Source organism: Neovison vison, chromosome 2 (assembly GCF_020171115.1).
Source record: "Neovison vison isolate M4711 chromosome 2, ASM_NN_V1, whole genome shotgun sequence".
Taxonomy (NCBI): domain Eukaryota; kingdom Metazoa; phylum Chordata; class Mammalia; order Carnivora; family Mustelidae; genus Neogale; species Neogale vison.
The window spans coordinates 8,740,799-8,795,120 of NC_058092.1; the positions used below are offsets into that span (position 1 = coordinate 8,740,799).

At 54.2% G+C, this 54,322-nt stretch overlaps 2 protein-coding genes across 2 annotated transcripts; one reads left to right on the forward strand and one right to left on the reverse strand.

Annotated features, from left to right (window-relative positions):
* Window positions 1-6,906: 6,906 nt before the first annotated feature.
* Window positions 6,907-12,544, reverse strand: KIAA2013 (KIAA2013 ortholog). Its single transcript, XM_044237175.1, has 3 exons — window positions 11,483-12,544; window positions 9,125-9,978; window positions 6,907-7,587 (listed from the first exon to the last, which is right to left on the reverse strand). Exons 1-3 carry the CDS (start codon window positions 12,513-12,515, stop codon window positions 7,570-7,572), a joined length of 1,905 nt encoding a protein of 634 aa, XP_044093110.1. The 5' UTR covers window positions 12,516-12,544; the 3' UTR covers window positions 6,907-7,569.
* A 4,970-nt stretch (window positions 12,545-17,514) lies between these two features.
* PLOD1 (procollagen-lysine,2-oxoglutarate 5-dioxygenase 1) lies at window positions 17,515-43,020 on the forward strand. Its single transcript, XM_044237176.1, has 19 exons — window positions 17,515-17,667; window positions 26,201-26,292; window positions 27,344-27,477; window positions 27,815-27,978; window positions 28,998-29,110; window positions 29,594-29,657; window positions 31,292-31,389; window positions 31,951-32,052; window positions 32,636-32,767; window positions 34,216-34,337; window positions 35,328-35,432; window positions 35,853-35,978; window positions 36,254-36,395; window positions 37,012-37,125; window positions 37,706-37,771; window positions 38,276-38,380; window positions 39,921-40,067; window positions 40,746-40,871; window positions 42,176-43,020. Exons 1-19 carry the CDS (start codon window positions 17,592-17,594, stop codon window positions 42,329-42,331), a joined length of 2,184 nt encoding a protein of 727 aa, XP_044093111.1. The 5' UTR covers window positions 17,515-17,591; the 3' UTR covers window positions 42,332-43,020.
* The last annotated feature ends 11,302 nt before the right edge of the window (window positions 43,021-54,322 follow it).

Sequence of the window (54,322 nt, forward strand, 5' to 3'; positions counted from 1 at the left end):
CCAGGTGAGTCAGCAAGTGCCCACAGGTACCTCAGCTCCCTTATATTACAATCCCTCTCTAAATATTTACCCCAAACCCCAATAGAAGGAGCCTGCTTCCCCCTGCTGGAAGAGTCACAGCTTTGGAAACTATTCCTCGAGGTCTCCTTATTTGTACAAATAAAGTGACCTTGGGAGGCAGGCACCTGCACTGGGTGTGCTCTCGGTCCACAGCTCCCCAAGGAACGGGTTCAGTGTCCGGTGACATATTCAAGCCTAGGAGGGTCACTCTCCTTTCTTTGTCCCCAGCGAAGTGCTTCTCACTTGCCTAGGTCGGGTCAATCAGAATTACATGCTGGCGGCCAGTGCTATCTCTGGGCTCTGAGGGCTGGCTGTGTATCCAAAGCAGGGGCTTTAAACTTGTTTCTTGTTCACCTTTGGCAAAAACAACCCAGGGTAATGAGCACCTAGTCTCTAAATGCCGTGACTTGGTCAAAGGAGGCCGGTTCCTTGGAGAAACGGAGATTACAGGTGTGAGCCAGGACATATACCATCTTGCAGAGGCTCCCAAAAGCCAAAGATGCTGACAGACCATCGAGAAGATTCATACATTCAAAGGATCAAGGCATCTCCAATCTATTTAAGTCTATGAGTTCATAAAAATACTAAATCTGAACTAACTGGCCACTATGCTGAGTGACTTTTGCTTGACTGGGCTAAGAGATGTCCCCCTAGAAACGTTATTTCTAGGTATGTCTGCAGGGGGTGTTTCTGGAAGAGGTTAGCGTCTGAATCAATGGACTGAGTAGATGGTCCTTCCCAAGTAGGTGGGCCTCACCAAACCCGGTGAGGGCCTGAAGGGCGCACAAAGGTAGAGGAAGGGCAAATTGGCTCTTTTTTTGCTAGAGCTGGGACATATCTTCAGCACCTGGTTCTTGGCCCTAATTTCCGCTCACACCACCACCAGCTTTCCTGGATCTTCACGGGCAGATGGCAGATTGTGGGGCTTCTCAGCCTCCATAATTTCATGAGCCAATTCCCATCATAAACCTCCTCTTGTATGTATCTATTTATCTCCCATCTGGCCTATTTGTGTGTGTTAAACATGAGCCATATTAAAGGTTTATATATTTTTAAAAATTTTTAAAAAGATTTTATTTTATTTTTTTAAAGATTTTATTTATTTATTTGACAGAGAGATCGCAGGTAGGCAGAGAGGGAGGCAGAGAGAGAGAGGAGGAAGCAGGCTCCCTGCAGAGCAGAGAGCCAGATGCGGGGCTCGATCCCAGGACCCTGGGATCATGACCTGAGCCGAAGGCAGAGGCTTCAACCCACTGAGCCACTCAGGTGCCCCAAAAGATTTTATTTTTAAGTAATCTCTACACCCAGCATGGGGCTCAAACTTACAACCCTGAGATCAAGAGTCCCATGCTCCACTGGCTGAGCCAGGAGCCCCTAAAAAAGTATATATATTTATATATATTTTAAAATAATTTAATGATATATTTTAATAATTTGTAATTTAATAAATTTATTTAATAAATATAAATAAGATTTTATTTATTTAAGAGAGACCTCGTGCACGAGTAGGGGGAGGGGCACAGGGAGAAGCAGACTCCCCACTGAGCAGGGAGCCCGACATCGGGGGATCCCAGGACCCTAATATCATGATCTGAGCAGAAGGCAGATGCTTAACCGACTGAGCCATCCAGGCGCCCTGCCCCTAAACATATTTTTAAAACAAATTTGCTAGTGGTAACCTGTGCTTCCTCATTAATAGATTAAATACAAGGGTCCAGTGGCAAGTCTAAGACTACCATAATTTCAAGGTCATGATGACCATGAGCAGTATTTGGAGAGCCCTGCAACAATTCTAATGGGATGTGAACACTGTGATTTTTATTTGTGACAATGACCTAAATGCCAAAGTTAATCATGGGAGGAGATACTGAAATTTCAGTTAGAGGTTAGTGAAAATAAAGATTCATTTCTGATCCACGTTTGCAGCCCCTCTGGATTCTGACCATGGGTTTAGGAGCTCCGGGCTACCTTCTTTTACCTCCAGGTATCAGTACAAACCATCCCCTGTGTGGGTAGAAGTTTTCGAATTTATCAAAGCACATTCCCGCACAGTCATTTATTTAGTGGGACTCCCTGACTGTCTCTTGAAGTTGGAAGGTGCTATTAGACCCATTTTACAGGTGGGAACCTGGAGTATAAAAGCTTAATACACTTGTTTGAGGTTTCATGATGATAATGACCAATGATAATGACTAAAGCTGGAAATGGAACCAGGTCCCCTAACTCCTGGCCCACGGCCAACTCTTTTATACCCAGCTGCCAAAAATGCTGTTTAATTACCTTTTCACAAAGTTTTTGTTTTCATTTTTAAATTTTTTGAAGCTTTTATTTGTTTATTTGACAGAGAGAGAGAGAGACCACAGCAGAGGGAGAGACAGAAGCAGATTCCCTGCTGAGCAGGGAGGCCGATGCGGGCAGGGCTCAATCCCAGGATCCCTGGATCATGACCTGAGCCGAAGGCAGATGCTTAACCAATTTAGCCACCCAGGTGCTCCATTGCAAAGTTTTATTTTGAGAGAACCCACAGCCTTTCTCCTGAGCTCACCATCCTGTTTTGTCATTTCTCAGGACACCCACAGAGGGGTCACGTTGATTCATGTGGCGGCTGGGCATCTGGGAGCTTTGATTTACCTGTGAGCAGAGGTAGTCATTACCCTGTCCGTGGGGGAGCATCAGTCCTGCAAGGCGCTGGTGACCTCCCTTTGACCTTTGACAAGTCATTCTCTCTCACCTGGTCTCAGTTTCTTCTTTTGTAAAACAGGGTGATAAACTGTCCTCCCTTGGTTTAGGGGAACCTGTAAAGATCAGCTAAAATTATAACAGTAAGAAGAGAAGAGGACATGCCATGTCCATGGGAGGAATTGTCACCTGTGATCTTGTCATTGCCGTGAGTTAGGACTGAGCCTACCCACCCCTTGCCTTTAGAAGTCAAAGATCTAGACTGCAAGGGCTGGGGGAGAAAAAGAAGTCAAAGATCAATAACCCCCATAAAGATCAATAAAAAGAAAGATCCATAGACCCCCCCAAGTCTCTAACCTGATCACCCGCTTTGCTCCTTTTGAGGAGTCTACACTCGGGACAATCTGATGTTTACTGTGCCCGTGCGTCCCTAAACATCCCCCACTCTGTACCTTTACTCATGCTCTGCCCACTGCCTGGACAGCCCTCTCCCATGCCTTACCTGGGGGACGCCCGTTAGCCATCAGGTTTCAGCTTGCAGATTTCTGCTTCTCTAGGGAGCCCTCCCGGACCCTCCGGTGGAGGTTCAGTGTGCCGGCCCCATGCTCATCCCAATCTGACCTCTTATCTGTCTGTCTCCACTTCATACTGTGCAGTCCCTGAGGTCGGAGACTCTATCTATGTTGTTCCCCCCTTTTCCAGGGCTTAGTGCCTTACGGTCTGAGCCTCACTTGCCCCATCTGCAAAATGGGAATGAAACTTACCTTGCAGGGTGTGCTGGCCACGCGTGCTTTGCCGCCAAGAAACTATTCCTCCTCCTTCCTGATGAGAGTGCCCCAAACTTCCTTTGGGAAACTACTTCTTTCCTATTATTCCCTGTTCAGTGGTTGGAGACTGACCCCAGGCTCAGCTCTGAGGAGGTTATAATTAAGGTTTTCTGTCACTTGCAACCCCAAGCACAAGGATTAAATGACATAACGCTTACAAATGTAATTCAATCAACATTCCCCGGACATCTAGTTTCTGGCCAGCCAGAGATGAAAAGACAGAGTCACCGCCTTTGCCAAACGTAAGTGCCAAGCACACAGTAGCTGTTCATCCAGTGTAATCTCCCCCCCTTCGTTACCCATGGGCCAGGTGCATGGCCAACTAGAAGAGTCACAATAAATGTTTATTGAATCAAATGATTTATTCAAAGCTTCCATTGGCCAAAGTCCAGAGGAGAGGCCCCCAGGAACCAGGAATGTCAGACGGCAGTTGCTGGTTTAGAGTGAAGCTGTTTGCCCAGCCAGTGCCACCCCCGGGGGCAGACTCCTTTCTGCAGGGAGGGTATCTGCCCCACAGCAAATGGTATGAACCTCCCAACCTCCAGGCCCCGAGCCAGGCTTCAGGAACTCAGACCATAGCTGCTTTCCAAGATGGGTGGGGGAGGGTAAAAGCCAGACCCCAAAGCGCAGGTTGTCTTGTTTATTTTGAAGTCAGGCATCCTTTGGGAATCTGAGGAAAGCTACAGGACTTCTTGTGGGGGGGGGAGTGCATACAGTTGACCATTCTGGGGTCCATGATCTCATGTATCCTGGTTACAGACTCCTGAACAGGAACATCTACAAGGTTTCTTCTCCACCCAAGATCCTGGGAATCTCTGTTCCTTGCTTTGTTTTCACCTTCGGAAAGTTCCACTGCTCCGCTGCAGGAATATGGCTGAACATATCGGGGTTTGAGCTAACAGGGGGGCCAGGGACTGGGCTTAGGAAAAACAGGAAGGTATTTCCCACAGTTCTGGGTGCTGGAAGCCTGAGATCGGGAGCCAGCACATGGGTTCTGGTGAGCACCCCGTCTGAGTTACAGGGGAGAGGACGAGGGTGCTCGCTGGGATCCCTCTGATTAGGGCACTAATCCCACTCAGGAGGCTCCCACCCTTGTGACCTAGTCACCTCCCACAGGGCATCGTCTGAACACTACCACATCGGGGGGTTAGCATTTCAACATGGGAATCTGGGGGACATATTCAGCCCATACCAATGCCTTTGGGAGAGTCCAACTCCCTTCAGAAAAATCCTCCCCCAGGAGCTGCGGGCCTCATGGTTAGTGTCCTAATCTCCTAATCTGAGGCAGGAGCTCGGGTGCGGGTAGCTGATTTGGAATGAGGCCCCAGGGGCCAGGAGCGGGAGACTGAGGCAGGGTAAAAACGAACGGAGGGAAAGCCAGTCAAGGGTGCTTATGGGGTTCCCCACCCCCGTGAGCAGTGGGGCCAGCCCCCTGCTGGGCCAGTCTGCGGAGCTGCTGCACAGCACAAGTCCCAGAACGTTCCACCCAGGGACAGAGAGAAGCGTTTGTCCCCCTTAGGTCTGTCTCCCCTGGATGTAGGGCTACCAGAGAAATGTTAGCCTTCGCCTGCGTGGAGGCCCCGCACACACCCATGGGAGCAGTTTCCTGAAGGGAAGGGGGAAGCTACTCGAGGTCAAGGTCAGGTACCCACATCTCTATAGAGCTGCAGCTGACAGAAGAAAGTGGGCTGAGAGGAGGGGAGGGGGGCTGGGGGTGCTTGAGGAGAGGGTGTGACCACCAGTGACCGCAGAGGCTCCTTACCCCTCCCCGTCCCTGGAGGTGGGATCTGAGCGCCTTTCCTGCTCCCAGAGGCTGCCCCAGGGGCCCCGTGATGGTGACAGAGCTCATGTCTGAGGCCAGGTGAGGCCTCTGGAGAAGTTTTAATGTGTAGGTGGGCAAGTGTGGGGACCCACTCGTCTGACAGTGCCCCCCAAAATCCTCACAGGCAAGTTTCTTTCTTTTTTTTTAAAGATTTTTAAATTTTATTTATTTGTTAGAGCGAGCACACAAGCTGGGGGCGTGGCAGGTGGAGGGGGAAGCAGGCTGCCCGCGGAGCTGGGAGCCCGAGACGCAGGGCTCGATCCCAGGACCCTGGCATCATGACCTGAGTGAAGACAGATCCTGAACGGACGGAGCCACCCAGGCGCCCCAAGTTTCCTTCTTATTCCACCCGCCACCCACCCACCTGTAGTGGCCTGCCTCGTCTTCGGTCCCTCCCGCCCTCTGGGAACAGGGACCAGGTTCAGAGGACACCTGGGAAGCTCCCGAAGGGCTTGCACACCCGCAGGGGCCTCCGGGGCAGGTCAGGTTTACTGGAAGCCTCAGCATGTCCCTCCGAGAGGCGTTACTGGACAGCGCAGGGCGACCCGCTAGGCCGAGGCTGCCTACATTCCTTCCCTGTGCGGGGTGGCCCCTGCTCCCGGGACGCACCTGTCATTCTTGGGGCTCCTGATGCCATGGCCAAGGGGAGCGAGGTTGCTCTGGGGAGGAAGCCCCCAGAGGTGGGGGTAGGGGGAAGGAGCCGCACTGCAGCCCGGCACCCCCGGCCTAGACGGCCTGGCGGCCTCCGCACCCCAAGTGGCCTCCTCTGCTCTCAAACCCCCATCCTCACCTCCTCTGGGGGACGCCTGCCGTGGACGGTCCCCAGCACGCGGGGAGCGCCCGATGCCGTCCCTCACAAGTCGTTTACTGAGACTCGGGGCGTTCAGGCTGAATTTCTCGGCCCCGGGTACGTGCGGTTCTCTTCACCTCCAGCAGGCCGGGTCCGAGCTAAAGAGCGGGGGTGGGTGTGCTCGAAGTGGCAGTCTCGTCCGGCGTCTTCCAGCTTCACGGGACCACTGCCGGGCATGCCACACCCCAAGCCACACACCCGCTGGCGCCCCACTAGTTTCCTGCTCCCCTAAACAGGCAGGCCCACCGATGACTCATGGGGGACAAGGAGGGCACAGCTGTCCGGTGTGGAATGGGGCGGCACGTGGGGCCCGGGCGACTCCCGGTGGGGCTGGAGATGCCTGTTTGTTCTCTCTCCCGGCCCGCAGTTGTGAGCGCCAACATTCAGCTGGTGACAAGGAGACCAGGCTTCCAGGGGGAGTCGGGCTGTGGCACCTGACATGAGGACCATGGCCTAGGTCCTGAGCCCCCCCACCCCCGCCCCGGGGGCGGACAGCAAGGAGGCGACCTCCCATCTCCTGAAGAGAGTTAGACGCCGGGAGACAATCTGTCATTAGGGCAGGGCCACGTGGCTGGCCCCTCTGCCTCGGACACCAGCCCACCCCAAAAGCCTGGTGATGGAGGAAGACCCCACGGCTCCGAGTTTCAACCACACACAAACCGGTCATGGAAGTTTGAAAGAGATTTATTTAAAAACAGAACAAAAAAGAAGCTTTGGTATTTCAAAACCCAACAATCATCGGTCACTAGAAAGTTAGACACCTCCCGTCAAGCCCAGAAGTACAAAAAGCACAGATCTCCACAGGCTCCTGAAGAGAGACAATGTGCCAACCCAGGGTGAGCCGGGACCCGCCCTCCGCACAGGCCGGGTGGGCCGGCCCGGGTCACAGGTCACCTCCGCCACTCACTGTCTCAAGTGGACGCCAAAGCCGCCCCGCCAGACCCCAACAATAATAAATTAAAAATTCAGTCGAGAAAGAACACGTTAAATGAGGAAGAGAACACAGTTTTTCCTAGACATGTCTTTTCAAAAGGGGGTCTATGTCCTGGGACAGAAGAAAGGGGGTGGGGAAGCGGAAGGAGTGAGTTCAATTTCAAGTATTTTCCATCTAGGTTCATTTTATTGAGTCGAGAGCTTACAAAAAGTCCACTGGGCCTCCCCTCCCGCTCCCCGAGGCCGACTCCTGAACATCCACACGCGCTCTGCGTCACCGGTGTCCCCAACAAGGCACAAAAGGGTGGGTGCTCTCCAAGGCTCCCTGTTGGCGCGGCAGGACTGTCAGCGCCGGGCGTCTGGTGCAGACGGGGCTGAAAGCGGGGCTGTGGGCGCGCTCAGACACTGGGGTCCTCCTGTTCAATGAGCAAAACAGGTTGTTACTCTTCACCACCAACCTGGGGAGGCGACACGATTACCAGGGGGAGCAGGGGACGGAGATGACCCTGGTGGCCCCCCTGCCCAGGCTCCGATCGGGCTCTGCAGCCACTCCTGGCCCAGGGCCGTGCCACAGCTGCCGTGGAGTCCATGGCCTGGACCCCTCCGCGGGCCCGCGCCGTGTTTGCCGGGCTCTGGTCTGCCGTGGCCCAGCTCGAGCCCGAGGAAACGGAGGGCCGGGCGGGTAGCACCCCCAAATTAGGGGTTTGGCTTGCCCCCATCCTGGATCAGGTGGGGAACCCGAGGCAGATGGCTGTAGCCAGAGGCCCACCAAGCAGCAGTGGAAAGCAGCCTGCCTCCCTCAGAGGCTGTCAGCCCCTGTTCTCATCCGGCTCGGAAAGATTTTTCATGTGACTTTCCGTGTGTTCTTCAGGTCAGAGGTCAGACCTGCCGCCCACCCCTCCCCCACTCCTGCAGGCCGACTGCTGCCGCTTCTCAGTCTGGCCTCGGGCCAGAAACCAGAAACCAGAAGGCGCGGAGCCCTCGGTGGAGGTAATGAGGCATTTCTCCCGAGCTGGCGCAGGCTCCTTCACCACTGAGAGCACAGATCGAGAGCTCGGGTATCTCTCCGCTCACCAGTCGGACAAGAGGGGAAAGAAAGGGAAGAAAGCCCAGCTCCCTCTGAGGGACTTTCTCCTGTGACTGCTAAGAATGGACACCCTTCTGTTCCCTCTCCCGGGAAATCCTGGCAGCGAGAAAGCACAGGGGGCCTCCCCGAGGCTGAGCCTGATCCCCAAGACACATTTCAGCCGAGAGTCCCACAGTGGCTGAGCTCAAAGTCACGGCTTCCTGGGGGCAAAGATGTTTCAGGAAACAGGGTGGGGAAGGATCGTGCCCTGCACTGACGAGATGACCCCCTTAGCTGATGCACAGCGAGGGCAGTGAACGGGGCCCTCGGGGTGAAGACAGGGCTCCCCCCAACTGCAGCTTACATGGAGGCTTGGGTCAACGTAGGGGCTTGTTGCAATTCGTAAATGCTGCGATTTACTGGGGCCGGGAAGGGTCTGTCCCTGGGAGGCCAGCAGACAGCTACCCACCCCTGGCCTTCCCAGGGTCTCCTCTTAGAAGTCACTTTCTGACATCCTCTCTAAACATACTCCTCTCTGTGTTGCCGGCGGAGGGTACTGGCTTAGAAGGGGACCCCAGGGACGCCTGAATGGCTCAGTTGGTTAAGCGTCTGCCTTTGGTTCAGGTCACAATCCTGGGGTCCTGGGACTGAGCCCCGCGTCAGGCTCCCTGCTCAGCGGAGAGCCTGCTTCTCCCTCTGCCAGCTGCTCCCCGGCTTGTGCGCTGGCTCTCTCTCTCACTCTTGCGCTATCTCAAATAAATAAAGTCTTCAAAAAGATAAAAAGGAGGAGACCCAGTACGGCCCGGGCCCGGGCCCTCCCCTGCGCTGAGCTCCGGACAGAACACAAGACCAGGGCCCCGGGCTCTGAGGACACAGGGGCTTTATACCTTACTCCTGAAGAGGGGCTTGGCCCCAGGCCCACAGTACTCGTTGTAGATGAGCTTGAAGAGGAAGAGGTGGAAGAGGGTGATGAGGGAGGCCACGCTGAACCAGAAGAGGAAGGGCAGCCCGGGGTCCTGCTGGGCCATGTGCTCATCGTGGGCCAAGATGGCCTTGAGGTGCAGCGTGTGGCGCAGGTCCTGCAGGTGCGTGAGGTCGGTGGAGATGTACAGCAGCGGCGTGATGGGCTGCGTCACCATGACCGGGAAAATGTGGCCCTGCGGCGCCGAGGTCAGCTCCACGGGCTCCTCCAGGCAGCCCGCCTCGCACGCGTAGACCTTGACGGGCTGGCCGCGCGGCTCCACGGACACGTGCAGGTACGGCTTGCCCTCGGGGTCCGCGAGCACGGCCAGGTCGATGTGGTCGTTCTTGTAGCGGATGCCGCGCAGGGCGTAGCTGTTGTGCAGCACGTCGGGGTCGGCCTGGAACTGCAGGTGGTTCTCGGTGAACTGGAGGCCCCCGAAGCTGAGCACCATGCCCTGCAGGATGCCGGGGGCGCCGACCCGCACCAGCCCCTTGCAGCCGCGCTTCTGCAAGGTCAGCCTCCACAGGTCGGACAGCTGCAGGATCTGCGGGACCGAGGCCAGGCGGCCCGGCCACAGGTTCTCGGCGTGCATGGTGGCGTGGCCGCTGAAGCAGTGGTCTTCGTAGTTGAGCGTCGACTCCATCTGGTCGCGCTCCCGGTGGCTCAGGCCGGGGTTGAGCAGGGGGGCCGGGGAGCAGGAGAGCATGTAGTACAGTGTCAGGTTCACGGTCAGGCCCGAAGGGGTGTGGGCGTCCGTGATCTTCTTCATTTCCACACCTGTAATGCCACGAAGGGTGCACGGTTAAGGAGGAATGGTGTGGCCGGGAGGCCAAGGTCATGACAAGAAGAACAACAAGAGAAGGAAGCTTTGGCCTCGAGGAGGCACATGGCAGCTCCGGTCTCCCCCGAGGAGGAGACAAAGTCATTCAGTTTGACCCTGTAGGCCTGAAACCTAAAATCCTGCTCAAAGTGGGGCCTCCTGCCAGCGCCCAGAACACAGATGGGGCCAGGACGTGGCCAAAGTCAAGCCCTCTGTCTCCAGAACACAGTCATCAGCGCCCTGGCCGTTTCCCCTGCTCCTTGCTCACATCTCGTTCTCCAGCCCTGGAGCTTTAAGTAACATCTGAACACCCGATCTCCCAAATCTGTATGAGTTCTAGACTCAAACAGCTGTGGGGTGTCCCTGCTTGCTTTCCATCCCACACAGACTCAGATTCACCATCCTCACCAAGGTCTACAGGGCCCTTCGGGATCTGGTGATCCCTTCCCTCACCTGCAACCTGCCGGCCTCGCTGGCCTCAACCACACCTGCTTGCTCCCTCCACATCATCACTCGGCAGCCTTCTTGTTATTCAGGTCTGAGCTAAGTGCTTCCTCCTCGGTGTCCCCGGCAACTGGAGCTAACCCCACTCTCCCCTCACCCCGTCACCCTCCAACGCGTACTTTTACCTTTACCGAACTTTTTATTCCGAAAAGTTCCCTTCCTTACTGATTCAGATTTTCACTTTTCTGGTATCATCTTCCTCCCATCCAGAATCTGAGCAAGCACCAGAACAGGAACTTTGTTCTAATTCACTTCCACACCCCTCATATGGGGAGAACAGTCCCTGGCAAGATCCAAACAATTCTTGCTGAGTGGATTAAACACACGTTAAGCAAGTAAGCGTAAGAATGGAGACATCACGCACCCTGGAAACCAACATCTCTCTCTCATCTAGAATAGGATTTCCTTTACTGCAACAGTCAACGAGGGAAAGGAGTTTTCATTTGACCTGCCCATTCCAACCTGCTGGAGAAGACGTTCCATTCCCTCCCAGTGGAAAGGTGCAGCCACTCTGGCCAAGGCACACTTCAGCCGAGTGGGAGTCCTGCCTTGGGGGCGCCTGGGGCATGTGACTCTTGATCTCCGAGTTGTGAGTTCAAGTCCCACATTAGGCACAGAGTTCGCTTAAAAACAAAGAAAAAAGCCCATGCCTGTCACCAGCCAGATTGTGGGAAACTGAGGAGAGAATCTGGGGACATCCAGGCCTCTCTCCGCCTGTTGATTTATCCTCTAAAAACTGGCCCCCACATCCATTCTCCGTATCAGTGCTCATCTACAAGAACAAGGAACAGTAAGACCTGTTTTCACGCTCATTCTTTCATTAGAATCTCACATCAGACCACCCCACTACTCCCCTTCAGTGTCCCCTTTGTACACTTTAGCGGAGTATCTCCACGGTGGCCCGTGTACTCCTGGTGTAAGGTGTGGACTGTGGACCAGGAACTGGCCAGGTCTCACCTGGGCTGAAGAGCTGAGCCCAGAGGTGCTGGTGGTCCTGAAGGAGCTCAGCCGCGGGCATCTCCAAGAGCTCCAGCATTTCCTTTCGGGCCAAATCCTGGAGCACCTTGAGCTCCTTGGATGCTTTGCTTTTGAGCACCTGGGGGCTAATGGGGCCTGAAACATGCACCACCCACAACACTGTCTCGTCCAGTTGTGTCTTGGGAGCCACTTGGAGCCGGTTCACTAGCTTCTTGGCGGCCACCACCACCAGGTGCACCAGCCCCGTGGGAAAAGGCGGGGACCGGCCTGAGTAGAGGAGGAACTGATGATCTCCCACCTTCTCCAGGGTACTGGTGAAGGCTCTGGGGACCGGGCCGGCAGTAGGCCCCACAGTCTGCAGCGCGGCCACCCGCTCCGTGGGATTGTTGAGCTGGATACGCTGCAGATAGACGTGGGGTCGGCCCCGGTGCGCCAGAAAGTCCTCTTGCAGAAGCACGCAGTCGCGGCCTGATCCTGTGACCAGGCCAGAGGCCGAGGCGGGCCCGGGGGCGGCGGCCGCAGGGCCAGGACCCGAGGTCCCAAGCTGCAGGCAACGCACTCGGCGCAGCAGCCCTTCACGTAGCAGCAGCACTGACTCTCCCGCTTCGGAGAGCGCACTGAGCGGGCGCAGCTGCACGAAGGGCACGAAGTCCGGCGCCACGGCGGGCTCTCGTTCTCCGGGAGTCACCCACAGCCGGTTGGCGGCCACGTCCAGTGCCAGGAAGCCGTTGGCCACCAGGGCCGGCACTCCAGGGCCCAGTGGAACAGCCTCGCCGCGCTCCCGCAGGCCGCGCCAGGAACGGGTGGCCGCCTCCAGGCAGGCAGAGGGCTCAGCGGCGCCCGACTCGCCGCGGGACCAGGGCAGTAGGTGCAGGCCGCCCGCGGCCCGCCGCGCCCCGGAGCCGGCGAACCACAGAAGCAGCAGCAGGAGGCCGAGCAGGCAGAGTAGGCGGCGGGCCCAGCTGCTCGACAGGAGTCCCGGCAGCCCCTTAAGCCGCTGCTGCAGCCACATCGGGCCGCCAGGCGCGGCGCGGGGGCGGCCGCCGGGCCCGCCGCCCAGCCCACCGGCCCGGCCGCCCGCGCCTCACTCCCAGGCCCGGACCGCGGCGCCCACCCCGGCCCCTGCCGTAGCCGCCGCAGCAGCAGACACCGCCGCTTCCTCCTCCTTCTCTGTTTCCCCCGGCCGTCAAACAACGCCGGCCGTCAAGCACCGCCGGGTCTTTTGCGACACGCAGGAAAGGAGGGGGCGGAGGGAAGAGACAGGGGCGGGCCAGAGAGAAGGGGGCGGAGCCACGGCCAGGCGCGCCGGGAGCCATCGGGGCTGGACTGTAGTACCTCCGACAGATAAAGCGCAGTCCCAGAGAGGGCTGGGGTCTGGGGTGGGGATTGGAAGCATCCAACGCGCTTGCAGAAAAAAAAAATACTGAGCCAGCCAAGCTGAACACGTGTTGGGCCCAGTTTGCTACTGATGGATTCAACAGCCCTAAGAGTGAAAAAAAATAAAAAGGAGACTTTTCTGTAAAAATGACCATCCTCCCTGCAAAAAAATATAGAGAAGAAAGGAGGAAAGGAAGGAAGGAACGGACGAACGAAGCAAGGTTGGAAAGAAAGAAAGAGGAAAGTAACCATTGTAAACTAGACTTTTTAGGAAATATTTTGTTGACAATTCTTCCAGACCTGTCTGGCTGCATGTTCAGCATATAGACACACGAACCCCGCCCAGGACTGTCCATTTCTCTACCACACCAAGTCGTCTTTTTGATGTCACCCTGAGTTTTAATTCATGAAATGACATGAGACATTAAAGTCTCATTATTTGAAAATGCCTTTAAATTGTGAATTATCGGTGCAAAAGAGAAATTTTGTTTTTTTTTTTCTGGGGAAAAAATTCAATACGGGCACAGGGGCGGACAATGGAGCAATTGTTTCCACTTTGGATTCAGGACATTCCAAAACCAGACAGTGCTTTTCAGTTGTCGAAAATTAAACAGTCATTTGAGGTGGCTTCCTGTGGGCTGTGAGCAGACACTGATTCATTTACCGAGTTGGGACTGTCGGCGTCCTTTGAGAAAGTACCTGTCCAGGTGATCTTTTTTTTTAAGTTATTATCAAAGCATAAACACAATTTTTTAATAGTTTACTTTTTTTAATAATCTCTATACCCAATGTGGGGCGTAAACTCACTAGCCTGACATCAAGAGTCACACACTCTTGGGATGCCTGGGTGGCTCAGTCGGTTAGGCCACTGCCTTCAGCTCGGGTCATGATCCCAGGGTCCTGGGATCGAGTCCTGCATCAGGCTCCTTGCTCGGCAGGAAGCCTGCTTCCCTCTTCACCTCTGCCTGCCACTCTACCTGCTTGTGCACTCTCTCTCTCTCTGATAAATAAATAAATAAATAAAATCCTTAAAAAAAAAAAAAAGAGTCACACACTCCTACCACAGAGCCATCCAGGCACCCCTATAAACTTCTTAATTCCCACCTGGTTCACAAACCCAACAGAATATGTTCACGGACGTGCAGGGATCCATGACCTACCGTTAGAAAGATGGGCTCCATCCAACGTCCCCTTGGGAAGGCAGAAGTCCTTGGGTGACACAGCGTGGTGAGAACAAGGGACCAGGCTTGATTCTAACTATGAAGTGGGGATGACGAGAGAATGTGCCTTTCGTGTTTTTGAGGAATAAATAAGGTTGTGCAGGCTAGGAATGCACGGTGCATGACACATAGTGAATGTTCAGTAAATGTCATAATTAATATTACATTTGCTATTACAATCAACTGTGTAATAGACATACACCTTGGCCTATTACGTGAACATTCCAGGGGGAGCAATTCCTAGAAACAGATTCCTGGGTCGAAAGGAAGCGTCATTATGTGCCCTTCACTCCCTTGCCACCCTACCCTCCCTTCCACCCCGGGAGGGAATCACAGCCCAGAGTCAACAACAGAACCACAACAAAGGGTGCCTGGGTGGCTCAGTCAGTTAAGCGGCTGCCTTCTGCTCAGGTCATGATCCCAGAGTCCTGGGATAGATTCCCGCATCCAGCTCCCCGCTCCATGGAGAGCCTGCTTCTTCCTCTCCCTCTGCCTGCCCTTCTGCCTACTTGTACTCTCTCTCTCTGTCAAATAACTAAATAAAATCTTTAAAAAAAAAAAAAAAGGTTAAAAAAAAAAAAAAAAGAACCACAACAAAGCCAGGGGCCAAGAGTATGGAGGACCCTGGCATCAGGCTTTCTGGGTTTTTGAATCTTGGCCTTACCCCTTGCTAGCAGGTCAGCTGACTTCCCGGTGCCTCAGTTTCTCCATCCATAAAGTGAGGGTTATAAAACAGAGTAGGATTGCTCTCAGACTTCAGGGACGCGGGCATGTGATACATTTTAGCATACTGCCTGGCTGAAAATAACCATTCACCATTTTTACCTATTAAGAGCGCTAAGGAGGGTAAGGGTGATGTCTTCCCCTCTCCCGACCCCTGTTATTCTGTTCCTCTCCCTAGAAGCAACTGTCGTTATTTTCCACTCACAGAAACTGTAGCATATAATATACACCTGTATCTCTCTATTTTCACTTAATAGTGAACAGCTTGGAAATCCCATCCTTATTGCTATTAAAGGGGCTAAGTTCCAGTGGGTCTGGCTGATGGATGTGAACAGGGAGGAGGAGGCTGAGGGCCGACTGGCAGCGGGGTGTGGCAGAGGCCAGCACCTTTTCCTGGCTCAGGCTCAGCAAAGGAAATGAATAAAAGAAGGAAAATGAGAAAACCAGCGCCACCCCTTGGCACCAGACAACTGCCTTCGGGGCCAGCAGTCCTCTCTGCACCTTCCCAGGGAAACCAGAGTCCTGCGCCTTTAACGGTTCACAACACGTGCAGCACGTACCAGCAGTAACATCTGGGCAGCAGCCACCGCTGGTTAAGGAGACACACTCTCGTTCTGGATGAAGTTTGGACCAGGTTCAAGTTCCAGCAATCTGGCAAAAGGACCAGAAAAAAGATGCGGAAGGAATGGAGGGCAGGCTTTGCCACGGTGAGTCCTTTCTCCAGGGAAAGCCAGCAGCCTCCTGGATTGATTGCCTCTCCCGAGTTACACCGACTCTGGGCACGTGGACCACAGGAACCCCACGGCCCAGGGATTTTTCCTGTCCACAGGACCTGACCATAGAGGTTCTCCTTGGATCCCAGCAAATGGGGGAGCTCGAGCGGGTTCTAAAGCTGCCTCCTTACCGTGTCCCGCATCAACTGTGTGATGTCGAGCAGGTTGGTTCGCCTCTCTGGACCTCAGTTTCCTTATTTCACAGATAGGGGCAATACTGCCGAACTCACAGGGCTGCTGTGAACACAGAATGAGAAAGAGCTTTGAAAACTGAGCCAGTCAACATACACGCTCATTCTCCGCCCCTCTGCTCATCCCTCCATTTCCTTCTGGAAGGATCTGGAATTTCAGTCTGCATCCTCCTGAATTCAAAAACATCCGGTAGATTCTGGCACCAATCCTGTCCCCAGCTGCAGAAACTCCCCACCCTGGGTCCCAGTTGGGAGACAGAAGACCTGGATTGCTCTCACGCCTCTTTACTTTACTTGCCTTATGACCTTGAGCTTGCTGCTGGGTCCGTCAACTAACCGTACAGAGTAAATCTCTGTACAATGAGATGATCTCTAACGTTCCCAGGGATTCTACCTATCTTCTAAAAATAACATGTTGGTTTTGTTTGGATTGTACAAATAGGATATATTATTTGCAAAAAAAAAATTGTAAAAACACTGAAAAATATAAGTAGGAAAATCAAACTACCAGGAAATAATATGTGCAAAATATAATTATAGATGTATATACAACCCCATGATCTGCAAATAATCACTGCAAACATTTGCCTGTCATTTGCTTCTAGCACTCTCTATTATATCCACAAGAGCATATTCTTTTTTTTTTTTTAATTTTATTATTTATTTGACAGAGATCACAAGTAGGCAGAGCGGCAGGCAGAGAGAGAGAGGAGGAAGCAGGCTTCCCATGGAGCAGAGAGCCCGATGTGGGGCTCGAGTCCAGCATTCTGGGATCATGACCTGAGCTGAAGGCAGAGACTTTAACCCACTGAGCCACCCAGGCGTCCCAAGAGGATATTGTTTTGAGTGGGGTCATAGTGTATGTCCGTTTTTTGCACTTAGCGAACGGTAGAGGATTTCGCTTGCTGAAACAGTTTGATTTCTCTTTTCCCCAGAACCTAGGCATGGCCCACTCTGCCTTGTTCAGTAACACCCTCCACGTGTCCCCTCTCTTCACCCTTTGCCCCCGACCCCAGGGGTTGGGGGGTGGTAGCCCCTGCCCATCCAGAGTCGCACCCACCACCCTTCCTCTGGAAACTAATGTCCTGGAAGGAGGCTCTCAGATTTGCCCGAGCGCCTTTTCCAAGGAAGGGAGGATGCCTTTCTCTTCCCTGGCTGCCCCTGGCTGACATCTGCTCTGGAAGCCCTTGTTCTAAGAAACCCTTAAAGTGTTTGATGAGCTTTGAAGACTCACGTTGGTGAAAAACCACTAACCTACCTTCCTTCCTTCCTTGCTTGCTTGCTTTCACTCATTCATTTCACTTAACAGGGCGACCTCAAGAGCAAGACCTTCCTCGGCTCAGAGGTTCTGTTTGCCACCCAGGAACACAAAGGCGGATTAAGTGATTTCCTTTTTTGGTAGATGGTGATGCACTTTCTGCATTTCCAACAGCCAGGAGGATCTCGCCAGGGACGTGGGTGCCTCTGAACTCCCCGACATTCTCCCCCACGCTACTCCCATCCCCAATTCCCGCCCACCACTTCCAGCGGCGGAGAAGCCCCGGGAGAAGCGCGGGGCGGAGGACCGGCCGGCGGAAGGACCCGGGAGCCGCCCCAGCTCGGGGCGGCCGGGGTTCGGGCGAGTCTGCGGGAAAACCCTTCCCCCGGGCGGGCGGGCGGCGGCGGCGGCGGGGAGGGAGAGGAGGGCGGTGCGACACCGCCCCGGGGGCGGGCCCCGTGCGTGGCAGCCGGACCGTCGACCCCGTCGCGAAAGTTCCAGCCTGCGAGCGCCGCCGGGCCGGCCGGACGTCCCCAGACCCTGGCCATGCGGCTGCTGCTGCTCTTGGCCCCGCTGGCCTGGCTGCTCCTGGCCGAAGCGAAGGGCGACTCCAAGCCGGAGGGTGAGGGCGCGGGCCTCGCCGGGGCCGGGGGCTGGGGGCCTGGGGGGTGGGGAGGGGGGCTGGTCTGGGGGCTGCCGGTCTGGGGGCTGCCGGAGGCCTGGGCTTCCAAGGGGATCCGGGTTCCGGTCCCTTGGCCACTGACTCGCTGGCCGCTTGGACGAATCACTTCCCCTGTTGGGGCTGCGGCTCCCGCGTCGTGCGGCCGGGAGGGGAGGGGCGTGGAGAGGGTCAAATGATAAGAGCTGTCTCAGTAGTCAGGACAGTGGCTACTGTGTGTGTGTCAGGCAGCCGTGAAGGGTGATCTCCACCTCCCGTGTGCTCTGCTTTTATCCCCCTTTTCCAGCTGGGCAAACTAAGGCTCCAGAGTCTGTTCACTTGCCCAAGATCACACAACGTGGGGACCTTGGAACCAGGATTGACTCTCAGGGGTGTCTGGTTCCGTGGGAGCCTCTAGGCATCCCAGCTATGGGGCTGGGGATGGCATGGGGTCCCCCATGGCAGAGGCATGTGGTCTGCATTACCCCTGCCGGGTGGGTCTTACTCCCTCCAGGTGGCACGGCAGGAAAGGGCTCAGACAGGTGCACTGACTGCCTAGGGTTGTTCGGTCTTGGAATGGTTGGTTCGGGATCTGCTGGGCTCCTCAAGTCATGTTCCTTCTCCATCCCCAAAGCAGATTGGATTTCAGAGTGTGCCCCACCGTTCTGAGGGGGTGCCCCTGTCCACCCCACCCCTCCCCCAGTCACCTCCAGGGTTGCCTGCTAAACCTCTGGGAGGAGCTGGAGGGGGCAGGAAGGTGTTGTGTTAGACCCTCACCAGGGACGGGCCTGCTGGATGAGGGTTCAGCTCTATGCCTGGCCTATACAGGCCTTTTTTTTTTTTTCTTGGTCCCAGAACTGCCTGTTTCCTGGAGTATCCCAGCAGGGTAGTGAATCAGGTAAAAAAAAAATCCAGTGAGGCAGGTGCTGAGCACAGCGCTGGGCTGGTGGTGTGTGCAAAAGGCCTGTGGCCTGGGTTTACTCACTGGTCAGGAGACTGGAGCCCTAGAATAGCCTTTGTATCCTGGGCGTCTCTTTGCTTTGCTTCTGCCGATGTGTGCTCCATCCTCCATTTGAGAAATGAGAAAACTCCATTCCAATTGAGAAAACTCCCGCTGTTCCCAGCGAAACCCCCAGAGTCAGAGGGACCAAATCAGTGACGGGGCTTCAGGTGCCCTGACCCCAGCAGCAGGTGATGGGAGGGGACAGAGTTCACGGAAGGTAGCCGCCACTGAGAGTGCAGGATCCCTTGTATCACTGAGATGGTCCAGGCAGAGCACCCGGCAGATACTACGTAGATAGTAGATTGATGGACAAGAAGTAAGGAGAGGCCAGACATGGAGCTGATATCAAGCCACCGTCAAGTGGAGGCCCTTTGCTTCTCCTACTGCATTCAGACCCTTTTGATAAGTAAGGAATCATTAGCCCCGTTTTGCGGATAGCTGGACTGAGGCCCCAAAAGGTTAAATACCTGGTCTCCAGTTGCTGTAGTGGTTGGAGGTAGAGTCGTTCACTGGGACTCAGACCCGCTGCTCGTGGCCCCTATTGCCTGGAGATGCTGTCTGGAGGAATCTGTTCAACTTTAGCCTGCTGGCTAGGACCGAGCGGGAGGGTAGTTTGTCCTGCAGGCCCACTGACAGGGGTCCGGAGGCAGGGACGCTCCAGCAGCCGCCAGAGAGGCCAGCTCCTCCGTCCCCTGGTTGGGCCGGGATGCCCGGTCAGTACCAGGAGGCTGGGATGGGGCAGCTGCTGAGAGGCGTGGTCTGAGGCCTCTTGGGGAGGAGTGGGGCAGGCTCAGGAATGGTGTTCCTGGTGGCTTGTCCACCCCGTACCCTAACACACACGAATTTGGCACACGGAGAGGAAGATGGAGTTTTCACTTTAGGGAGCTCCCAGTTTTAGGGGAGGATTCAGAACTCCTCTCCCCAGTAGATGCCCAGTCTTATGGGGGAGATACAATTCTCCTCTTCCAGGATGCCCTGCACTTGGGAAAGGGGACATTGACCTATGCCGGGGTGGGGGGGAGTGTCCCCAGCCCATTGTGGGGGGACAGAAAAAGGCTGTCAGCAAAGCAACATCCAAACAGGCAGTTTTTCATAGAATTGGGAGCAGGAGAGAGTCCAGATGCCCCCTGGTCCTTTCTCCCTCTTGTAGAGGCTTCTGGCTGGTTACTGTTCCCTGCCTGCCCTGAGGGTCTGGGTTTGGCCAAACAGAGGGAAGGACCAGCTGGAGCCTGGTGGCTGCCGTTCTGAGACTCCAGGAGGTCAGTAGGGCGTGGGTGGGGGTTGTGGGTCATACTGTTCCATGGAAAAATCCCAGGAGTCAGGAAGGCCCAGCTGTGTGTGTGTGTGTGTGTGTGTGTGTGTATGTTTGTGTGTTGGCGGCGGAGTGTCTGAGGAGACCTCAGGGGACTGACACGAGTGGGGCGCCAGACCCAGGAGAATCACACTTGGCTCCTGGGCACTGGGAATCCCCATCTCCTGACATTCTGCCACACCTGCTTTATGGCTTCTGTTCAAGCCTGGGGTGAGCCCAGAGGATGGGGGAGGAGCTTCATTCATTCCCGTGCCGCAGAGAGCAGCCCCCGCTTCTGATGGTGCCTGGAGAGCCTTCCTCTGCCTTGCGTGGTCTGGCCCCTCTTGGGGAGGAGGGGGCATCAGCTGTAGCAAAGCGACCCAGGCCTGGGTTCTCAGCCTCATCTTTGGACCCCAGAGAGGTGTCTTCCTAAACCCCACCCCCCCAGGGCCCCGGGCACAGCCTCTCCCCATCATTCTTGCCCTCTGGAAGGAAGACAGCTTTTCTGGGTCTGGGACCCCGAGGGCAGCAGCCGGCCTTCTCTCCGGGAAGGGTCCCTATGACAAGAACCTGTGTGGTCCCCATGGGCAGGTCCTGTGCCACGCACTTCACAGACATTAGCTCTTTCAGTCCTCGGGAAGGTCTCTGGAGGAAGGTACTGGGGTTGCTAGGACCCCGTTTTACAGAGGAGGAGACTGGCTCAGAGAGGCTAAGTTACTCACCCAGAAATCTGTCAGTGACTCTGCCTTGCTCCCTCCCGCTCACCTCTGCTGATCCTGGAGCACAGCTTGTCTGTCCAGGGAAGCAGGCCTGGAGCCCTGGGTGTCAGGCCTCACGCAGACCCGGGCTTGAGCCCCAGGCGGGCCTGCCGGACCAGCCAGAATGCAGGGGGGCCGGGCCTGGTGCTTGGAACCAGACCCTCCTCAGTGTCGCCCCATGGTGTGCCCTGTGCTCTGGGTGGGTGCCCGCCACGGGACGGGAGCTGAGTGTCCGGCCACACTGGGGATGCCTGAGTAAAGGCAGCTGGACGTGCTGGATTCGGTCCGCAGCATTCTAGAATGTCGGCCAGGAAAATGGTGAGGCTGAGAACACGGGCCTTTAGAATTCCAGCTCATTCATCTCTCACTTCAAGCCTCTGTGACCTCTGGCAGGGTATTTCATCTCTCTGTGCCTCAGTTTCCTCACAGGCACAAGGGGGAATAGAAGTGTCGCCCGCCACATGGGATGTGGATCGTTAAGGTGATGGTGAACGCAACACACTTCGTGTAGCGCGTGATGTCTCCTAAGGGCTCAGCCGATGGCTCTGCTTTCTAGAATCACCTTCCCAACGTGCTCCCTAAGGCCAGACAGCACACACCAGACGTCCAGACTCACACTCAGTCCCAGCCATGGGGTGGGGGCCAAGGAGATGAAGACGTGAGTCTGGCCCAGCAAAGGGAGATGGGGCAGGTTTGTACTGTGTCTCACCTGCTGGGCACGCCAGCGCCACACCAGATAAGGGGAGGAGATGATGGAGGGCTTCATGGAGGAAGGACTACAGCCTCTTTTTCTTTTCTTTCTTTTTTTTTTTTTTTTAAGATTTTATTTATGTATTTGGCAGAGCGAGAGAGATCAGAGGCAGAGAGGCAGGCAGAGAGAGAGGGGGAAGCAGGCTTCCTGCTGAGCAGAGAGCCCAATGTGGGGCTCGATCCCAGGACCCTGAGACCATGACCTGAGCTGAAGGCAGAGGTTTAACCCACTGAGCCACCCAGGCGCCCCTCTTTTTTAATATTTTTTTTACCATGCTGTGTTAGTCACCACCCAGTACGTCATTCATTTTGATGCAGTGTTCCATGATTCATTGTTTGCGAATAACACCCAGGGCTCCATGCGATTCATGCCCTCCTTAATGCCCATCACCGGGCTCACCCATCCCCCCCAACCCTCAGTTTGTTTCCCAGAGTCCACAGTCTCATAGTTCGTCTTAAGCTCTGATTCCCCCCTCTTCATTTTTCCCTTCCTGTTCCTAATGTCCTCCATGCTACTCCTAATGTTCCACAAGTAAGTGACACCATATGATAATTGTCTTTCTCTGATTTATTTCACTTAGCATAATCTTCTCCAGTCCCATCCATGTTGATGCAAATGTTGAGTATTCCTCCTTTCTGATGGCTGAGTAATACTCCATTGTGTGTATGGACCACATCTTTATCCATTTGTCTGTTGAAGGGCATCTCAGCTCTTTCCACAGTTTGGCTATCATGGACATTGCTGCTATGAACATTGGGGTGCATATGGCCCTTCTTTTCACTACATCTGTATCTTTGGAGTAAATACCCAGTAGTGCAATTGCTGGATCATAGGGTGGCTTTATTTTTAACTTTTTGAGGAATATCCACACAGTTTTCCAAAGAAACAGTCAACAAAACAAAGAGACAACCTATGGAATGGAGGAAGATATTTGCAAATGATACTACAAAGGGCTGATTTCCAAGATCTATAAAGAATTTCTCAGACTCAACACTCGGAAAAACAAATAATCAAGTCAGAAATGGGCAGAAGACATGAACAGACACTTCTCCAGAGAAGACATACAAATGGCTTACAGACACATGAAAAAATGTTCTACATCATTAGCCATCAGGGAAATTCAGATCAAAACCACACTGGGGTACCACCTTACACCAGTCAGGATGGCAAAAATTGACAAGACAAGAAATAGCAGATGTTGGAGAGGATGTGGAGAGAGGGGAACCCTCTTACAGTGCTGGTGGGAGGACTAAGGCCTCTTTAGGAGGAGGAGTGAGCTGTGCAGGCGGGAACAGGAATGGAGTAAAGGCTGGGTTCAGTGAGGCAGCTTTTGTGGGGGGTGGGCCTTGCTGAGAGGTAATGTCAGGATCCCTTGGGGGAGGGGCCTTCCTGGAGTTTTGCTGTGACTCACCCCCAGGCCCACAGTCAGGACCAGGAGATGGGCTGGATCAGAGGTTTCCAAATGTGGCTGACCTCAGAAATCACCCAGGAGATGTGGGATAAATCTGGACTTCTGGGCCCATCTCGGCCCTCTGGTCCTGGGGCCCAGGAGTCTGGAGTTCACAGCGTCTCTTGTGATGCTGCTGTGCAGGCAGGCTTGGGACCTCTGAACTGGGTGACCTGTTCACGTCCTCGGCCAGGGAGGCAGGCACTAGATTTGTGAAGGTTCTGGGGGGACGCATGGCAGCATCCAGGAAAACAGAAGAGGCAGACTGAGTTGTTGGGTTGGAGGGGGCTGTCCGGCACGGCCTGGGGCTTTCTCCACCACCACAGTGAGGGTTTCTACAGACAGATGGAGAGACAGAGAGCTGGTCACTGTCCCGGGCCTAGGCAGTGTATGCAGGGGTTAAGGGAGACTCTGGGTCCAGGCTTCTGTGTCCACATCCTGGTGTTGCCACTCCCTGGCTCCCTGCAAGCTACTCACCATTTCTGAGCCTTGGTTTCTAACTGTAGAGGAGGGGGTTAGGACCAGTAAAGGGCTTAGAACCATGCCGAAGGTGTTCGGTAAAGGTTAGCCATCTGGTACCACGATTTGGTAGAGGGAGCTCAGCAAAAGAGCCTCAAGACGTCCACTGCATCCCCTCGGCCCTCCCCCTGCAGCCTGACTGCGGGAGCCCCCATCCAGCACCTTACAGAGACACACACGCTGGCTTTTTCCATCCATGAAATGTGACACTTTTCCTGTCCCCAGCAGCCCCTGCCAAGGACAGGAGGGCCTCAAGAGCTGACAACTCGCCTCTCCTCACTTAACCATCCAAGCCAGAATTGGGGGAGAATTTCCTCCAGTGGGAGCAGCACCCCACTTTCCTGGTCCCTGCAGTCAGGTGGTGAGGCCTCTCCTCTCCACACCTGCCTAGTGAATCCACCCCTCCCTCCCCAGATCCTTGGGGCCACTTCCAGTGGATTCCTGCCCAAACTGCTGGGCCGCCCCTTGCTCTGGGGCCAGCAGCCTGCCCGGCTCTGCCAGCTCAGCCAGCTCCGCCCGGCGGGACCCCTTTGTTCTCTGAGCCTGGGCTCCTCTTGCTTTCACAGAGCCCGGGTGCACAAGAAGGCCTTACTGGTTGGCCACCTGCTGGGTCTGTTCACCCAGAAAAGCATTATGTCCTGGACTTCAGGGAAACAGTAATGAGTGCTACAAAGGAGGCGGGGGGGGGGGGTCCTACCTCTAAGGGCAGGAAAGGTCAGGAGAAATCTGAGAAGGCTTCATAGAGGTGGTGGCAGGAAAGGGGTGTCACTGTCACTGGCCTGGGGACCTAGAGGAAGATTAGGGAAAGGGTAGAGAGAGGGGGACCTGGGGCAGAAGGGGAAGAGCCAGTAAGGTGAGAGCCCCGGCTGGGAGAGGGCTCTCTCAGTGGAGGGAATGAGTACGTCCCTGGGCCCATCAGGGAGGATCTTGAATGCCAGAGCAAGGTGTTTGCCTCTCCCTGATCAGTCCTTGAAGTAGGTACAGGGGCTCGGTTATCCGCGGGCGAGCAGATGGTTCTCTTTCTGAGGACCTGTCAGTACGGCCTGACCGTGTCACAGAGCTACACTTCTCTCCTCTTGTCCTGTAGTGTGGTTGGTTGGTTGGTTTTTTGAGAGCGCGCGCACAAGCTGGGGGAGAGGCAGGAGGAGAGGGAGAAGCAGGCTCCCTGCTGAGCAGGGAGCACAGTGCTGGGCTCGATCCCAGGACCCCGAGATCATGACCTGAGCCTAACGCAGACACTTAACGGACTGAGCCACCCAGGTGCCCCTCGTCAGGTAGGGTTTTTATATCTCACACCGTCACAAGAGAGGGGAACTCAGTGCAGTAAGGTCATTTGAGAGAGAGGTCACATTGATAGAATGTTTATTACAGTATATTGTTATTGTTCAGTTGCTCATCTCTTACTGTGCCTGACTTACAATTTAACTGTATCCTAGATAGGTACATTGAGGAAAACACACACACAGTATATATGGGGTCTGGCACTCTCTGTGTGTTCAGGCATCCCCTGGGGGTCTTGAACTGCATCTCCCACAGATAAAGGGGGGACTGCTGTACTGTTGGGTTTTGTTTTCTTTTTAAGTAGTCTCTGTGCCCTACACAGGGCTTGAGCTTGTAACCCCAGTATCCAGAGTCGTGTGCTGACCCTCGAGCCAGCCAGATGCTCCTATTGTACTATTATCGTCCCTGTTTTACAGAGGGGAAAATGGGGCCCTGAAAAATCAAGGACTTGTCTAAGTTCACAGAACTGGTAAGGAGCAAGGCTTGGATTCTGACCAGGCAGGCCAGCTCTGGAAGCTTTGTTCCTTAGATAACCCAGCCTCAAACTGTGATCTGGAAGGGACTTTCCCAGGTCTCCTGGAGATCCTGTCTGGAGTGTTGTTTCCAGCAGGTTCCATTGCCAAGGTGAAGCTACACTACAGAGCCCAAAAGAGGTGTCTTGTTAAAAAGGTACTACAGCTGGTGTGGTCAGAGCTAAGGATTCCGTTCTTTCTTTTCCTCTTTCCTTCTTTCTTTTCAAGATTTTATTTATTTGAGAGAGTGAGAGAATGAGCAGGGGAGTGGCAGGCAGAGGGAGAGGGAGGAGCAGACTCCCTACGGAGCAGGGAGCCTGACACGGAGCTCGATCTCAGGACCCTGGGATCATGACCTGAACCAGAGGCAGATGCTTAATTGACTGAGTCACCCAGGTGCCCCAAAAGCTAGGGATTTTGAATCACTTCCCACTCAGGGTCCACTCATAGGTTCTCCCGTGGTGGCCGAGTGAAGTTCAGCACGCAAGACTGTTGGGTTAGACGAACAGTGTGTGCCCTGGGCATAGGCACGGAGAGAGGTGGCCATGCCTGGGAGTCTGGCCAGTGTTGACCAGAGAGGTCCTCCTGGTGTCCAGCATTCAGGGCCAGTCTTTGCCTCCACCCCTGCACAAGGCCAGAGCCCCCTAAATCCAGGAAGACCCAGCCCCACAGTGCAAGGTGCAGACACCCGTGCTCTGGACACCTCCTGTCATGCCGGTCAGTTCCCAGGGGGATGGAACTCAGAAGGAGAGTCGGGAGACCCAAGTGCAGACCTTCAACATGTTCTTCCTACTTGGGCCTTGGGCCCTTGTCTATAACGGGTGGACACAGGGACACATCCTGCCAGGATTTGCCACATCTGGGGACAAGGACCTGCTCCCGCCTGTCGCCTCTCCTTCTCCAGTGCCGTTCACCACGCCCTTCTCTGTCCCTAGACAACCTGTTAGTCCTGACGGTGGCCACAAGGGAGACGGAGGGGTTCCGGCGCTTCAAGCGCTCGGGTCAGTTCTTCAACTACAAGATCCAGGTGAGAGGCTCTCCGGGCAGGGTGGAGGGGGCAGGACAGCCAGGGGGTGGCAGGAGAGTCTAGGAGCGGGGCTTTTGTCCTTCCCAAACAGATGGGGGCCACAGGGAAGGCTTCTGGAAGCCCTTAAGATGAGGACAAGTTAGGAAGAGCAGGAGGGGGAGAACATAGTCAAAGTGTGGGAGATGCCGGAGGTGGCAGAGTGGGGGAAGTGTGTGTGGCTGGTTTAGAAGGCAGGGCCTTGGAACCAGCATTTCCGCCAGCCCCCCCCCCGATGATTTTAGGATGGCCCATAGTGTGGAGACTGCACCTGTGTAAAAGCTGCTCTAAAGAAACACAGACCGATGCCCAGTCCCCTTGGTGTCCTCTGTGTGCAGTGTGTGGGGCTTAGCCCTGCAGGAAGATGTTTCTCTATTCAGCAGAGTGTGTCAAGTGTCTCCTTCTGTCAGGCACAGTGGTAGGCACTGGGGATCAGATGGTGGGCAAGGCAGACCATGGTACTGCCTATACAGCTTGCAATCGAATGGCATTAAGCCAGAAAGAAAATGGATTAGTTCACATGAATGAGGTTGAAGCAGAGGGTTGCTTCAGGCATAGTTGGATCTAGGGGTTCAAGCTGCATGGTAAGGGCTTTGTCTTTCCATCTCTAGGTCCCATTGGTCTTCATTAGCAGACCCGTTTTCTCTGCATGGTGGCAAGGTGACCACCAGCCACAGACCCACATGCCCCTCTTCTCAACCTGAGCAGAACTAGACAGATTTTCCTTAGTTTGAACAGAACAGTCCCAGGGAAGACTCTGAGGCCATGCTTAGGTCACGTGCTGAAACCCATGGTCCTGGGAAGGATGGGACACTCTGATTGGTCAGGTGTGGTCACATGATTCCCCCCAAGGCCAGTCAGCCTCACATACATTGTAGAATGGTTTCGCTATGGGTCAAGGAGGAGGTCCTGGGCAGACACAGGCAAAGATGGTCACTGTCCCGGTGGGAGTGGAATTTTGGCTGGCAAAATAGTTCTTCGCCAAAAGCCCATGTTAAGGGGCCTTTCTCTACAGGCGTTGGGCCTGGGGGAGGACTGGAGTGGGGAGAAGGGGTCGTTGGCTGGCGGAGGGCTGAAGGTTCGGCTGCTGAAGAAAGCCCTGGAGAAGCATGCAGACAAGGAGAACCTGGTCATTCTCTTCACAGACAGGTAGATGGCGGGGGGCCTCCTGGGCAGGGCCCCTCAGCAGAGAGATGGAATATTCTAGAATGAGGCCCTTGCAGGATAAGAGAGGGAGGAATCACTCTAGCTAAGGTTGCCTATAGTTTTATGGGATCCCTGAGCCCAGAAAAGACCATTTCCATTGGTGGTGAGAAGATGGGCAAGGGGGTCTGTCCACCGGAGAAGGAGGGAAGGTGGGAACCCTGCAGGCCAGGCCAGAGACAATAGGGCAGATCGATATCCCAGGGGTGACATGGGAGGAGGTACCCTCATGAGCCCCTGCTCACCTCTGTCCTGCTTCTGCCTCCCCTGGCTCTGGCCACAGCTACGACGTGGTGTTTGCCTCCGGGCCTCGAGAGCTGCTGAAGAAGTTCAGGCAAGCCAGGAGTCAGGTGGTCTTTTCAGCCGAGGAGCTCATCTACCCGGACCGCAGGCTGGAGGCCAAGTACCCAGCCGTGTCCGACGGCAAGAGGTTCCTGGGCTCTGGAGGTGAGGAGCCTGGGAGCGGAGAGCGTGGCGGGGCTGGGCGGGCTCCAGAGGGGTCCCTCCGCTGCCGTCAGGGTGGCCCCTGCCATCGGCCTCATCTCGTGGACAGCCACCCTTCTGCACAGGGCAACACCGCAGTCACCCCTGAATGTCTTCCCTTGGCTCCTCCCCTGCCCCTCAGTCTGGGGGGGCCAGTCATGCCCCTCCCACTCTGAAAGACCTCTCGGCTGCACCCTCCCGTCCACCCCCACCGCCCCCGTCTCACTTGGCTCCTGGTCATTTGCGGTGGTCTCCCTGCTCCGCCAGCCTCTCCCCTCACCCCTTCCGGGCCATTCTCCAACCAGCAGCACAAATTCACACAAGTCCATGGCTTTTTGCTGCATGGGGAATAAAATCTGTATTTTAGACTGGATTCCTCAGGCTCCGCCCCCCGGCAGCCACGTTTCCCCGTTGGCTGGGAGAGTTAGAGAGTTAGCACTGTCTAGACGGTCTGGCTCTGGCCAGGGCTGGCCGTGTTCTCCCTCTACCTGTCTGTCCCCTTCTCCCTCTTCTCTTCTATCCTTACCAATCTGCACTGTGGCCAGGATGCTGTGTGGGCTTTTTCCTCTAAGCCGCCATGCACTGTGTGACCTTGGCCCAGCCTCTGCCCTTCTCTGGGCCAAGTTTCCCAGATAACTAGAAGAGCGGCTCCTAGCCTCTGCCCCACCAGCTCTGCTCTCCAGGGACTCCTGGTCTGATCCATTCATTCGCCACCTACCTGTGTGGTGCCCAGCACCTGAGCTGGTGCAGGTTAGTGGGTACCTGTGATCTTTCTCCGTGAGTTCAGTGGGAACTTGTCACCCAGTGGCATTGGTTAGCAGGGTGCTTTCAGCCTGGAGACACTACCTCCACTCAATCCAGGAGGACGCCTAAGAGAAGGTGAAGGAGGGGGAGGTGAGTGAAAGTGGATGCTGGGAAGAGGCTCCGGACTTGGAGGCCGGAAGCTAAGTGTCTGTCTCTGCGTGTCGCCCACCAACCCGCAGGCTTCATCGGTTATGCCCCCAACCTCAGCAAACTGGTGGCCGAGTGGGAAGGCCAGGACAGTGATAGCGACCAGCTCTTTTACACCAAGATCTTCTTGGACCCAGAGAAGAGGGTAAGGGCCGGTGTGCGCGGCCAGGCTCCTGGAGTTTGGATGCCAGCTTAGGCAGTTACTGGCTATGTGACTTTGGACAAGTTATCTGACCTCTCTGTGCTATATTTTTTAAATCTGTAAAATATATTGATGGTGGTACTTTCCCGTCAGGATGCTGTGTGGATTAAATTAATGTATTTATAGTACTTAGCGAATGACAGTAAAGCAAAAAACAAGCATTTGTTGTCATCCTGGTGGTTGTACTTGGATTAGTTATTTTCCTTAGATGCCTTCCAACTCAGAAAGTCCCTGGTTCTCTGCGAGTAGAGCCACTGGACCAGTAGATCCTAGGGTGGCCAGCCGCCCCAGTGTGACAGGGCAGAGTAGGTGTGGGGAGAGGAAGTGGCAGACGTGGGCGGGCAGGCTCCCCATGCTGAGCGTGATGGGGCCCCATCCCTCGCCAGTGCCTGTCCCTGCTGCAGCCTGGTCTCCTCTTTCCTGCAGGAACGGATCAACATCACCCTGGACCACCGCTGCCGTATCTTCCAGAACCTGGATGGAGCCCTGGGTGAGCAGCCCCCACGGGGAGGGGGATCCTGAGAGGGATGTTAGGAAGGAGGTAAGGATTCCAGGCAGGGCTTGAGCCCAACAAGGAGGATGGGCTGGTTCTTCTGTGGCCATTGTGCTAGGAGGTCACCTGCCCCCCCGGGCCCGTCCTGAGGTCCCCAGAGGCCACCTGGATGGATGCCCTGGGGCAGAGCTGTGGGTCTCTAGGGGTGGAGAAAAGAGGACCAAGAAGTCCGTGTGAGAGCCTGCGGGACACCCGGGCAGGGGACAACCGCTCTGCCCGGGAGCAGCTGGGCAATGCACACTGCGGGTACCTGCCCGCCCTGTCCTGGGGCCCTGGTTCTTACAGGTGATCGGGCTCCCCTCCTTCCCTGCCCTCCCCCGTCCCAGGCGAAGGCTTCCTGGGCACGCACAGGGACTGAGCTGACAGGAGGGTGATAGATGTCTTGGAAAGCAGAGAGGCTGCCTGGTCCTTAAAAACAGAAACCCCCTGGGACTGGCCCCAAATCCATGGCTGGTGACAACAGTCCTTTGCCTGCCTTCCTGGGTGACCTCGGGCAAGTCTCTCTCTCTCTGTCTCTCTCTCTCTCTCTCTCTCTCACACACACACACACACCCTTAGGCCTCATTTTCCCGTCTTTAGAAAGGAATAGTTAGACCCAATAACTAATTGATTTTTTTTTTTTTAAGATTTTATTTATTTATTTGACAGACAGAGATCACAAGCAGGCAGAGAAGCAGGCAGAGAGAGAGAGAGAGAGGAGGAAGCAGGCTCCCTGCTGAGCAGAGAGCCCGATGCAGGGCTCGATCCCAGGACCCTGGGATCATGACCTGAGCTGAAGGCAGAGGCTTTAACCCACTGAGCCACCCAGGCGCCCCACTAATGGGTGATTTTACGGGGTAAATGGAGTCTTGGTTTTTGAGAATCCAGTCAGTACTAAGACTCCTTTCTCGGGAAGGTGCAGACACAGCCACACCCTTTGTCGGTGGCTTCTGGGAGTGCGTGGACCTACATTAAGAAGCCGGGTCTTTTTGGGGAAGCCAAGAGCTTGCACGGAGGGTCCCCCTCACGTGATCACCCACACAGAGGGCCTGCCTCCCTGGTATCTTCCAGGCCTCTGATGAAGGGCCCCTCTGCATTTATAACTATCAGACAGGCAGCTTCCTCCTGCTGTCTAACGGGGTCAGAGCAAAGGGGCTAGGACCCTGCCGGAGGAATCCTCTCCACCAAGACAGGATCTGTCCCCCTCCCTGCCCAGGGCTTCCGTTCGGGCTGGCATATTCTCAGTGCTGCTCTGCACACCCCCAGGCCCTGTCCTGGGGGCTTTTCTCTGAGCTGGAGCTGGAGCTGGGATGTCTCAGTTCTTCGCTTTGTCCCCTCCCCTACCTCCGGCTCCAGGAAGTCATCACAGTAAATTCCGGCGGTTGCTATGGACTCCATGTGCCAGGCAGGGTGCTAAGTGCTTACCCAACACGGACGCCTCCCACTCTTAACCCCATTTCACAGACAAGGAAACTCGAGGCTCAAAGAGGTGTTGATGGTGTTGGTGGCCTGGAACATGCCCTAACAGGAGCCAGGATTTGAGCTTAGCCTTTGGGCCTGATGTGGATGTGTCTGTGCTTTCTGACCCCCAGATGAGGTCGTGCTCAAGTTCGAGATGGGCCACGTGAGAGCGAGAAACCTTGCCTACGACACCCTCCCAGTCCTGATTCACGGCAATGGGCCCACCAAGGTAGGGGGAGGCCGCAGCCCGCGGGTAGAGAGCGAGAGAGGGGCCAGAGGCCCCTGTTTTCACCATGATCCCATGGCTTCTCCTTGGGGTCAGGGCCACCTCCCCCCCCGACCCCGGGGCCCTGTTGCCACGTCACTGCTTCTGTCCTCACGTCTGAGTTCAGCGTGGTGCCTTGTGTCCTTGCTGTGGTGGTCAGTGATGTTCATCCCTGCTCAACCACAAGACACAGAAGAGGTCACTGCTCAGTGGGACTCTCTGGCGTGGGGGGCGGCAGCGATCTGCATTTTACACACTCCTGGCAGATCCAGAGACGAAGGTGTGACAGCACACCATACCCCACGCTGCCCTCGGATGATCTGGTGATCTCTGGTGATCCCTCTGGTGATCTCCAGGGGGATGGAACATTCTCTCCAAAACCTGCCCCAAGTAGAGTCACATTCCTGCCCCCTTAGAGGGCTGGGGTGCAGGTACCCCAGGGGCTGAGGGACATGTGACTCAGTAGGTACAGCTGGGTGGGCCGGGCCCCGGACCCCACGTCTCAGACCCCACGTTTCCCCACAGCTGCAGCTGAACTATCTGGGCAACTACATCCCGCGCTTCTGGACCTTCGAGACAGGCTGTGCCGTGTGTGATGAGAACCTGCGAAGCCTCAGGGGGATTGGGGTACGGCCGCCAGGCGTAAGGGGCTCCGTCTCCTTGAATGGGGAGGATGAGTAATTCTGGAAGAGGTTATTGTCTTTGGTGGGAGGTAAAAGGATCACCTTCCCGTCTGGGGTTCCCATCTTCCTCTCCCCCGCCCCCGCACCTCCTCCTGGAAGCCTTCTCAGATTACTTAGGGCTCCAGCTCCTACCCTGCCCCCAGCCATGCCAGAGTTCTGGTTCCTTCACCCGATTCCTCTCCTACAGCGCCCCCTCTCGTCTTACGGACCTCACTTCCTCATTTATAGCTCACTTCCAACCCATGCCAGCCAGGCCCTCTGACAGCAGGCCATCAGCTGGGCCTGCCTCCAAGTCGAGGCAAGCTCTGCCCAGCTGGGACTTTCTCCTCCTGCTTCCCCACCGGGCCCTGCCTCTGCCTGCCTGCACGTGGCTGCTTGGAGCTGCCTGGCCCAGGTCCCCTTTCCTGCTAAGTCTGCACACCTCTGCCTCGGGTTCTGGGTCCCTTGGGCCACCGTAGGGGCTCAGCCGTGGCCCGGTGGCTGGACATTGCCAGCCCTTCACACTGCCCCCCCCGGCCCCCATGCAGGATGAAGCTCTGCCCACGGTCCTGGTCGGCGTGTTCATCGAACAGCCCACGCCCTTCCTATCCCTGTTCTTCCAGCGGCTTCTGCGCCTCCACTACCCCCGGAAACAGATGCGGCTTTTCATCCACAACCACGTGAGTAGCAGGTGGCCGGCGTACGGGCCTACCTCACGGGGTGGCCTTGGACATCTCCGGGACTAGTTACAGCAGCAGTATCTGGGGCCAGATGGAGGCGGCCCGGCTGGGTACGGGTGTGACCTTGGGTACAGTCCTCAACCTTTCTGTGCTTCAGTTTTCTCATCTCTTAAATCGGGATGGAAGTGTGCTGACCACGTGGATTTGCTGCTGGGGTTCCACAAGTGGGCACGTGGGACGCAGAGGCCCCTGTCACAGGGGAGGCACCCACTAGGCACACACTAGCTGTCAACGTCGGCCTGGTTTCTCTCCCTGCTTCATCCAGGTCCTCCTGATATGATGATTCGGTGACAGATGGGTTCTCCTGCCCTGCGTACCTTCTGGGGAATCGGGGAGAGCTCTGAGGCCTGCTGCTTTGTGGGGAGCAGGCCCGGGCTCAGTATTCCCAGCTCCCTCCCTCTCCTCTTCTTAGCTAGATCAGGTCCCAGCTCTGTTTTTGCTTATCCCAGTTTCCATAACTGGGAAGCCAGATACACTCTCCCGTCCTCCTGGTTGTCAAGGCTCCTTGTCTTAAATGTCCTTCAGCTGCCCCACCTAGTGTCAGCCCTTTCTGAGACCTCTCAGCCCTGACAGTCTGCACCCCATGCCCAGGGCCCCGTGGCCCCACGCTCGGGTCTGCCTGGGCCACGGACGTTCATTCAGCTGTGCCCCGTGGAAAGAGGAGGAGGGTGTGGGCCCGGCCCTTGGGAGGCTCCCAGCTTCTCTGGAGACGTGAAACAGCACAGCCATGAATTCCAACTTTGTGACTTGGCATGGAAGAAGACAGTCGTCACAGGCCGTCTCTGGGCCTTTCTGTGTCCCTGTCTGACTTGCCGGCTCCCCGCGAGGAAGGCGCAATCGCCCTTCCATTTCACAAGGGAGGAAATGAGAGCCGAGACAGGGGAGGTGGCTGGCCCAAGGTCACACAGCTGACCGTAGCAGAGCCGGGCTGCACTCTAAATCCTGGGTTTGGTTCTAAACGTCCTGTTCTTTCTGCTTTCCCAGGCAAGGGGCCCTTGGTATAGACTGTTGTTTTTCCAAGGTGGTCCAAGGATCACCTGGAGCATTTTGCAATGAAGTAGATCCCTGGGCTGTACTCCAAACCAGAAAAAATGACTCTGGATATGGGGCCTGTGGGATCAGGGGTGCTGTCCTAGTGACAGACGCTCTTAAGAGGCTGGTGGGCCAGGCCTGGTCAGGGGAGGATGGTCAAGGATGGCTGGGGAAGGGCATTCCAGGCAGAAGGCCTGGCATGGGCAAAGGTCTGGAGGTAGGAAAGCCAATGGCCAGCAAGAGTGTGCGGGGAATGAAGGGGAGTGGCCTGCAGTCGCTGAGGGTGCTGTGGTCCTGGGTGGGTGGGTGGGGTGGAGCCTATGTCCCCATTCTCTCCCTCCCATCCCCCACCCCAGGAACCATACCACAAGGTTCAAGTGGAGCAGTTCCTGGCAGAGCATGGCGACGAGTACCCGTCTGTGAAACTGGTGGGCCCCGAGGTTCGGATGGCCAACGCCGACGCCAGGAACATGGGCGCGTGAGTTGGGGACCAGAGCGTCACAGTTGTCTCTGCTGACGGTAGTGGGGGTGGGAGGGTGGGGGGCATGGCATCAGGAACATCAGGGCCAGGAGGCAGATGTTCAGAAGCCTGTGTGTGCTTTCCGGCAAGTTCCTGCCCCTCTCTGGGCCTCAGTGTCCCCGTCTGTCAAATGGGGAAATGGTCTCTGCCCTACCCACCTGGGGGCTCCTTTGGGTGCAGGAAGGAAATCTGAAGAAAGAGGAAGAACCAAAGGGCCAGAAGTAGGTGAATAAGCTGACAGAGACCATCTCTGATTTTTCCCCAGTCATTCGAACAAACAAACAAGTCCTCTGTTGACCGTGGCTGGTGAACTTTCCCGGAAAGGACTAGGTAGTAAATCCGTGTGCTTTGGCCCTGTGGCTGTAGCCTGCTGGGCGTGACTGCGCGCCAACAGAGTTTTATTTATGGACCCTGAAATTTGAATTTCATATGGTGTTTATATCACTTTTAGAAATTTTTTCCCCCAACCAGTTAAAACTGTGAAACAGTCCTTAGCTTACGAGCTGTACCATACCAGGCAGGCGCTGGATTTGGACGGTGGACTCCAGTCTGCTGAGCCCTGGGCCAGATAAATGAAAAGAACATATATTCATAAGGCTTTCGGGCCAGGTCACCAAGCCGCACTTCGGAAGGGCAGGACCAGTGTACCCACAACCCCGGGTAGTGTAGGAAGCTGGGGGCCATGCTGTCCCCAGTATGAGTGTTTTTAGGGCACCTGATACCAGTCGCTGAGTGAGCTCTGGGTGCTGAGTAAGCTCGCCTTGAGAGCCTGGCTGCCTGGGGTCTGGGTCTGAGCCTGCACCGGGGCTGGCCCGACCCCTTTAAATACCTGGGGCTGGTTCCCTGCGGTCATGGACGGGGACAGGCCTGGAGAGCCCGGCTCCGGGGCTCTCTGGGACCCTGGCGCCCGAGCCCCAGCCCCGCTGACTCCGGGTCCCCAACCCGCAGGGACCTGTGCCGGCAGGACCGGAGCTGCACCTATTACTTCAGTGTGGACGCTGACGTGGCTCTGACTGAGCCGAAAACCTTGCGTCTGCTGATCGAGCAGAACAAGTGAGCAAGGGAGGCTGCAGTAGGCCTGGGCAGTTGGCAGGCAGGCCCTCCGAGCTCCCCACTCCTGCTCCTGCTCCGGGCCGCTGTCCTGCCTCCTCTGCCTTCACCTCCGCCTCCCCTCCTACCCCGGGCCTGCCCCAGCCTGGCACCCTCATCTTGCTCCAGAATGTTCCCTTCTCCCTGCTACAAGCCACAGTGCCCCTTCCTCCCTCTGCCCCTGGCTGTCCTGTTGGAGGCGGTGGGGTCCCCAGCTGGGCCAACCCCCACCCCAAGCCCCCCCCACCCCCCCGCTCTTGGCCCTGCCCCAGGGGGTGCTTGCAGGTTGAAAGGCCCTCGCCCTGTCCCTCCCCACATCCAGTTAGATCTGCCCCGGACTCCCAGTGGGCCGGGGGAACCCCGCTGACGTGCTCTCTTTCTCAGGAACGTCATCGCCCCCTTGATGACCCGCCATGGGAGGCTGTGGTCAAACTTCTGGGGCGCGCTGAGTGCGGACGGCTACTATGCCCGCTCCGAGGACTACGTGGACATTGTGCAGGGCCGGCGTGTGTGAGTACCTGCGGGATGAGAACCCCCCAATCCGTCTGTCCACGACCCCCCCACCATAGTCCCGGCCTTGTTGCCCTCAAATTCCTGCTGGACCCAAAGCAAGGAAGACTGCAGTCAGACACACGGAAGGATTTCCTGACAATTATCCTGGGCCCGTGTGCCCGAATCAGCACTGCTGTGCCCTCCAGCCTGTGACTTCCCCCTCTCCCCGGGGCCCTGGCTCCCAGCCCGTGACCAGCCTGCGGCCGCCTTCCATCTTCTTCTCTCATCCTTAGTGGCGTCTGGAACGTGCCATACATCTCGAACATCTACCTGATCAAGGGCAGTGCCCTGCGGGCCGAGCTGCAGCAGACAGACCTGTTCCACCACAGGAAGCTGGACCCCGACATGGCCTTCTGTGCCAATATCCGTCAGCAGGTCAGCCTGGGCTGGGCACTCAGAGGAGGCCCTGTTGATGGAGAAGGTGGTCTGTGTCTGCTACCTTATGCCCTGGAGTTTCTGAGATGCCAGGGCCTGGTGGGGGGGCACTTGGAGCAGCAGGCATGAAGGCTGGTCCTTGGGGTCCATGGGGATCAACTTCAGTGGACCCAGTTTCCGCACCCCTCTGTTTTATGTACATTTTCAACAGAGCCAGAAAACCCCTAAACTTCCACCTAAATATACCCAAGTAGTGTGCCTGAGAGGCACCCTTGCCCTCCCCCTGTGCCCCACCCAGGATGTTTTTGTGGTTATTTTTTTTAAAAGTGACGGCATAATGATGTTTTCCCCATGCCCAAAACGTCAGGAGCAGACACCATCCTTTGCTTTCATACATTCATCCTTTCATTCCCATTCGGTCCTCCAGGAAGCCCTTCTTGATTGTATCCTGTGTCAGGCCTGGGCTGGGTGCTGGGGAGATGAGATGGGGTGACCCGCACTTGGTTCCCTTATCTCCAACTTAACGGGCAGAGGAGGTTGCCGCCGAGCCTCTTCTGGGCCGCGTGTGGGACTGTGGGGGTGGGGGTGTCTCTTCCATCTGGCCTGTTCTCCCCAGGATGTGTTCATGTTCCTGACCAACCGGCACACCTTTGGCCACCTGCTCTCCCTGGACAACTACCAGACCACACACCTTCACAATGACCTCTGGGAGGTGTTCAGCAACCCCGAGGTGAGGCCCTAGCTGGACGGGCAGGGGAGGGAGAAGAAGGGACCCCCGTGAGCATGTTGCCGGGGATGCTCCTGCTTAGCTGAGAAAGGCTGTGGACCCCGTGGGGCACCAGCTTTCCTCCGCCCCAGGGACTGGTTGGGCTGTGGGAGGGCTCTTGAGCGGCAGCGCCACCTAGTGGAGGAGAGGATCAGGAGTCAGGCCTCTGTCTGTGGACCATCCCTTGAGCCTCTCCGTCTTTGGGGCCTCGGTTCTCTTAGCTCTAAAATGGGTATACTACCCCAGCCTCACTCACTTCTGAGGGTGTTGTGAAGATCAGAGGAGGAGAAAGTGCTGACAACATTCCTAGGCGTTGCGAGCTTGTGGCTGACGTGGGTACATGCACAGACACGCACACCTGCACACGCATGTGGGTACACGTGCAGACACCAGCTCCTGCGGGCACACATTCACCCATATTGCAGGGGGCCTGGGGGCAGGAACCGCCTCTTGCAGTGTCCCCTGGAGTTGGGCAAGGGGTGAGCCCCAGCTGGCCCAGGCCAGGCCTGAGGATCCCAACTGCCCCCGCTCCCCACCCACCCAGGACTGGAAAGAGAAGTACATCCACGAGAACTACACCAAGGCCCTGGCAGGGAAGCTGGTAGAGACGGTAAGGACCGGGCACCTCTGGGAACAAAGGTCCTGGATCTCCACCCTGCACTTGCCGAGAAGGAGGACGGGCAGAGGGAGGAAACTAGCTGCCCCGTCGCCTTTCTGGGCCCCAGCAATGCTTGGGTGACCGAGTGGGTCATAGGATGGCCCTTCCTTCTGTTGGCCCTTCCCAGCTGGAGTCTGCAGAGGCCTTGGGAACCTTGAGTTTCTCCTCTGGCCCAGGTGAGAAAGAGAAAAAACGTCCCCAAACGTGGTCTCAGCTAGGGACCAGGGGCCAGTAGCGAGAAACTGTGCACGTTCCTTTCCTGGCCCTGCACCAGGAGCTCTGTGACCCTGGCTGAAAAGGGCGAGCCCTGAACTCTGCTTCCTTCCCCCCTTAGCAGCTGGCAGACAAGGGCGTGAGGAAGGGCCTGGGCTGCATGAGGGTCCTTGCCTGTGGGGGCAGGGGAAGGTGCAGCGGGGCCCCTCGAGACCCCTGTCACTGATTCCCCGCCCTCCCCAGCCTTGCCCAGACGTCTACTGGTTCCCCATCTTCACGGAGGCGGCATGTGACGAGCTGGTGGAGGAGATGGAGCACTACGGCCAGTGGTCTCTGGGAGATAACAAGGTGGGCACGGTGCCTGGGCTGGGGGTGCTGGGGGACCGCCCCTCCGCCAACACCTGCCCTCTGGGCTCTTGCCTGGCGAGCCAGCCAGCCTCTCTGGCTCTTCAGACGGGTGGTTCCGGCACTTAAGAGTAGGCGAATGTTGAGAAATGGGGTAGTGTGGGTGCCCATGCTGCCATGACCACGAGCCGTGGTGACCTGGAGCCGTCTTAATCTGGAATTGCTAGATTTCCAGTTTCTGGTTCGTTATTAGAATGACGTAGCTTCCTTCCCCAGCTTGGGTGAGTCATGGGAGGGGACTGAGCAAGAGTGGGATGAGGAAGAATTAGGAACATGAGTGCCACGTTTGCCAGACAGCAGAAGCAAGTGGCATATCGGGCCGAGAGGCTGTGCGTTCCCCAGAGGAGGAATCCGGTACCTGCACTCATCTTGGAAAGTTCAGGGAACGTTTTTTATTTAAGGGGGTGGAAGGGATGGCAGAAGGAGAGGGCGAGAGAGACCCTTAAGTAGGCTCCACTACATGCTTGGTGTGGAGCCTGATGCAGGGTTCGATCCCGTGACCCTGAGATCATGACCTGAACTGAAATCAAGTCGGACACTCAACTGACTGAGCCACCCAGGAGCCCCAAGTTCAGGGAGCACTTTTATTTATTTTTAAGATTTTATTTATTTATTTGACAAAGAGAGAGAACACGCACCAGCAGGGGGAGTAGCAGGCAGAGGGAGAAGCAAGCTCTGCTGAGCAGGGAGCCTGACCCAGGACCCTGGGATCATGACCTGAGCTGAAGGCAGATGCTTAAGGGACTGAGCCACCCAGGCGTCCCTAGGGAGCACTTTTAAAGGCACATGACCCTCTGGGCCAGTGTGGCTCAGAGCCTGACTAACCTTTGACCTGGCAGCTGGACCACCCTGTGGTTCCGGATCCCAGCCTAAGCCACATGCTTTGGTGGCTGAGCGAAACTCTAAAAGCCAGTAACTGGGGTAGTCCAGGCTTTCTGGCGTCTGGCTGGCCCTCATGCTCCAGGGACCAGGTCAGCGCTGGGACTCCAGTGCCCGAGCTAACCCGGGGCCCTCTGAACTGGTTTCCTCTGTGGTGTCACAAATCCCTACAGAACCTGGTGGCTTCAAACAACACCCAGGAATCCTCCACGGGTTTCTGTGGTTGGGAGTCCCTGGTGGTTTAGCCGGGTCCTCCGCTCAGGGTCTCACGAGGTCTCATCTCGTCGAGATGTCAGCCAGGACTTGGGTCTCCTCTGAGGCTCCGGGTCCTACTCCGAGCTCCTGGGGAAGAATTCATGGCCCTGCTTCCTCCAGCCAGGAGGACATTCTCTGTCTTCGAGATCTCCTTTTAAACATCCTCCCTTGTTGATGAACCCAGTCAGCAGACTAGTGACCTCAGTTCTCTCTGTGGAGCGCCCTCCCTTGGCCCTGTACCCTGACCTTTTCCCATCGCTTTCACAGGTCGGGGGTGGGGGTCAGACAGCTGCACACCAGGCGTCCATCTCTGATTTCCGCTAACCACGCTCCCCTCGGTCGTTTCCAGGACAACCGCATCCAGGGCGGCTACGAGAACGTGCCGACCATCGACATCCACATGAACCAGATCAACTTTGAGCGGGAGTGGCACAAGTTCCTGGTGGAGTACATCGCCCCCATGACGGAGAAGCTCTACCCCGGCTACTACACCAGGGTGGGCGCCCCGGGGAGGTGGCCGGGATGGGGGCAGGGCTGGACTGGCTTGTGGGGAGGAGAGAGAGCAGCCCCAGCTTGGCGGGAGAGGCCTGGGCATTTGGTCTCCAGGTGGGAGTGCAGTCTCCTCCCATGGTTGGGGTCAGGGGGCCTCTGGAAGGGTCCAGGGTAGGGACCTCTGACCTCTGACCTCACCCCTAGGACCCCCTCCTCCGTGTCCTTAAATTCATCTGCGACGCCTCTGCTGGCAAGCTAGGGCACCCATTCCTCTCCCAGCTTCCCGCTGAGAATCTGTTGACGTCCCTTTGGCTTTTGCCCTCCTTCCCGCCCTCCCTCACGGCCGACACCTGCTCCCACCGCCTGGGCCCTGGCCTCAAGGAATTGGCAGCCTGCCTAGTTGCCACGAAGGCTTACAAGGATTTGGTTCACTCCTTCTGCTCTGCTTCCTTCCCCTCCTCTCCTTCTCCCTCACCTTCCCTTCCTTCTGTCCTTTCCTCCCTTCACACATTTTTACCGAGAACCTTCCCCGGGCCGGGCTCTGGGGAGCACTGTGTGAAACAGACCGGCCCCCTGGGAGCCAGTGTCCCCTGAGACCGGATGAGGGGTCCCTTCTGTGCACCCCAGCCTCTTCTGCTCTCGGTCAGCCCCTCTCTAGCCGGTTCTCTTTCCCACGGCACAGGCCCAGTTCGACCTGGCCTTTGTCGTCCGCTACAAGCCGGACGAGCAGCCCTCACTCATGCCACACCACGACGCCTCCACCTTCACCATCAACATCGCCCTGAACCGGGTCGGCGTGGATTACGAGGTGGGCAGCTTACAGGGTGGTGGAGGAGGGCTCGGGGGGCAGGGCCCAGGGGACCCGGGGGCCGGAAAACTGGAGAGAAAAAGAAGGTCTCCGTGCTATAGGGAAGGAGCAGAGCGGGGATACAGGAGTCGGAGGTCAGCCTTTGCGGACCTGGGGCCCCGCCTGCCCCACACTCGCCAGCTCTGTGGCCTCAGGCATGTGTCTTGGGCTCTCCGTTTCCCCCCATCTTAGATGGGAAAACGTGGGGCGCCCTCCGTAGAAATGCTGTGAGAATTCTGTGAGCTCATCCAGGGGAGAGCTTATGTGGACACCCAGTAAGCACTCAAGGCCTGAGAGCCCTCGGTGATGCAGAGTGTAGAATATCCATCATTCTTGGGAGTAAGAAGGCTCCTTTGGGAGGGATGGGGTCAGCCCGGGTGTGGGGCTCAGGCCTGTGGCTGGAGGAGAGCTGGGGAAATCAGGATGATGGGGGATGGAGAGGGGACAGTTCTGGGGGCCTCAAGGCGTGATCAGCTGAGGGCAATTCATTCATTCCTTTACTCATGCCTTAAGCTGCTGTGTTTCAGGGACTCAGCCCTGGGCTGGCCGCAGCGAAGGACACCCATACAAACTCCTCTCATTTTCTTGAGAGTTCACCATGTAAACGGGGGTTCTCCTAGGGGACAGTTTTGTCCCCCAGCCCCCGGGGACATTGGCTATATCTGAAGACATTCTTGGTTGTCACGATTGTGGCGGTGGTGCTGACAGCAAGTAGAGGCTGGGGCGCCCAGGACAGCCCGCCACTAAGGGAGAATGCCCTCGCTCCTGGCGGTGAAGGTTCCACAGCAGTCCGCGTGTACTTAGTACCACCGAACCGCACGCTTCAGAATGTTTATGTTGGTAAAGCTTATGTCATGTGTTTTTTTTGGCCCGATTTAAAAAAAAAAATTTTTTTTCTGGCCCTAAACGTCCACAGTGTGGCGGCTGAGAACGCCGTTGCTAAGCTTTTACTCGTCTCACTGAGCTCTCATGACCCTGTGAGGTTAATGCCCATTTCCTAGAAGGGGAAACTGAGGCTTGGGTGGGGCAGAAAGTTGGTTAAGCAAGCACGGATCTGGCATTTGGCCAGGGCTGCCTGACTCCCAGGCAGGGGGGTCTGGCTCCCTCTGTCTTGGCTGAGTGTCTTCCTCAGGCAGCTGTGGCAGTGACTTCACAAGGTGTCCCAAGCGGCTGCGCGGGGCGGGGGGGGGGGGGGGGGCGCAGGGAGAACCGGGCATGGGGGTGGGGGAAGGGCCCAGCCTCCTCTGACGCCTCCCGTCTCCTAGGGCGGGGGTTGTCGCTTCCTGCGTTACAACTGCTCCATCCGAGCCCCACGGAAGGGCTGGACCCTCATGCACCCCGGGCGACTCACGCACTACCATGAGGGGCTCCCCACCACCAGGGGCACCCGCTACATCGCCGTGTCCTTCGTGGATCCCTAATCAGCCAGGCCAGGCCGCCTCGGACCTCTTCCTCTTTGCCAACAACCACTGCCCAGCAGCACTCTGGGGCCTCGGGGTCCCGGCCTCCAGGCTCTTGATCTCCATTGCTCTTGGAGCCATCGTCGGACAGACTCGGCCACGAGCCAGAGGCAGAGCCCACCTCCTCGGCTGGGGCATTCCTGGGGCTCTGGACCCAGCCCAGGGAGACACTGTTCATGTTCATTGCTTTGTAGCAACTTGTCCTTTTCCCTCCTGGCTTCCTGAAAAAACCCAGTCCTCTTCCTTGGCTTCTTCTGTGGCCTGGACTTGAGCAGAGCAAGGACTTAGCCAGCTGCCCAGAGAGGCTCTAAGGGCGAGAAGACAGCCCCAGGACTTCTGCTCCAAGCTTCCGGGCAGACACAGAGACTCAGATCAGATTCAAGCTCCCTCCCTGCCCCCTCAGACTGCTGAAGCCCCTTCCTCAGCCGCTCCTATCGTGGGAGCAGAGCCTCGTTCCCTGCAGACGATGACTCAGAAAATCTCCTGGGAGACGGGAAAGGTGTCGATGCCACAGCTTCGTCCTCAATGTAGGGGTGGCAGGGGGAGTGAGACTCCACACACAGCAGCACATCACCCTGTCCTGGACGCCTCCAGAGGGAGGGATGGACAGTCAGAAACAGGAGAGTTTCTATTAAAGGTCATTCACACCACGGAGTGGGAGGTGCTTGTGTGGATGAGTGTGGGCGTGTTAGGGTGAGTGTCTGTAGGAGATATCTAAGAGCCCCCTGGCTGGCCAGAAAGGCCGTGTCAGCAGACTTGGTGGCTTGTGTTTCCCAAATACGATGGTTTGTGATCCCTGAATCTTCTGTGTATTCCAGAAAGCCTTGCCTGCGAGCCGGGCATGGGCTGCTGGGGCTTCCTCCTCCAACTCTCAAGATCTGCAAGTGTTCCCTCCTCCCTGAAGCCTTTTCTGACCAGCCTTCCTGCCAAACAGGAATCTCGGAGAACACAGAGCTCCTGGTGGCCCCCAGCATGCCTGGGACAGACTCTGCCTATAGCGCTGATAACATTTTGGGGTGTTCATTAATCATGAGGGCCAACATCTCCCTTCTCCATCAGGTGGGAAGGAGAGGGAGAAGCGGGCTCCCTGCCAAGCAGAAAGCTCAACACAGCGCTTGATGTTGAGCCCCTGAGCCGAAGGCAGATGCTTAACGCACTGAGCCACCCAGGCACCCCTGTCATTTTGTTTTTATAGATGAGGAACTGTAGGCTTGGGGAAGCCCAGCAGGGTCACAGAAGTAAGTGGTAAAGGAGAGGGGTTTGACTGTGATGTCGCTGGACGCCTGGTCCCTTCCCCCCAAGGTACCCTGCAGTCAGCAATCGGGCCAGAAATCCGAATTGCAACACGGTCCATGGTGACCCAGTGTGGTAAGTGTCTCAGTGGCCGGAAGAACCACAGAGAGCAGCGGGAAGCTTCTGGGTCTTCTGGGACGCTGTGCTTCCCAGCTGAGGGCGATTTCCTTCACTGGGGGATATTTGGCAATGTCTGAAGTCATTTTTGGTTGTGACACCCAGGAAAGGGGGGCAGCTGTCACCCATGGGTAGAGGCCAGGATGCTCTTAACCACCCTACAGGGCACAAGACAGCCCCTCCCCCAAGGAATTAACCTGCCCCAAATGTCAGGAGCGCAAAGACAGAAGCCTGGTGGGCAGATGCTATTTACGCAGGGTCTTGGAAGGGGAGGAGGTTCCCAGGAGCAGAGACTCTCTGGCCCCGGTGGCTGAAGCCAACAAGCCACAGATGAGATCAGAGAATGCAGGTCAGCAGGGCGTGGGCGGTGGTGCAGGTCAGCTGGTACAAGCTGGTTTTCCCAGGCTTGGCAGGGCTGGACCTTACAGCTTCAAAAGACATTCTGGGATTTTGTGCATGTTCTAAAGATAATTTTAAGTGTTTGGTCTTTTTTACGTGCCCTAGGGTGAATTCATAGTGCAAATCTTAATCCCTTTCCCATTCAATCCTGGCTACAGTGTTCTCCCCAGAAGCCACCATGCCTAATCTGTCTCTTGGGTGTCTTTTTTGAGCTGATATGTTCTTATACGTGTGTGTGTGTGTGTGTGTTTCAGGGTTGTTTTTAATGGCTACCTTTTTAAATTTCTGTACACTGAGAAAAAGTCAGTGAAAACAGAAGTAGGTCAGTCATGTAGGAAAGGAAGGTCTCATGGAACTGCTTCCCAACCCTGCCCTGCACCCCTCCCCACTAACACCACCAGCCAATTCAGGGGAGTCTTGTCATCAAGGGCCTCATGGTTTGGAACTGTTTGAGAGAGAAAGCCCGGGTGCTGGCTGGAGCTCCAGACCAGAGGGCGGGGGATGGACTCCAAGGCTCCTTGACGGGGACCCAGGCCAGAGCCTGCAGGAGGAAATGGACAGGAAATGAACAGGACAGATGTTCAGGAGGGAGAACCTTCAGGTCTCCACCTGACTTGGGCAAGGTTCTGCCAAATAAGGGAAAGGAAATAGAATTCATTTCCTGTCCTCGGAGAATGGACAGTCCCCTCAGGGAGGTCAGGGAGCTGGAAGGAAGAAGGCAGCGGGTCACAGGCCCCCGTGTGTTCTCCATCCCAGAGGCCTGGCCACACCCAGAGGCAGCATCTGGGGACGGCCCCACGGGGCAGACTGAGGCTCTGGGCAGGAGGCTGCTAGTTCGCTCAGGGCACAACTGTTCGCTTGGACCAGTTTCACTGGGAGCTGATTAGCTGGTCAGTCTGTCCGCACTGATTTGCCTCTTGAAGTATTTGTGGCAAGATTTTACCATTTCCTAAAGCAGTGCTGTCTAGTAGAAATACAATGTGAACCAACTGCAGGGAGAAGACTCTTACTGCTTTCCTTTCCATTGCACACAATACTCCACTTCTGATCGCCAAATGCAGAGGGTTTTCCCACCAAGCAATGCTCCAGTTCTCAGCAGAGACACCAACAGGATGTCCTACAAATTGAAGTCCATTCTACACGAACGACCCAGAGATAATGTTGGATGCCACAGGAGAGGGTCTGCTTGTGGTGAGACCGTCTCCCGCCCTCTTCCATATAAATACATCACCTGTGCACACTGTGCTAAGCTGCTGACCCACGACAAGTGACACATTGGAAATTCCTGCATCATCCGAGTGTTCCATTAACTTGCTAGAGCAGCTCACGAATTTCGGGAAAATGCTTCACCTACTGGATTACTGTTTATTATAAAAGATTGCAGCTTAGGGACTGAGGCTGGGTGGCTCAGTTGGTTAAGCAGCTGCCTTCAGCTCAGGTCATGATCCCAGCGTCCCGGGATCCAGCCCCCACATCTAGCTCCCTGCTCAGTGGGGAGCCCGCTTCTCCCTCTGCCAGCCCCTTCCCTGATGTGTGTGCGTGCTCTCTCTCTCTCTCTCTCCCTCCCTCCCTCCCTGACAAATAAATAAAATCTAAAAACAAAAACAAAAAAAAGATTGCAGGGGCGCCTGGGTGGCTCAGTGGGTAAGCCGCTGCCTTCGGCTCAGGTCATGATCTCAGGGTCCTGGGATCGAGTCCCGCATCGGGCTCTCTGCTCAGCAGGGGCCTGCTTCCCTTCCCCTCTCTCTGCCTGCCTCTCTGCCTGCTGTGATCTCTCTCTGTCAAATAAATAAAATCTTTAAAAAAAAAAAAAAGATTGCAATTTAGAAATAGCCAGATAGAAGAGATGTGTAGGGCAAAGTACATAGGATTGGAACAAGGAGCTTGCACAGTCTCTGGAACCTCCATACTCCTCATATTTCTACACGTTCACCAAGCCAGAAGCTTTGCTGCCCTTGTGTGTGGTTCAGGGATTTTTATGGAGGCTTCATTACATAGGTCTGATTGATTAAACCATTGGCCTTTTATGATCAAATCAATCTCCCATCCCCTCCGCTCCCAGGAGGCTGAGGGAGTGTGTTACCCAAAATGGGCTTTGTCTCCCTGTGGGTAGCAAGCTAAAAGACACAACCAAGCCGAAGAATAAGAAAAGGAAGGGGTTTCTGGGCACCAAGCAAGGAGAATACTGGGCATATTTCCCAAAGCAGAGTCTCCCCAACAAATTTAGGGGAGTTTGAAGGTAAGGGTGCATACATATTCGTGAAGGGGCTGGTGCAATGGGGAATATCTCATGGGACTGGGCTGGCTCGGGTAACCATTTTTAATATTCTGGTCTGGTATCTGAGTGCTCAGAGGGGTTTAGATCTTGCAGAGAGAACCCATGAATGTGCATCAGGTCAGTGCTTGGAATCAGTGCAGTGAGCCTTTAACTACTATTTGTTGTCCCCAGTAGGATTAGGCAATCTCCTGGCCTGCTTATAAAACACCCACCTTGAGATATTTCATTCCTCACGCCTGAAGAGTCTGGGGCGAAGGTCAGCCTTCCTTAGATGCTTCCTGCTGAGAAAGAGCATCGTGGTCTCCCTAGTTAGAGGAGTGAAACTCTATCTCTTTTTAAATTTATGTATAGAGGGGCAGAGGAGAGAGAATCTTAAGCAGACTTCTGATGTGGAAGGCTCCATTTCAGGATCCTGAGATCATGACCGGAACGGAAACCAAGAATCCGATGTTTATCCAACTATGCCACCCAGACGATCCAAGGAGTGAGACTCTCCTGCTGCTGCAGTTAGATAAGTTTGGGGATCAGAGAAAGGTTTGGGCTGCAATTTTTCATATCCCCACTGAAACACGAGACTTAAATGGGCTGTTGGAACGAGCAAGTTAAGTATGCATGGACCAAATACATCGGTCGTCGGGAGACAGAGGAAGGTTAAGGATGACAGCTGTTAGCGATGAATCAGGGCGCTGTGTCTTAACAGCTTCCTAGAAGAGTGAGTGGTTAGTAGCCCCAAGTCGGGTCCTGTCCAGATAGGGCTGAACTGATCTTGCGCTGACCCCTGGCTTCCAGCAAACCCAGTCACTCGGTTCATAGGAATACAGTTTATTCCGTGCGATAAAGGGAGGCTCGTATATGCACAACTCGTTCAGGGCAGACACAAAGTCCCAAGGTGAATTACATGCTTTATTGCGTATTCAATTTCAGCCTCAGGGTGAGTTAAGGTTGGAACAAGCCTGGAAAAGTTCTTCCGCATGTACATGTGAAGTTCTGTTGTTATCTTTCAACCTTCCCCCGGGGATGTCTAGGCGCTCTATCCCCCAAAGGGGCCTTTTCCTTTTAAAATTCTTTTTTTTTTTTTTTTTTTTTTTTGGTCTGAGAGAGCATAAGCACGGGGAACCAGCAGACAGAGGGAGAAGCAGACCCCTTGCTGAGAAGGAGCCTGAAGGGGACTTGATCCCAGGACCCTGGGAGCCGAAAGCAGCCACTAAACCAACTGCTCGAGTCATCCAGGTGCTCCAAAGGGGCCTTTGCCTTAAAACCTCTAGATGATTGGGGCTTCCAGGCAGCAGGCAACTTCCATTTTTATCCCTACAGCAAGGGCCACACTCATGGTTTCTTTAGAACAAATGCAGGTCCATTACCACTTTGCAAAACTAGGAACCATGTCCCCAGGCAATGCCTTGATGACCTCATCTGCCCCCTTAGTTCCATGGAGAAAAGCCTCCATCCACCCCGTGAAAGTGCCCATGAAAACCAGAAGGTATTTAAATCCCACAGGGGTTTAAGGGTGGCTCAGTCTGTTGAGCATCCAACTCCTCCAACTCCTGATTTTGGCTCAAGTCATGATCTCAGCACTGAGTTCGGCTCCGCGCTCGCTCAGCTCCCAGTGGGTTTGGGATTTTCCCTCTCCTTCTGCCCCTCCCTGCCCCTCATGCACACATGCGTGTGCGCTCTAACTAAAAAAATAAATAAACATAAAATCCCCCAGGTGCCAGAGTCGGTGGGCGTAACTATAGAACCCATAAGCCAATCCTCCCCAGGCAAAGACCCTCACTTTGCTTAACCTTGGCTAGAGGGAGAGTCCGAGTTTATTCTGTACCTCATTTTTAACACAGTAGGACGTTTCTGCAGTCAAATGCTCTACCCCTGAGCTATACCCCCCTCTAGTGCATACATTTTTGATTAGCCTCTCCCTTGAGGTGTCTAGTGATCTTTTTTTTTTTTTAAAGATTTTATTTATTTATTTAACACATCACAAGCAGGCAGAGAGGCAGACAGAGAGAGAGGAAGGGAAGCAGGCTCCCCACTGAGCAGAGAGCCCGACGTGGCACTCGATCCCAGGACCCTGGGACCATGACCTGAGCCGAAGACAGAGGCTCCAACCCACTGAGCCACCCAGGTGCCCTCTAGTGATCTTTTTGAATGACCCATATAGCAACAGGCACAAAGACTGTGTAGACACGGGCCGTTGTGGAAATTTCTCGGAAGTTTACCTGCAGGGGTCTAGCTTCAGCTTTCAGGGCTTCTGGGAAAAGAGCAGATTTGGTCCAGGTCCATGAATGGGGGAACACTGAAAACCTTAGTTTGGTGAATTATACCTAGATATTCCAGGTTGGGAGAATTCAGGATCCAGCCCAGTTTCCTAGGCCAAACACCAAGCACTTGAAGACAATCACAACTAGAATCTAGAAACATCCATAAATATGTGTAACTGAAATATTTTCTCTGTAAAATCACCCCAATTTTCACCAAAGATGGCGAAATGAATGAAGACTCATTCATTCATAAAACAAGTCCAGTTCTTTTTTTAGGATTTATTTTTAAGTAATCTCACACCCAACATGGGGCTTGAATTTACAACCCTGAGAACAAAAGTCTCATGCTGAGCATCCTGAGCCAGCCAGGTGCCCCAACACAAGTCCGGTTTTAACAAACTTGGCCTCATTATTTACAGAAACACAGCAAGAATAGCGCCAAATAAGTCCTTTTAGATCTTCTCTGCTGCAACTGTTCATAAGGAATTTCAGATTGACCTTCTTTTTTTTTTTTTTAATTTTATTCATTTATCTGACAGACAGAGATCACAAGTAGGCAGAGGCAGGGAAGCAGGCTCCCTGTGCGGCTCGATGTGGAGCTCGATGTGGGGCTCGATCCCAGAACCCTGGGATCATAACCTGAGCTAAAGGCAGAGGCTTTAACTCACTGAGCCACCCAGGTGCCCCATCACATTGACCTTTTAACTGCCTCTTGAAGCTAGGAAGCCAAACAAACACTTGCCACCAGATTTATTGGCAATACCTGCAGACTGGGGTCATTTTCTCTCTTTTCACGGTCCTCCAAATATCCTAAGGTTCTTGAGCCTGCCAGGAAATAACCTTCCTATCTCACCTGGTAAGGTTTCTGGGAATCCTGTAAATAAGATGTCAGGCTGATTTTTCCAAGGGGCTTCTTTGGTTCCATAAAGTCAACCTTAGTTCCTTAAAGCTCTCTGGGTAAAAGTGCCTGGTTAGCTCCGTCATTGGACCGTGTGACTCTTGATCTCAGGGTTGGGCCTTTGATCCCCTCATGTGTAGAGATCATGACCTGAGCCAAAGGCCGATGCTTAACGGACTGAACCACACATGCACCCCAATAAAATTTTAAAAAATAAAAGAAAATCTTAAAAAAAAAAAAAGCTGTCTGGTCATATCTGAATCTATGCATGTCTCTCTCAAATATGACCTTCCATTCAAAATCTTGGTAATATAACCAATGTTTCCAATGGTGTCCTTTTACAAAGAGAACAGATTCTTATTGAACTTATGTAAATAATTATAATTGCCATCAGAGTAAGACTACTCAATGAGAGTTTCCAAATTCTAGAGGGATCAGGTAGGCAGAAGAAGATAAGCATTTCAGTTTGTTTGCAAAGGGATATTTTGCCAAACTTCTGGAAGTCATGGATATGTTAAGAGCAAAATGTTTCCTTAAATCTGGAAGAGGCAAAAGTTAGAGAACCAGCAGCGTTTCAAACAAGAGTCATAACAGCTATAATCATTTTCCTCAATGCATTTAGTCCCACGTTACTCTTGTTTGAATGCAGTTTTTCCACTAGTTCTGAAAATTCTTACCCCACTTAGTTTTATGATCTGAAGGGTATCAGAAAGTTGCATTCATCTAAAGTCCCTTTCATGAATCTCCTTGAAAGTGAAATACATTTATAAAAGCAGCAGAACAATAACTAAGAGAGGAAAGACTCAAAAATGGCCATGTGGGGTGGCGCCTGGGTGGCTTAGTTGGTTAAGCGTCTGTCTGCAGCTCAGGTCATGATCTCAGGGTCCTCGGATTGAGCCCCACATCAGGCTCTCTGCTCAGTAGGGAGCCTGCTTCCCCCCTCTCTGCCTGCCTCTCTGCCTACTTGTGATCTCTCTCTGTCAAATAAATAAAATCTTAAAAAAAAAAAATTTGAATTTGAGGGATGCTTGTTAAAAAAAACAAACAAAAAGCAACCTCCGAAGTTTTTAAAGCACACGCAGAATAGGACTAGAGATCACTACAAACCTTAACACTGAATTACCTATTTAACCAGGATGGCAGTAAGAGATTCTATGGGTTACATAGTTGTGAGCAAAACTTAGATCTTTTATTTCTTTATTTTTATTTTAAGTTTTTATTTAAATTCTAGTTAGTTAACATATATGGTAAAATTTGTTTCAGAATTCAGCGATTCATTACTTAGATATAACACCCAGTGCTCATCACAAGTGCCTGCTTAATACCCATCACCCTGGGGTGTCTGTTAAGGCAGTCGTTAAGCGTCTGCCTTCAGTTCAGGTTATGATCCTGGGGTCCTGGGATGGAGCCCCACATCGGGCTCCCTGCTCAGTGGGAAGCCTGCTTCTCCCTCTCCCACTTCCCCTGCTGTGTTCCCTCTCTCGCTGTGTCTCTCTCTGTCAAATAAATAAAATCTTTTTGAAAAAGTACCCATCACCCAGTTACCCCATCCCTCACCTGCCTCCCCTCCACTAACCCTCAGTTTGTTTCCTATAGTTGAGTCTCTTATGGTTTGTGTCCCTGTCTCTTTTCCCCCCTCATATGTTTGTTTTCTTTCTTAAATTCCACATGAGTGAGATCATATGGTATTTGTCTTTTTCTGACTGACTTATTTTGCTTAACATATACTCTAGTACACCCACATCATTGCAAATGGCAAGATTTCATTTTTTGATGGCTGAGTAATATTCCATCATATATATACACACCACATCTTCTTTTTTCTTTTTCTTTTTTAAAATTTATTTGACAGACAGAGATCACAAGTAGGCAGAGGGACAGGCAGAGAGAGAGGAGGAAGCAGGCTCCTAGCCTGATTCGGGCCTCGATCCCAGGACCCTGAGATCATGACCTGAGCTGAAGGCAGAGGCTTTAACCCACTGAGCCACCCAGGCACCCCATATACACCACATCTTCTTTATCCATTCGTCAGTTGATGGACATCTGGGGTCTTTCCATAATTTGGCTGTTGTTGATAATGTTGCTATAAACATCAGGGTGTGTGTACCCCTTTGAATCGGTATTTTTTGTACCCTTTGGGTAAATACCCAGTAATAGGACTTCTGGGTTGTAGGGTAGTTCTATTTTTAACTTTTTGAGAAACCTTAGCTCTTTTAATATTGAGAAGATTCCATTTTCTTTTTTTTTTTTATTTTTAAGAATTTATTTATTTGACAGAGAGAGAGAGACAGCGAGAGAGGGAACACAAGCAGGGGGAGTGGGAAAGGTAGAAGCAGGCTTCTTGCCGAGCAGGGAACCCAATGCCAGGCTCCATCCCATGACCTGGGATCATGACCTGAGCCAAAGGCAGACGTTTAATGACTGAGCCACCCAGGTGCCCCAAGATTCAGTTTTCTAAAGTAATCAAAGGCCCGATAAAGACAAAACGTAGAAACTGCTTTGTTTTGTTTCTGGGCAGATAAAGAAAAAAAAACAACAACTTTGTTTACAAGTTCTAATCAAGAGTAAACCAAGGGGGACGCCTGGGTGGCTCAGTTGGTTGGACGACTGCCTTCGGCTCAGGTCATGATCCCGGAGTCCTGGGATCGAGTCCCACATCAGGCTCCCAGCTCCATGGGGAGTCTGCTTCACTCTCTGACCTTCTCCTCGCTCATGCTCTCTCTCACTGTCTCTCTCTCAAATAAATAAATAAAATCTTAAAAAAAAAAAAGAGTAAACCAAGGGGCACATGGGTGGTGCGGATGGTTAAGCACCTGATAACTCTTGGTTTCGGCTCAGGTCATGATCTCAGGGTCATGAGATGGAGTCCCATATTGGGCTCCACACACAGCGTGGAGTCTGCTTGGGATTCTCCTTCCCCTTTACCCCTCTCCCTGCTTGTGTTCTTTCTCTCTCTCAAATAAGTAAATCTTAAAAAAAAAAAAAAAAAAAGAGTAAACCAAGGAGGGGCCTGGCTGGCTCAATTGGTAGAGGATCTGACTCTTGATCTCAGGGTCATGAATTTGAGCCCCATGTTCGAGATAGAGATTACTTAATAAATAGAAGTTTTTAAAAGAAGTGTTGAAAAAAGAGTAAACAACCAGTCTCATTTTAGGACAAAATTACTTTCTTTTCCCTTAAAAAAAAATGTATTCTCATTCCTCATTCTTTTCTTAACAAAACAGGCATCTTTCCATGCACACAGAGTTGTTTCCCTCACTATTTTCAGTAGTCTTAATTATATCCTTAAAGGTTAGAAACCTTAATTTCAAGTGGAAACAAAGGGGCCAGCAATTTTGAGCTGTTACACCAGAATCTCATTTGGAAAAGAGATTAGAGAGCCAGTGAATTGGACCCAATTTCTTATTTAAGCAAGCAAAATTTCAAAGTTTTAAGTTACCAAAGATTTTGGAAGCTCTTTAGAAGTTTACTTACAGGGGAACCCGGCTGGCTCAGCTGGCGGAGGGAGCGACTCTTGATCTCAGGGTTGTGAGTCCAAGCCTTGCATTGACTTTAGAGACTACTTAAAAATAAAATCTTAAAAAAAAAACCCCACACACAACAATTTACCTCTAAATCTTTTTATCTATTCAACCTACTTCTTCCCAACAATTACACATGGAAACTTCATGAGACAGACAAAATCAACTATCATTTTCTTTAAACATTTTTAAAAATATTTTATTTATTTATTTGACAGAGAGAGAGATCACAAGTAGGCAGAGAGGCAGGCAGAGAGAGAGGGGGAAGAAGGCTCCCTGATGAGCAGAGATTTTCCTCATATGGGGCTCGGTCCCAGGACCCTGAGACAAAGGCAGAGGCTTAACCCATTGAGCCACCCAGGCGCTCCTCATATTTATTGTAAACTACAATATCACAGTGAGCCACTTTTATGCATTTTTAGATGTTTTAGTAGCCATATTCTAAATAGTGGAAAAGAAACAGGTGAACTTAATTTTAGTAATAGATTTTAACTCGATGTATCCAAAATATTTTTACCTTAACACATAATCAATATAAAAATATGGATGAGGGGCGCCTGGGTGGCTCAGTGGGTTGGGGCCTCTGCCTTCAGCTCAGGTCATGATCCCAGTCTCCTGGGATGGAGACCCGCATCGGGCTCTCTGCTCAGCGGAGAGCCTGCTTCCTCCTCTGTCTCTGCCTCACTCTCTGCCTACCTGTGATCTCTGTCAAATAAATAAATAAAATATTTTTAAAAAATATGGATGAAATCGTTTGCATTTTTAAGGCTTATTTATTTATTTTGGTAATCTATACACCCAATGTGGGCCTCAAACGCATGACCCCTAGGATCAATGGTCCCATACTCTTACGCAGACTGCGCCAGGTGCCCCGCCCCCCAGCCACCTTTTTTCGTACTAAGTCTGCAGCACATCTCAATTGGCAGTGGTCACCTTTCAGGGGCTCCATTGCCACACGCGCGGCTGGTAGCTGTCTTATTGGCAAGCACTGGCTTCACGCCTTCCCTGCTGTGCTGAGGCCACCAGGCGACCTCTTTACTGTTGTGTCCTAGTGCCTGGCACATAATGAGGCCCAGTGATCTGCCATATGTGAGCTGGGGAAGTCTGTCCGCTGAGCCTCCACGAACTGCAGTGAGGGTCAAATAAAATGATGGACGTTAGGTACCCTGCCTGTTCGGTGACTGTGGCTGT

What these genes read in the sequence shown, in the direction of transcription:
- KIAA2013 (XM_044237175.1), bottom strand. Translation starts at nt 12,515, where the DNA reads ATGTGGCTGCAGCAGCGGCTTAAGGGGCTGCCGGGACTCCTGTCGAGC. An exon ending in GGCTCAGCTCTTCAGCCCAG is followed by an intron (nt 9,979 to 11,482) that starts GTGAGACCTGGC and finishes GTGGCATTACAG; the next exon opens with GTGTGGAAATGAAGAAGATC.
- PLOD1 (XM_044237176.1), top strand. Translation starts at nt 17,592, where the DNA reads ATGCGGCTGCTGCTGCTCTTGGCCCCGCTGGCCTGGCTGCTCCTGGCC. An exon ending in GTCATTCTCTTCACAGACAG is followed by an intron (nt 27,478 to 27,814) that starts GTAGATGGCGGG and finishes CTCTGGCCACAG; the next exon opens with CTACGACGTGGTGTTTGCCT. An exon ending in GGTCTCTGGGAGATAACAAG is followed by an intron (nt 38,381 to 39,920) that starts GTGGGCACGGTG and finishes GGTCGTTTCCAG; the next exon opens with GACAACCGCATCCAGGGCGG.